At 45.3% G+C, this 72,089-nt stretch overlaps 2 protein-coding genes across 3 annotated transcripts; one reads left to right on the top strand and one right to left on the bottom strand.

Annotated features, from left to right (window-relative positions):
- Positions 1 to 54,979: 54,979 nt before the first annotated feature.
- Positions 54,980 to 59,691, bottom strand: LOC109733458 (uncharacterized). Its single transcript, XM_020292683.4, has 2 exons — positions 59,098 to 59,691; positions 54,980 to 55,464 (listed from the first exon to the last, which is right to left on the bottom strand). Exons 1-2 carry the CDS (start codon positions 59,359 to 59,361, stop codon positions 55,300 to 55,302), a joined length of 429 nt encoding a protein of 142 aa, XP_020148272.1. The 5' UTR covers positions 59,362 to 59,691; the 3' UTR covers positions 54,980 to 55,299.
- Positions 59,692 to 60,215: 524 nt separating this feature from the next.
- Positions 60,216 to 62,754, top strand: LOC109733457 (CASP-like protein 4B2). 2 transcript variants are annotated; one of them, XM_073496704.1, is made up of 3 exons: positions 60,216 to 60,709; positions 60,794 to 60,933; positions 62,371 to 62,754. In XM_073496704.1, the coding sequence occupies exons 1-3, from the start codon at positions 60,408 to 60,410 to the stop codon at positions 62,556 to 62,558; spliced, it is 630 nt and encodes a 209-aa protein (XP_073352805.1). In that variant the 5' UTR covers positions 60,216 to 60,407; the 3' UTR covers positions 62,559 to 62,754. The 2 variants fall into 2 exon arrangements, with proteins under 2 accessions (XP_073352805.1, XP_020148271.1); XM_020292682.4 differs by having other exon boundaries at positions 60,248 to 60,709; positions 60,794 to 60,929; positions 62,367 to 62,649.
- The last annotated feature ends 9,335 nt before the right edge of the window (positions 62,755 to 72,089 follow it).

Here is a 72,089-nt window from a genome sequence, read left to right as displayed (position 1 = left end):
TGAGTCCATGGATTATACGCACTCTCACCCTTCCATCATTGCTAGCCTCTTCGGTACCGTGCATTGCCCTTTCTCACCTCGAGAGTTGGTGCAAACTTCGCCGGTGCATCCAAACCCCGTGATATGATACGCTCTATCACACATAAGCCTCCTTATATCTTCCTCAAAACAGCCACCATACCTACCTATTATGACATTTCCATAGCCATTCCGAGATATATTGCCATGCAACTTACCACTATTCCGTTTATTATGACACGCTCCATCATTGTCATATTGCTTTGCATGATCATGTAGTTGACATCGTATTTGTGGCAAACCACCTTCATAATTCTGTCATACATGTCGCTCTTGATTAATTGCATATCCCGGTACACCGCCGGAGGCATTCACATAGAGTCATATTTTGTTCTAAGTATCGAGTTGTAATTCTTGAGTTGTAAATAAATAGAAGTGTGATGACTTTCATTATTAGAGCATTGTCCCATGTGAGGAAAGGATGATGGAGACTATGATTCCCCCACAAGTCGGGATGAGACTCCGGACGAAAAATAAAAAAAAATAAAAAAGAGGCCAAAGAAGCCCAAATAAAAAAGGCCAAAGAAGCCCAAACAAAAAAAAGAGAGAAAAAGAGAGAAGGGACAATGTTACTATCCTTTTCCACACTTGTGCTTCAAAATAGCACCATGATCTTCATGATAGAGAGTTTCTTATTTTGTCACTTTCATATACTAGTGGGAATTTTTCATTATAGAACTTGGCTTGTATATTCCAATGATGGGCTTCCTCAAAATGCCCTAGGTCTTCGTGAGCAAGCAAGTTGGATGCACACCCACTTAGTTTCTTTTGATGTGCTTTCATACATTTATAGCTCTAGTGCATCCGTTGCATGGCAATCCCTACTCCTCGCATTGACATCAATTGATGGGCATCTCCATAGCTCGTTGATTAGCCACGTCAATGTGAGACTTTCTCCTTTTTGTCTTCTCACATAACCCCCATCATCATATGCTATTCCACCCATAGTGCTATGTCCATGGCTTGCGCTCATATATTGCGTAAAAGTTGAAAGAGTTTGAAAAGGCTAAGTATGAAACAATTGCTTGGCTTGTCATCGGGGTTGTGCATGATGGGAGCATTTTGTGTGACGAAAATGAAGCATGGCCAAACTATATGGTTTTATAGGGATAAGCTTTCTTTGGCTATGTTATTTTGATAAGACATAATTGCTTGGTTAGCATGCTTGAAGTATTACTATTTTTATGTCAATATTAAAACTTTGTCTAGAATCTTTTGGGATCTAAACATTTATGCCACAATAAAGAGAATTACATTGAAAATTATGTTAGGTAGCATTCCACATCAAAAATTCTGTTTTATCATTTACCTACTCGAGGACGAGCAGGAATTAAGCTTGTTGGGGATGCTTGATACGTCTCCAACGTATCTATAATTTTTTATTGTTCCATGCTATTATATTATCTGTTTTGGATGTTTAATGGGCTTTAATATACCTTTTCTATTATTTTTTGGGACTAACCTATTAACCGAAGGCCTAGTGCATATTGCTGTTTTTTTTGCCTATTTCAGTGTTTCGCAGAAAAGGAATATCAAACAGAATCCAAACGGAACGAAAGCTTCGCGAGGATCTTTTTTGGAACAAACGCAATCCAGGAGACTTGGAGTGGAAGTCAAGGAAGCAACGAGGCGGCCACGAGGCAGGAGGGCGCGCCCGGGGGGTAGGCGCGCCCCCACCCTCGTGGGCCCCTCGTAGCTCCACCGACCTACTTCTTTCGCCTATATATACTCCTATACCTTGAAAACATCCAGGGGAGCCATGAAACCACTTTTCCACCGCCGCAACCTTCTGTACCCATGAGATCCCATCTTGGGGCCTTTTCCGGCGATCTACCGGAGGGGGATTCGATCACGGAGGGCTTCTACATCAACACCATAGCCACTCCGACGATGTGTGAGTAGTTTACCACAAACCTTCGGGTCCATACACTACTGGAATTTGCTTATTTGCCGTCTGCCTATTCTTTTCCATCTGCTGGCGGACGGCAAAGAAGGTCTTTTCCGTCAGCTTGCAAAAAACGGACGGCAAAGAACTGGCTGATGGCAAAGAATGTCTTTGCCATCAGCCATTTCTTTGCCGTCTGCTAGCGGACGGCAAAGAATCTTTGCCGTCAGCTGGCGGACGGCAAAGAGAGAGATGGGCCCCGCTAACGAGCTACTTAGAAAAAAACCTAACGACCCTCCTCTTTGCCGTCTGCCAGCAGACGACAAAGAGCAAAAAAGCGGACAGCAAAGGGGGGCGGACGGCAAAGAGATAACCTAACTAATGGCCGGGTCCCCACCCCGCTCCCTCCCTCTTTCTCTCTCTCTTGCTGTCCTCCTCACCCCGACGAGACCACCGCCACCCGCCACCGCCCCCGCCACCCCCCACCCGCCGCCGCCACCCGCCCACCCACCGCCTCTTGCCCCGTCGCCCCGACCACCCGCCGCCCCCTTGCCCCGTCGCCCCACCACCCGCCGCCCCCTTGCCCCGTCGCCCCGCACCCCTCCCCTGCGGCGCCCCTTCCACGCCGGCCAGCCACGCCGCGGCCGGCCAGCCGCCCCCTCCCCTTCCCTGCGTGGCCGTCCTCGCCCCGTCCCGCCGCGGCCTCCCCCTCCACTGGGCCGCCGCCGCCCCCACCCGCCGCGGCCTCCCCCTCCACCAGGCCGCCACTGCCCCCACCCGCCGCAGACTCCCCTCCACCGGGCCGCCGCCACCCCCACCCGCCGCGGCCTCCCCCTCCACCGGGCTGCCGCCTCCCCCTCCACCGGCGATCCCCTGCAGGTGAGTGATCTTCCCCCCTTTTTTTAGTTTAGTTTGTTTTAGTTTCTTTTAGTTAATTTAGTTTCTGGTTTAGTTATAGTTTTACTTTAGTTTTAGTTTTAGTTTTATTTTTAGTTTAGTTTATTTTAGATTAGTTTTAGTTTTAGTTTAGAAGAATAAGAAGAGTAGAAGGAGGAGGAGGAGGGAGGAAGAGGTGGAGAGAGAAGAAGAAAGAAAAGAAGAAGAAGAAAGAAGAAGAAGATGAAGAAGAAGAAGAAGAGGAAGAAAGAAGAGGAAGAGGAAGAGGAGGAGGGAGGAAGAGGAGGAGAAGAAGAAGAAGAAGAAGAAGAAGAAAAGAAGAAGAAGCAGAAGAGGAAAAAGGAGAAGAGGAAGAAGAAGAAGAAGAAAAGAAGAAGAAGAGAAGAAGAAGAAAAGGAAAAAACAGGAAAAAGGAAGAAGAAGAAAAAGATACCCTGACACCCCGACCCCGACACCCCGACACCCTGACACCCCGACCCCGACAGCTTGACACCACACCCCGACAGCTTGACACCACACCCCGACCCCGACCCCGACACCCTGACACCCCGACCCCGACACGCCACCCCGACACCCCGGCACGACACCCCGACCCCCGACCCCCGACACCCTGACACCACACCCCGACCCCGACCCCGACACCGACCACCCCGACACCCCGACCCCGAAACAGCACCCCGACCCCGACACGGCACCCCGACACGACACCCACGACACCAGAGGCCGACGGGGTCATATATTTGTGAATTATGAGTTAGGTCATATATTTTTCGATTTTGTTATGAAAAACATCATATATAATTGTGTTGATCGGGTAGATTTAAATGTGCAGTTGTTTCATCGCTGCAAGGTTTGGTGTTCGACAACCTCCCCGTGCGTTTGACGAGCTCTGCCCCTTCGTTCGTGGGTGAGCACAAATGACATGTCCTCCTCCACCCTTAATTATTTGCTCTGTTTCGGTGTTCGTGCCGATGAAACTTGATAGCTAGCTATATATGTGTCTTGAATCATCAGTATGCGTAACCAATATGTGTCTCCCGTTCGAAAGCGTTATAGTTATAAATATGCATGCATTTGCATATTTATAACCGTGATTCTTTCGAATTGTCCAACGCTATCCATGGACAGCCCGAGTATGTGTAGATTGGGTTCGTTTTCCCATATGCTTTGCTCCGGATCCGACGCATAAATTTTGTCAGTGCCTCCCCTGTTGTTCTCCGGGTACACATCCTCTCTGTTTATTGCAGAGACGTGTATCAAGAGAACAGCGGGGAGGTGCTGCCGAAATTTTGCCTCGGATCCGGAGCATAGCATGGGAAAATGAACCCAATCTACACACACTCGGGTGGGATTAGGACCTATCATTACCTATTAGAGTGTAGGTTGCATGGACGTAATAAAATTGACAAAGTAGATCAACTGATGAATATATACATGGTGAATTATATATATATATATATATATATATATATATATATATATATTTGTTGTGTGTCCAGTAGCTCTGAAAGTCAAGATGAGTGATCGTGCGTGGATGTACACCGGTCACACTGGTCAGAACAAATGGAGCACTGAATGGTTCACAAAAAACAATGGGTTTTTGCAAGCCGCATTTGCAAATGGCCAGAGGTTACTGCTGCGGATGACCTGTCAATGCTTGACCGATTACGTCAAGGTGGCCTTCCACATGTTGATGCCACTGAACCCTATGAGCCCGTCATTGATTATAGTGATGATGATGATTATGCATTTATTGATGATAGTGATCGAGATTATTAGTAGTGTCAGGTATTCAATTTTTTTATGTTGTACTTGATGATGATACACTTAAGTGATATACATATTATTATTCATGTCGGTATTTTTTTATGTTGTACTAATTTCGTTTACTCTTTGTCATGGCAGGTGTTGAAAGATGGTGGGCGCTGGTCGGGAGCGCTCCGAGGCCCCTTCTTCGTCGGCGCGTGGTGGGATGTCTTCCATTCCACACGCACCTCTCCGCCGAGCGTTGCTGGACAGTATGGCGACACCGCCGGGCCCTTCTTCGTCGACAGCGGTGCCCAGCAGGGGACGAGGTAAGGGAGGGAAGAAGAGAGGAGTTGGAGCACGTGGTCGCGGGAGAGGAGGTGGGGTGACTGCTAGGGCGCCTTCCTCGCCGCCACCTCCATCTGTTTCACCCGAGCACGTGACTGCTAGGGTGGACTTGTCCGAGGAGGAGGCTACACAGATTCCGGTCCACGAGCCTTCGGCCCACGAGCCTCGGGTCGACGGGCCTTCGGCCCACGAGCCTTAGGTCGACGGGCCTTTGGCCCACGAGACCCCGGAGGAGCACACGTCTGGATGGGGTACCTGGCCAGATGAGCCTGAGGGGCCGAGTGGCCATGCTGATGATGGGGGGGAGCCGACTGATATTGAGGAGGAGGGGGGCACCGTCTACCAGCGTGGTTGTACACGGCTCCCATCCGTGTCGGCCCAACTCCGTCCTTGGAGTGCTTTGCCGGCAAAACTTCCCGGGGTTTGTCACGTTGCCTGGTGAGGGTCGGCTTCCAGACCTTGGATTGAGCTGGGAGCACTACTTGGCTGCCCCGGCCCCGCCGGGTGAGATTATCGACGGTGTCTTGTGAGACACGAGGGCAGACATGGTGATCAGAAAGTTTTGGGTAATTTCTCCTTTACACATTTAAAAATCTTCAACTAGCTAGTTATTAATTGTACTAATCAATATTGTCTCATTTGATTGCAGACATTCTACAGGTGTGAGGAGGGATACGAGGAGGAGGCGGCAAATGTTATCGAGAATGTCTGCAGGCGCCTACTACAGAACTTACGGCACGAGGCTCGGGTGCAGGCTGTTCGAGACTACTACGCCTTGCGTGGTATCAAGAAGCCCAAGCCGGCGTGCTGCGATAAGTTCCTGAGTAAGGAGCAGTACATGAAGGTAATTCTTAAGGCCTTGTACTTACTTCCTTCATTTAGTAATTCATAGCCGTAGCGCTCAAGTTTCTATTTAATAACTTAGGCGCCTCCGAGATGGTGTGCGGATCGGATGGATTGTTGGGAGGTGTTGGTCAATGAGTGGTGCTCAAAAGAATGGCTAGCCATCCACAACGCGGCCAAGGACAAACGTGCCCAAATGGAAGGTGTGCCACACCATCAAGGCAGCTCCAACTTATATCAGTTCGGGCGGAACTGGGTATGTGGTTTGCTTCATGATTCATGCAATTCATTCATCATGCTAGCTTGAGCCCTTTAATTACTAATTTAATTTGTTTCTCTCTTTCAGGCACGCTAAAATAAGGCGGATAAGGTGCCAGAGGTGTACGACCTGTATGCCATGGCCCACACTGCCTCTTTCAAGAAAGTCAAGGCATTCTCTCCGTCTGACCTCGATGATGCAAACAACTTCACCAACATCTCCTCCCACGACAAGCTCGTGAAATATAGAGATGAGGGGAAGGCGAGGAAAGGGGAGGACTTTAACCCGAGCCAGGGTCCCATTGATCCAGAGCTGGTGATGATATCTGGTGGCGGGAGGTCCCATGGCTCCATAGCCATTGGAGATGGACTTATCCGTTGTCCTAGCACTCTCCCGGAGATCAAGGCGCGCCAGTCAAGCTCCTCTCCTGAGATAAAGCCTCGTGAACGGCCAGTCCAACTCGCCATCAAGGTTAGTTATACATACTCAGCTATCTTTCTCCATTACATTGTGTGTGCTTCCATCAATGATTACAAATGGTAACAAGGAGTGGTGTTGCAGGCTGCTATACAGAGTGAAAGAGATAGAACGGAGAAACTTCTGGCGGAGGCAGCGGAGAGGCAGCGGGAGTTGGAGGAGAGGACGACAAAGGTGTTGGAGGAGGAGAGGGCACGGAATGACATGCAGGCAAGGGCCATGTACGAGCTCCTTGTGGTAAGTTTCTTCTGCAGATTAGCCAAAACATTCATGTAGTGTTTGTCTCATTACTAACTAGTATGACTGAGTCGTCAAAACCAAATGTGCAGTCTGTGTGCGAGAAGACCGGTCAGATCGCTCCGCCGATGCCAGTGATTGCTCCTGGGACCACGGTGAGTTTAATTTGAATGGACATTACTTGCTAGTCTTAACATTTTTCATCATGCTAACGAGACATTGGAAATGATCTTTGGTGTAGCGTAACTCCAGACAAGCATCGCACGATCCTTCTCCAGCTACCGGCACGAGCCAGCCCGCTCCTACACCTCCATGATCATGGTAAGTTTCTCTAGTGTTTTGCTTAACAAATGCATAAAGACCTAGACTTAGCCTTATTTCCTCCAATATGCTTACCACAATGACCTAGAGTTAGCTTCTTTTCCTCCAAAATGACTTAATAAGCTTACTGACCTCCAAAACCATCCATTTTACCTAAGTTAGCTCTAAAACGATCTATACTTAGCTTTGTTTCCTCCAAAATGACCTAAGTTAGCTCTAATATGCTTAGTTAACTAGGTTTGCTCAATAATGACATGTACTTAGCTTACTTATGTTAAAAATGGCATAATTACCTTAGTTAGCTCATAAAACAATCCATTTTACCTAAGTTAGCTCTAAAATGGCCCATTTTACCTTAGTTAGCTCATAAATGATCCATTTTACCCAAGTTAGCTCTAAAATGACCCATTTTACCTAGACTAGCTCCAAAATGATCCATTTTACCTATGTTAGCTCTAAAATGACCCATTTTACCTAGGTTAGCTCCAAAATGACCCATCTTACCTAGGTTAGCTCCAAAATGATGCATTTTACCCAAGTTAGCTCTAAAATGACCCATTTTACCTAGATTAGCTCATAAACGATCCATTTCACCTAGGTTAGCTCACAAACGATCCATTTTACCTAGTTTAGCTCCAAAATGACCCATCACACCTAGGTTAGCTCTAAAATGATGCATTTTACCTAAGTTAGCTCATAAACGATCAATTTCACCTAGGTTAGCTCATAAACGATCCATTTCACCTAACTTAGCTCAAAAACGATCCATTTCACCTAGATTAGCTCCAAAATGACCCATCTTACCTAGGTTAGCTCTAAAATGATGCATTATACCTAAGTTAGCTCATAAACGATCTATTTCACCTAGGTTAGCTCATAAACGATCCATTTCAACTAAGTTAGCTCATAAATGATCCATTTCACCTAAGTTAGCTCATAAATGGCATATACTTCTTCTTCTAGTCACCTTTTTCTAACTTTCTTATTTGCCATTTTGCAGATTTCATTCACTTCACGGAAGCTAGCTTGCTATGATGGAGTGCTTGTTTTTTCTTTCATTCTCCTCTAGTATTCTTCTAGCTTGCTATGATGGAACTTGCTATCTTGATGAAACTTTGCATTGTAATATGTATGGATGGAACAATGTGTATGTGCAACTTGCTATGTATGAATGGATGGAACTATATATGTATGCACGATGAAACTTATGTGCCAGATATGTCATATGTTTGTTGTTAAATAGCCCTGTGAAATATATATATATATATATATATATATATATATATATATGTATGTATGTCATATATTTGCTGTGAAAATTGCTGGATTTAAAAAAACAGAAAAAGAGGCACCTTTGCCGTCAGCCACTGATGGCAAAGGCTCCTTTGCCGTCTGCCGCGGACGGCAAAGAAGCCACGCGGCAGCCACCTGTGCTCCATGGGAGCTGACCCATTTGGTCAGTTTGCCTACAGCGGCGGACGGCAAAGGCTTTGCCTACAGTGGTAGACGGCAAAGAATGCCCACATTTGCCTACAGCAGCAGACGGCAAAGGCTTGTCCCGCAGTGACGTCCAGCTGATGTCATTCGGCGGACGGCAAAGGCCGGATGCTCTTTGCCGTCAGCGGCGGACGGCAAAGGCTGTCATTAGCCGCCTAACGGACTAACAGCGCATTTATTGCCGTCGGCTTTCTTTGCCGTCAGCCGCTGATAGCAAAGGCCCCTTTGCCGTCCGCTTCAAAAAGCAAACGACAAAGAAGCTCTTACCGATGCCTACTTTGCCGGAGCCTTTTGCCGTCCGCGGCAGGCGGCAAAGGCCTTTGCCGTCCGCCATCCTTGCCTTTGCCGTCTGCCGTGGCACACGGCAAAGTAGCTGATTCCTGTAGTGATAGTTATTAGCTAGATGGCTTCTTCTCTCTCTTTGGATCTCAATACAAAGTTCTCCTTGATGTTCTTGGAGATCTATTCGATGTAATACTCTTTTGCGGTGTGTTTGCCGAGATCCGATGAATTGTGGGTTTATGAACTTGATTATCTATGAATATTATTTGGTTCTTCTCTGAATTCTTATATGCATGATTTGATATCTTTGCAAGTATCTTCTAATTATCGGTTTAGTTTGGCCTACTAGATTGAACTTTCTTGCAATGGGAGAAGTGCTTAGCTTTGGGTTCAATCTTGCGGTGTCCTTTCCCAGTGACAGCAGGGGCAGCAAGGCACGTATTGTATTGTTGCCATTGAGGATAAAAAGATGGGGTTTATATCATATTGCTTGAGTTTATCCCTCTACATCATGTCATCTTGCCTAATGCGTTACTCCGTTCTTATGAACTTAATACTCTAGATGCATGCTAGATAGCGGTCGATGTGTGGAGTAATAGTACTAGATGCAGAATCGTTTCGGTCTACTTGACACGGACGTGATGCCTATATTCATGATCATTGCCTTAGATATCATCATAACTGCACTATTCTATCAATTGCTCGGCAGTAATTTGTTCACCCACCGTATATATGCTATCTTGAGAGAAGCCACTAGTGAAACCTATGGCCCCCGAGTCTATTTTACATCATATTAGTTTATCATCAACTTGCCAATTTCTTTCGCCGTTTATTTTGCAATCTATACAACAAAAATACCAAAACTATTTATCTTATTATCTTTATCAGATCTCACTTTTGCAAGTGGCTGTGAAGGGATTGACAACCCCTTTATCGCGTTGGTTGCAAGGTTCTTGATTGTTTCTGCAGGTACTAGGCGATTTGCGTGTAGTCTCCTACTGGATTGATACCTTGGTTCTCAAAAACTAAGGGAAATACTTACGCTACTTTACCGCATCACCCTTTCCTCTTCAAGGGAAAACCAACGCATGCTGAAGGGGTAGCATATATCAAAGCCAATTTTAATTAACAATGATTTAGCATTTAGTAGTGAGCACAAAGCAACATATATCATGCAACAACGAAGTCTAACTCTCTTCCTATGCATCGGCATGTCATAAAAGAACAATTCATGCACACATAGTAAAGGCCAATGCAAAGTATAAACAGTTTCTTGCAATTTTATCATATTGGAAACATGGAGAGGCGGAGATGTAGTTCCTCTCTCATAATAATTGCAAGTAGGGGCAGCAAGCACATGCATATTATATCTATCAAAATCATCATGTGTAGTAGTGAAATGCAACGCATCAATATAATCCTTAATAAGGGCAAACTTCTCCGATATAGTGTAGTCGGGAGAATTCTAAAAGATAATAGGACTATCATGCGTGGGTGCAATAGCAACAATTTCATGTTTAACATAAGGAACTATAGCAAGTTCATCTCCATAAGCATAATTCATATTGGCATCTTGGCCACAAGCATAGCAAGCATCATCAAAAAGAGATATTTCAAAGGAATCAACTGGATCATAACAAGCATCATAGCATTCATCCTTCGGTAAATTCAAAGGGAAATTAAACAATGTATGGGATAAAGAGTTACTCTCATTAGATGGTGGGAACGGGTGATCAATCCGCTCTTCCTCCTTTTGTTCTTTGCTCTCCTCCTCATCCTTTTCATCCAATGAGCTCACAATGTCATTAATTTCTTCTTCCATAGACTCCTACAAAATATTATTCTCTTCTTGGACAGCGGAGGAGTCCTCAATATATGGTTTAATATAAGGATTAGAAGCATAATTATCATAGCAATATTTAAGTACGGCAAAATTTTCATATTTGTAAAGAGTAGCATCATACGTTTCAATCAAAGAAGCAATTTCATAAGCACCCTTAAAAGCAACAAATTCTTCAATTTGTTGAACATCATAGTAATTATAAACACCCTTAGCATACGAAGATACGATTCCATTATCACTAAACTCACATTGGTAGGGAAGGTGTTTCTTAGGGTTTTCAGAACAACAAGTAACATCATATATTTCACATAAATTCCAAGCATAGCATTGTAAACGATGAATTTGATCCAGTAAAAGTTTCCCTTTTCAGATGTGCGGTGCGCACATAACAAGCATGCTCATCTAAAGATTTTCCCTCAACTAAGCTAGTTGGGGTTTCAGCACGAGCACAAAGGGATCGAAGATGATCCAAGTAAAAAGCTTCAGTAGTGTGATAGATTTTGAGTGGTTCTTCAACCATTGGTTCAGTAGGTACCACTAATTTTTTTGGTATTTTGCGTTTCCTACCCATAACTAAAGATAGAAAACAAGAGCACAAAATAAAAACTACTTAGTGATAAAACAAACAAGCACACACGAGAATATTCACCCCACGCTATAACTCCCCGGCAACGGCGCCAGAAAAAGGTCTTGATAACCCACAAGTATAGGGGATCAATTGTAGCCTCTTTCGATAAGTAAGAGTGTCGAACCCAACGAGGAGCTAAAGGTAGAACAAATATTCCCTCAAGTTCTATCCACCACCGATACAACTCTAGGCACGCTTGACGTTCGCTTTACCTAAAACAAGTATGAAACTAGAAGTACTTTGTAGGTGTAACGGGATAGGTTTGCAAGAATATAAAGAGCACGTAAATAAAAACTAGGGGCTTTTTTAGGTAAAGAAGCAATAAAGTTAGTATAGCGAGTGTGGAAAAGTGGTGGTAGGAGTTGCGAAATTGTCCTAAGAAATTGACTGCTTTACTAGACCGATAGCAAGTTTTATGTGGGAGAGGCCACTGCTAGCATCTCATCCCTGACTTGGAATTCTATGCACTTATGATTGGAACTATTAGCAAGCATCCGCAACTACTAACGTTCATTAAGGTAAAACCCAACCATAGCATTAAGATATATTGGTCCCCCTTCAATCCCGTATGCATCAATTTCTATGCTAGGTTGAAGCTTCTGTCACTCTTGCCCTCCAATACATAGTCCTATCAACATACAACTAACCCTATGGTGTGATCCACACGCGTGCTCATATGATGGGAACCAAAGGACAGCAACATAACCACAAGCAAATTAAACCAATCATAGCAATTCACCAATTACCGATAGGACAACGAAAATCTACTCAGACATCATAGGATGGCAACACATCATTGGATAATAATATGAAGCATAAAGCACCATGTTCAAGTAGAGGGTACAGCGGGTTGCGGGAGAGTGGAATGCTGTAGATAGATGGGGGAAGGTGATGAAGATGTTGGTGAAGATGACGGAGGTGTTGGTGTAGATTGCGGTGACGATGATGGCCCTGGCGGTGTTCCGGCGCCACCGGAAGAGAGGGGGAGAGGCCCTCCCCTTCTTCTTCTTCTTCCTTGACCTTCCCCCTAGATGGGAGAAGGGTTTCCCCTCTGGTCCTTGGCTTCCAAGGCATGGGAGGGGCGAGAGCCCCTCCGAGATTGGATCTGTCTCTCTGTCTCTCTCTGTTTCTGCGTTCCCTGATTCTGCCCTTTCACCGTTTCTTATATTCCCGGAGATTCGTAACTCCGATTGGGCTGAAATTTGGACACGGTTTTTATCTGGATATTAGTTTTGTTGCGGTGAAAGAAGGGCACCAACCGCCTTATGGAGTGGCCACGAGGGCCCAGGGCGCGCCTGACCCCCTGGGGGGCGCCCCTCACCCTCGTGGGCCCCTCGGGCATCGTCTCGCGTTGATTCCACTTCCCAAAATTCACATCACTACAAAAAAATACACTTCCGTGATGATACGTGTTTGTCACAGTAGGTCACATTTTCTGTCATGCATGTACATCCATGACAAATTTATGACAGAATCAAGATAGTCATACCTGTGCTGTCGTAGAAGTGTTCCATGACATTACCAAAATTATCATCACGGAAGTGTCCACTTCCATGACGATAAATCGCGCGTCATAGAAGTGCTTTCGTCAACGGTGACCGACACATGGCATCCACCGTAACGGAACGCCGTTAAGCTATCGGGTCCGGTTTTGGATCCGATAACCCGTTAACAGCCCCGACCAATGGGGATTTTCCACGTGTAAAATCATCATTGGCTGGAGGAAACACGTGTGAGCTCACCATTGGGACAGACGTCATCCACTCATTGGACCCAAAGCGCCTATGATACGTCGACACGTGGCACGGCCCAACAGAGGCCCATTCCTGTGAAAAGGCCGGCCCGTTTGACTTGGTCAAAAGGTGGCGGGCCCGGCCCACGGCAAGCTTGTTCGCATATAGCCCATTTACAGCTCGCTAACCCAGGGCCCGTTTACGGCCTATCGAATTAGGCCCAGTAGCGTCATCTGGGCCGTCCAATATAATTCCAGCCCATTTTAACTTCTGGCCCATGTATGGCCCATGACGTCTTTTGGCCCATATGAGGCCCTTAGTAACCCTCGGCCCATTAACAGCCCGTGGTAAAACTGGCCCGTAATGAACAGTGTATCACTTTATACCTATTAACGGCCCATTATTCCGTTGGGCCGTTTCCAGCCCATGTTATCTTTCGGCCCTCTTAGGGCCCATTTATTCTTGGGCTCATTTCCAGCATTCGTTTACTTTTGGCCCGTTACTGTCATTTTCTACTTGTGGGCCAAATACAGCCCGTGGTTACAGTCGGCCCGTTTGTGGCCCGTTAATACGTTGGGCCGTTTTCATAGCGTCATCAAATACGGCGTATTAACGACGGCCCGTTATGGTCGGCCCATGAACGAACGATTTCAACTCTAGCCCACTTACGGCCATAATGTGGTCTGTTATTGGCCCATGTTTGGCCAACCGATCATACGGCCCGTAGAAGGCCCATTGATGATACAGCCCGTAGAAGGCCCATTGTGTCTATGCCCCGTAGAAGGCCCATTGTGTCTACGCCCCGTAGAAGGTCCATTGTTTCTACGGCCCTTAGAAGGCACATTGTTTCTACGGCCCGTAGGAGGCCCATGTTAACTACAGTAAATATGTAGCCCATTGTTAATGTGGCCTAGTTTTAAAAAATAGGTTATTCCGGCCACTAGCAAACCGCGGAAAAAGAACTGCACTGACTACAAGAAAACAAATAAACAAGACAACGGAAATAAATAAGCAAGTAACTTACGCTAGGCTATCACGGCTATTACACATATTACATCCACTAGGCATCAAAGTTCGCCACAAATGCAAATATAGGTAACAAAGCAGCATATAAACGCCGCAGCAAAACAAGTCCAGAACTGAAACCACTTCAGAAGAGCTCAAGAAACAATATCCTGGGTACCCATAATGCTAGCAAGATGCTTAGCAAGCTTATTAACTTTCTCTTGTTTGGCGCTTAAATCCCCCAGCACTTGCTGTTGCACCAGAAAGTATGCATCTGAATTCTGCAGGAACTTCCTCAGTCCTTCGTCTTCCTGTCGCATAACATCTGATCGATGTCTTTCAACTTGAAGTTGAGACTCAAGAAGCCGAACTGATTCAGGCAGCGAGTACGAAGAGCTGGTGCCAGCAGTAGTAGCCAGTAACTCGAACACTACATCAAGATAGGACTTTGCGGTTGTCTCAGTGTCTTCAATATAGTTTTTATCAGCTTTCTTGGAGAACAACAGGGATGTCTCACTATCTTGAACCTAATCTGCATTACTTCCTTTACCATTGCATAACGGGGTACTCTTCTCTGATATTTTATCCGCGTTCTAAAGGAGAAACAAACAAACACATCATAGGTTTACAATGTAGTATATGAAACTCATTTTGGTAAACCAGTTCAGTAGTAAGGTGGACAGGATAACAACATGAAACAAACATATATCTATGTAGTATGGTCACTGTATGGTCTATATCATTCTAGTTTATGTTGCCAAATCAAGATAGATACAGTTCGAATCATATCTATTTAAGACAAAGCAGCATAGACAGAATATAAGTGTGGGAAACTACACAACAATAACAACACTTGTAATGTGCATGGCATGAGAACATAACTGTTTATTCAATTGAAACTGAAATCAACATAGAGCAAGTTACAACAGCAAACATGTTAAAGAAACAGGTTTAAAACATACCTGTTGCGCCATTGGAGTTTCAATTGCGTCCTTCAAATTTGAAATTAGTTGGTATGAGTAAATACAGTGACGCAAGAGCAAAGTAGTATGAACCATAGCTACGGAACCTGACCTGAGAACAATTCTTCTGCTTTAAGCGTTGACTTGGGGTTCGGAGTGGTGGTCCTCGTGCTTTGGGCACTGCAGTTGCCTTACTAACTGCTCGTGTTTGGGTGCTCTGTGGTGGAGAAGGTGTTGTGTCAACAGGAACTGGGTTACTATCTGCTGGGGTTGGGGTTAGAAGGGGTGTAGCTGGTTCTCTGTCCAACTGGGTAGGGGTACAATCTGCGTGAGTCTGGGTTATGTGTGGTGGGGCTGGTTCTTGGGCAAGTACAACCGTGGTTCTATCTCCATCGACAGGTAGCATGATCTTTTCTGAAGACCGTGTTTTTACTCCCACGGATACTGCCATCACCCCCTCCAATTGAAATGGCTGATAAACAAGAAAAGTAATTGAATGTACAGACATTGTAAGATAGACAGGTGCAATGGATAGTAGGGAAGAAAACAGGGCATGAAATAATTCACATTTATGTTGTCTAACCAAACAGAATAGCAGGACATAATTTCAAATATATGATGGCTAATTAAACAGGATAGCATGACACAATTTCACATGTATGATGGCTAACTAAACATGATAGAATGACATACTTCAAAATATGATGACTATGTAAACATGATGACATGATATAACTATACGATGTGTCTATTAAAGTGGTTGGCATGCCATAAATCACAAACATGCCGTCGATGGAAACATGATCGCATGATATAATTCATGGATAGAATGACATAATTCAAAATATGGTGACTATGTGAACATGATGAGATGATATAACTATATTATGTCTTTAGAAAATGGGTTGGCATGCCATAATTCAGATACATGCTGTCTATGTAAACATCATGGCATGATATAATTCAAATATATGATTTATATACTAAGGAAGTGAACAGAGGGCAATCGCATATATGATGTGTCAACTAAGGAGATGGCATTCAATATCGTGTATAGGATGTAAAAACTAAGCATTGCAATACAACATATGCATGATATGAGTAATATAACCCTGCCAAGTTTGAGCATACACCTCAGGGGGATAATAGGACTGGTCATCTGCCTCTGAATCCTCCTCTGAAGAGCTACCTGTAACCAGCAACATATCTGCTTCACCAGGTAGCATTGTCTGCTCTGAAGACCTTGTTTTCACTCCAGATTTCTCCATCACCAATTCAAATGGCTGATGCACAGGAAGAGCAGTTGAATATACAAACATTGTCGACAAAAGCAATGAGAAATAAAAAAAGGACGGCATGATATAATTCACATATATGACACTTGGCTAAACAGCATGGCATTGCATAATTCACATATATAATGCCTTGCAACAAGATAGCATTGGATAATTCACATATATAATGTCTTGCAAAAAGATGGCATTGCATAATTCACATATATGGTAATTAGACACTTAACAGGTGGCATTCACACAAATCATGTCTAAACTAAGCAAATGACATAGCAATGCAAGATACCATACGCACGATATGAGCAACATAACCCTGCCAAGTTAGAGCATGCACCTCGGGGGGATAGGATTGGTCATCTGTCTCTGAATCCTCCTCCGAGGAGCTATCCGTAACCAGTGAGATATGTGCTTCGTCAGATAGCATAGTCTGCTCTGAAGACCTTGTTTTCACTCCAGAATTTTCCATCACCGTGTCGAATGGCTAATGCACACAAAGAGTAGTTGAATGTACTAACATTGTTGACAAATGTAATACGTAACGGAAAAAAAGGATGGCCTGATATAATTCACATATAAAATGACTGGCTAAGCAGGATGGCATTGCAAAATTCACATATATGATGCCTGGCTAAACAAGATGGCATTGCATAATTCACATAAACGATGAATAAACTAAACAGATGGCATTCACACAAAGCATGTCTAAACTAAGCAGTTGACATATTTGATGTATAAAGTAAGCAATGCAAGGCACCATATGCATGATATAACCAACATCAGCATGCCAAGTTAGAGCGAAGACCTCATGGGGTAAATAGGAGTGGTCTTCTGCTTCTGAATCCCCCTCAGAACATTTATCTTCCTCTTGATTAAAATCCAAAATGGGTGGAGGGGGGCTGCCTTTGCGCCCACCATGGAGCGACGTCTGCATGAAATTTTATTGCCACGCAAGGCTCGTCTCTTTTGCTCTACATGTTCAGTTCCATTGTGTACAATAACTGACATGCATAGGAATAAAACATAATGAGATTATGTAAGGAGTGCATGCACAAATCCAGAGTGATGGTAGCAAACTGTGGATAGACCCAAAACCAATGATAGCAGGCAGATAATAGCTTTAGTTAAAAAATACAGATAATGGCTCCTTTAATGTTTGTTTGCACCCAACATGAAACTCATAGTAGACATCCGAGATTAACCAGATAGTAGATAGATAGTACTGATTGCTGCCCCAATATGTACCCCACAACCATTTAAAAACTCAAGTTTCAGCATAAGTTTGGACCTGAGTCGGAGTCTAATAGATGAACACAACGATAAAGTAGCATGTCATCATATTAAGCGACGCATAACGTAAGCAGACACGAAAGAGTGCGACCTCTCTTGCGGACCCGTGTAGTCCTCAAGGTCATCTGCTCAGTTGATGATGGTAATGCAGTTGTCGTGGCTGCCGGCGGCGGGGAAGAAGTTCTGAGGCGGCGAAAGACAGTCTGGAGAGCGGATCCCTGCTGTGGTGAACCCTTCCGTCGTTGGAGCAGCTGAGATGGGGTGGAACACAGCACCGCAGGAGCAGGACAAACCACACAAGGTTTTCTTTGACACATAGCTGTAACAGAAGTAATTGTGTAAGGGCTTGTTTGAATTTGAGGATTCTAACAATGCAGGGATAGGAAATAGACAGGAATAGGATAGGAATGCACGTGCAAAACAGAGAATTAAAAAACACAGGATTTCTGCCAATCTGGGTGTTTGGTTCACAAGAATTGGAAGATCACAGGATGCAAAGAAGCATGGTGAGATTAAGTCAAACCACAAGAAGTGTACAACCTCTTTGGCGAAGCCATGTCGATCTCAGCGTGATTGGGTTGGCCGGTGAGGATGCTCCGGCTGACTTGGCTGTCGGAGGAGGGGAAGAAGATCTTAGGCGTCTGGAGATGGAGCCGAGGTACTGCTCAGCTGTGATGGAGGGTTTCGTCGTTGGAGCAGCTCTGGTGAGTTGTACGACGCCGAGGCTGAAGCAGGACAAGAGAGACAACGTTAACCTGAGTGAAATTCTAATAGCATCTCCAATAAATGACGTAAAATACATAACCACAAAGTGCTAGATGTATACATCAGCCGCTCATCTCTGAACTTAACTGTCGAAACTGAATTTAACTGTCGAAACTGAACTTAACTGTCGAAACTGAATTTTGCTGTCGAAACTGAATTTTACTGTCGAAACTGAACGCACTAGAGGTGAGGCTACACGTCAGTCGACTGACTTTTTCATCTTTGTTCAATCGATTTTGCAGCCGTTGGATACGAAATCAAGGGCTTGCAGCTCATCTTCAACCTCCACCCCCCTGAGCCGCCAGCCACCACCAGCCAAACAGCCGCCGCCGCCGCTCGCGGCCGGCGGTGCGCCACCCCGAAAACACTCCCCACCGCCGATCCGCCGCCGCCCCGGCCATCCCTCTAGGCCCCCCCCCCCCCGTGCCGAGATTTTTCTCCGGCGATCCCCACGCCACCGCCCCACCACCGCCGGCGACCACCGCCCCCACCCCAAACCCTAAGATAGATAGTGGGGTACTTCTCCGGCGAGCCTCCATCCCCGCTGCAGCTGGTTCTTCCTTAACTCCGGCGAGCCCCCCACCCCCTGAAAATCGACTGACCCAAAAGTCGATTCAGTCGACTGAAGTGTAGCTAAATCGGAGCAGCATCGCAAGCAAGAGCAAGAGCGAGAGCAGCAGCGCGAGCAAGAGCAAGAGCAGACCAGGCAGGGGACCGAGAGCAGGAGCAGAGCAGCAGCGTGAGCGAGAGCTAAAGCAGCAGTAGCTCCTACTGATGTGGACGTCGCCGCCGAGGGAGCGACGCCGTGGAGGAAGTGGCCGGCGACGCCGCGGTGGATGGAGTCGCGCCGTGTCGGCTCGGGACCGAGCGCCGGCATCACCGTGAGATCGAATCAAGAAGAAAATGCGGCGATTAGTGTACAACCTCTTTGGTGGTGCCGATTAGGCCGCAGCTTTATCCGAGGAAACTGTGATGCTGATGCTCTTCCGGTGGTGTAGGTGAAGACGGCGGTGTGGGAATGGAGGTGGCGCGAAAGACGAGGGGAACGTCGGGGCAGCTCCTTGGAGGCGGAGGACGGGGTGGCTGAACCGGCGGGATGACCAGATCGACGACGGATCCTCATCCGGTACGGTGGATGAGGGACGTCGAGGTGTTGCTATGGACGATGTCGTCGGGGAAGAGGCTCCAGCTGGGCGGCGGACGGAGGAGGGTATGGGGCTTCGTGGGTTTTCCCGGCCTCGGTGTACGAATGGGTGGGCGGATGGGATGGGAGTGGGGAACCATGGCTTAGGGACGCGCTTGTCCGAAATGTGGGGTAAGTTACGAAAGTACCCCCCACCGATTTGAGGCGGTTCTTTCGGTTCAGGGGTATCACAGGCATTTCCCGTGTCGGGATTTCATAGGAGGTGGGAGTTTTCGCGCGCGTTGTAGTTTTGGAATAGCAAGGCGCGGGTTGAGATGGAGGGAGTTGTCAGAGCACAACGAGACAAAGATATATCTTAAATATTTCGGGCTAACAAGGCGCGGGTTGAAATTTCCGGACAAGCCTAACATGTACTGTACCAAATCAATTCACACTACAAATGTCATTCAAAACTTTGAATTCATGTTATGTTCAATTAAAATATTTCGCTACGTGTATAATGCATGCAACCTAGTACTCAAATGAACGTTTTAGTGCATTCCAAACGTATATACTACCGCTTCAATATGAACTAAATTTGAATTTGTTTCTCTATTTGAATAAGATCTACAATAATGATTGTTGTGAAGTCAAAGCGTTTGAATTCGTTTCTCTGTTTTAATAAGATCTACAATCGTCATTATTGTCAAGTTAAACTATCGTTTGTGTATTATCTTCGCAGCACACCACATGATTAGTCTCGAGTTACATATGAACTATGTGTACTATATGAACTCGAACTCGATTTTTTGAATCCACTTTATGTTGATTTCAAATCATAGTACATTTCAAGCTCTAGCTAGATCTTCACAAACTAAACCATGTCTCATATGTATAATGTGTTTATCATATTATGTATGGTGCCCCGCCCCCTACGCCTACAAGTATTTAGATGTGAGTTGCAAACACCACACATTACCACAAATTCAAATAAAATGTGAGAATGTTCGATATATATAGTATTGTTTAGATTGTTCGATATTTAGTTGCAAGCTGCAACGCCACACATTATCTCAAATTCAAAAAAAAAGTGAGATTGTTCGATGTATAGTATGGTTTAGATTGTTCGACATTTAGCTGTGAGTTGCAAACGCCATGCATTATCACATTATGGTATAACATGTGCAAAACCACAACACGCGTATCACCGCTATATTCATGCATGCATATGTTTAAAACACTATGATCTCCTATTCAAATATATGAATCCACTTTCATATCAAATTATTATCTTTGTTAGTCTCTTACACCCACACAATCCTCTAACCTTTGTAGCTACCACTAACTTTCTCTCGTGCATGCACACACCCTCCTCGCCCCCTCCCTCAGCATTCTATCCATCGTGCACATTCATTTTTCTTCTTCTTTAGGTCATTCTCCCACAGTCTCCACAACTCCTTTCCGACACACACCGATCGATAAACCTCTCCAGCGATGTCTGCCTACAACATACACACGCACCTTCAATCTCCTACTTTATGTGTCCTTGCCTCGTGTCTTTCATACGATCCCACTCACGTGTAAACTCTCGCCCCTCTTTTCATGGATCTCACAACCGCACACTCCTCCCCTTATCTAGCTAGTAGCTGGGCCTCTTGCACCACCTCCTAGCTCCATTCTCTCTGTCTATCCGTCTCGCCGGGCCTTATTTGCCTCTAACAAATGGACGTACACCGACCGATCTCCCGCTATACATATAGCTAGCTAGGTCCTTATAACTCGTTTTTCCCACGTGTCGATCGATCTACCTCATTAGTTATGTCTCTCCTTCCTCCGACAAACAACAATCTATCTACCGATCTAGTTAGGTTTGCTTACCAAACACATGGTTCCCCTTCATCATCCATGGATGTGTCCCGAAAGATCTATCATGCACAGGCACACACAGAAACACATCCCCACTCTTGTTGATAATTGCAGTTCCACCCTCAGTTTGTCTAGTAGGCCTCTCCCACCATCTTCGAGAAGCAACTCCATCACCCATCCAGCACTCTACCCCTCTCCCTCCCTCTCTCTCTCTCTCTCTCTCTCTGTGTGTCCCATCATATTTCCCGTCCTTCAGTTATGTATGGATGTCGACCGATCTCCCTCAAGACATAGTTGGGTCTCTCCTTCTCAACACATATACGAGTCGTTCTACCTCTATAGTTGGGCCCCTGCCTACCCCTCTCCCACCCCCTCGCACACACGCACACACACACACCCCCGATACATCGAGCGCTCTAGTCATGTCTCCCTGCCACACACAAACTTGACATGTGCCCTCTGACGTTCCGGTAGCTAGGTCAGTCGCCCTATATCTTTGACTTGCACACACACACAATTCCGATGGCTCTCTTCATCGATCTCGCACCCACCCACTTGATCCTCTCTTCGACTCTATCAATATCTATGACCCCTCCCTCTCTTCTCGTGGATCGCCCGACCCTCTATATATGATATGGATAGGCCTCCATTTCACACACATTGCATGCAAAATTTTGTTTGAGATGTCATCGACACATATTCCCACAAATACATTCACGAAATCAACCTCCCCCCCAAACAAAAAACACTCACAAACGCACAAGACATTTGTCTAGGTTTGTATCTCTCACACACACCCACGTAGGTGGGGGACGTGCACGAAGAGAAGAGGTGCACGCACGGCGCACGTACTCCCGTCTCTTTCCCAACCACACCCGTGCGGGTACACGGTGGAGCTCATTTCTGTACGAAAAGGCAGCCCACGTGGTAACTTGACACGTGTACTGGTTGTCCACTAGATGGAGGGAGGATCGTCTACCACGGGTGAACAAACAAATTGCGACTTGACGCGTTATGTTAAAAAAGAGGCAAACCATGTGGGGCCTACCTTAGAGGCAAGGCTCTACACACCGGAGTACTTTTGATGTGTCCCGTCAACTCGTAGAACGAGGAGAAGCTTGCTTAGTACGCCGTCTCCCCCGCCCACGAGCGTGGTGGCTCGCAGGATGAGGTGAAGCTTGCTTACTACGCCTTACGCCGCTCCCTCGCCCACGCGCGCGGTGGCTCGCAGGACGAGGAGAAAATTTTACTAGTACTCCCTCCGTTTACTCCTTGTCCCTACCTTGGTTAGAGAGATTATCATATTGTTTGGAATATATGTCCTTTAGTAGATTTCAATATGAACTACTAGTACATACTCCAAACGCTGATGTATATAGACGTATTTTAGAGTGTAGATTTACTCATTTTGCTCCGTATGTAGTCCATATTGAAACGGACGTAATCGTACACACTCTCCCTCGCCCCTCGACCCTCGCCACGTGGTGGCCGTGCAGCAATTCATTCGGTCTCATATAGCCAGAACGATATATACTGCAGTACCATTATTGCTCGACTTCCCGAAGAGGCGAAGAGCCAATCACAAGGTTAATAGTTTGGAGATGCCAAGCGCAAGGTTTATAGGAGAACGAGTAGTAGGTGCCGCGTCATTTATAAATAAAGTTTTTTTTCTTCAGTGGCACGTATGCAATATAAATAGGTTCATATGGAGAGAAAAGGAAACCGCTCCACTATATACATAGGCAGGACGAGCCTACACGGTTGCTTGCTGGGGTTGCTCTCTTCAGTTTTCACACTCTCTCGCACAAAACCACTGTGGCCAAGTCTCTAACATCCCGGGGGATCACGTCCACCGGGGGAAGGGGTGGATGCTTAGTGTAGATGCGGTCGCCGTCGCCGACGGCGAAAACCCACTGTCGGCACGTCCCGATCAGGGGTCCCCGCCATTCTCTCTCACAAAGCCGGTAAGGTTGCCTTCGTCCATTGCTCACTGCCGCGACGTGGGTAGTTGCCTACTCCCGCCGCCCTCCTCTAGGTTGAGCTACGTCCCGACATCCCTCAGGTACAACTCCCTTTACAGCCGGCTTGCACCACTGCTCCAGCTGCCCACATCACTCCATGTGGATATTTATCTACTTTTTTGCCCCGCACATACCTCTACTGGCTTCTACGTACTGTATTTGTGATGAGTTTGTCTCATCAACTAGTCCCGGTAATCTTATTCTAATCACGCTTCTTCAATTTCTTTGCCACAGGGATGCTCATCTCGATTTTGGTGAAACTGCACAAAATGATCCGATGGTCGAAGGGTTTCAAACTTCATTTCTTAGGAAGCGCCGACGTTGCCAGCAAATTAAAGCCTGGTTAGGGTTTACGGTTCAAGGGCTAGGGACTGCATGGATCATTTTTTTCTTTAGTTGTCTCTATTTCAATGGCTAGGGACAGCATGAGTAGTAGTAGTACTGTACGCCTTACGCCCGCTCCCTCGCCCACGCGCGCGGTGGCTCGCATGACAAGGAGAAAATTTTACTACTCCCTCCATTTACTCCTCGTCCCTACTACCTTGGTTAGAGAGATTATCATATTGTTTGGAATATATATGTCCTTTAGTAGATTTCAATATGAACTACTAGTACATACTCCAAACACTGATGTATATAGACGTATTTTAGAGTGTAGATTCACTCATTTTGCTCTGTATGTAGCATAAAGTTGAGACACTTATTTTGGAACGGAGGGAGTACATATTTGCTATGATCTGGTAATCATTGAGATGCAATAGCATGCATGTTAGTCTCCTTTGTATTTGATGAAATGTTGCAACGGGCAACCTTGGACGCAAGATACATGTAACAGAAGCTGGAAGCTTCATAGCATTGTACTATCTCGCTGATACATTACAGTACGTACTATACAAGTACTTCCTCCGTTCCTAAATATAAGTCTTTGTAGAGATTTCACCATGAACCACATACGGATGTATATAGATGCATTTTCCGTATGTAGTCCACCTAGTGGAATCTCTACAAAGACTTATATTTAGGAACGGAGTGAGTACTATGTAAAGAGTTAGGTATCGCACGGTGTCCAGAAAATATGGTGATAGTGTGAGGTGGGCCATGTAATCACTGAGCCTGCGTGTTTTCACTGCTCTTGCACTCCTCCGCCGTAAGAATGGAGAAAATTGTAATCTAGTAGTACCTCCTTTCGCCGAAAGCGTGGGATATCCAGCAGTCCTACCACCTCAGTAATAATGACCAATGAGTCATCAAATCACATAGACCCAGCAGTAAGTTGGACGGACGAAGCAACCATCACTCTTGAATCCGCTTCTCTCTTCAACGCAGGCGCTAGTGAGAGGTCACGTCCGCTCTGCCCAGGCATGAATGCGGCACCGATTCTTTGGAGCAGCGCTGGCCGTTTCGGGCGGGAAGCGCGCGCGGGCGATGGAGGGGCTTTGGGTGGGCCAGGCTGGTCAGGAGCGGGCGTGGCAGTTGTCCGCCTGTCCCTACCGGACGCCCGGAAATGAGAGGATGCACCGACTCTCGCGGCTAAAATCATACACTACACACCATCTCTCTGTAGGAGTAGGTTGATCTGTCGCTCTCTCTAACACACACATGCTGTTAAACACACACACACACACGCACACGCACACGCACACGCACACACAGGTTCATAGAATAGGAAAATCGTGCGAGTGCGAAGCCACAGGAAGTGAGATACAAATGGAGTACGTACAAGAAGAGAAGAGGCATCTCTTAGTTGTTTGGATTAATTGTTGCGTTTAGAGACAGAAATCAGGGCTTTGATTGGAGGAATGACCGGTCAAGTTTCTCCTTCTCCTCCAATCTGCTTGCACCTTGGTCCCGCTGCACCTTCTAACGTGACTTATTACACCTAGACGGAGGGAGTCGTACGAGATACGGTGGCACACTGACTTAGGTCGAATACAAGTGCCCAAAATTGTGTGCATGTTATAATAAGGATTCACTTAAAATAGAACGTGAGCGAACAGAGGGATCAATTGGACAGTGTTCCCGAGCAGTAGCGAGATGTGTGAGGTAAGATACACCGCTGGCGCTTTTAATTTTTCTTATTAATTTGTTTGTTTCATCCTCTGACTGGTGGGACCCAACGTACTACGTGGAGAGAGGTAAGGTGACTAAGGCTGCATTATTTCTGCACCACTGTGGATAGTCTTACCACCAAAGCCAAATGACACGATTATGATTTAAATCCCAATGACTCCCACACACACAAAAAACACGGCATTCTTGTCACACGAATGCAGGAATGTATAAAAGGTTATTTTCCTCCCGTTGAACGTAACGGGAGGGTTGTGTAGCTGGTTAGCCTGTTCGCTCATGAAACTTGAGGTCTCGGGTTCGATAACTACACTTGAGCATAATTCGTGCTAGGAGGATTCTTTGACTGGTCAAAATGGATGGATACGGAGCTATACGATCTCGTAGTGACTGTATAATCACCTCATCACGTATAAGCTGCAGCCTCGGCGCTTGTTTTCTAGGGTTTGCACTCTTCACACTCTCTCCAGTATATATATACACGCTGGAGCCTCAGCGCTTGTAGTTGCTCTCTTCACACTCTCTCACCCTCTCCAGATCTAAACAAGACTTCGTTCGCCTCTCTCTCTCTCCCCTCACTGCTGGTCTGCTTGTAGTTGCTCTCTTCACACTCTCTCACCCTCTCCAGATCTAAACAAGACTTCACTGGCCTCTCTCTCTCCCCTCACTGCTGGTCAAAGAGCTGGCAGGATCCGTCCGCCGGGAAGGGAAGGAGGCTTAACGCTATCGCCGTCGGCGAGGGAGGGAATCCACTACCGGCGCAGCTGTTCACTTTCACCCAGCGGCGGCGCGGGAGGGCCTCCGACCCCTTCTTCTTCGCCGTCGTACATAGTGTGGGTCGAACGGCCTCCGGTCGCCCACCGAACCACACCCCAAGAACCTTAAGGTATAATTTACTTATTCCACATGCATTGCTCTAGCTGCATGTGGGCTTTTTCCGCTTCTGCACTCGAATCTAGGTGTTGGATCAAACATGAAAGTAGTGGGGAAAGTTGTATACCATGAATCTAGGACGTGGTTCAAAGAGGAAAGGAATGGGGGAAAGTAGTGGGAAAAGTTGTATAGCATGAATCTAGGACGTGGTTCAAAAAGGAAAGGAAGGGGCAAGTAGTGGGGAAAGTTGTATCGCATGAATCTAAGACGTGGTTCAAAGAGGACAGGAATGGGAGAAAGTAGTGGGGAAAGTTGTATAGCATAAATCTAGGACGTGGTTCACAAAGGAAAGGAAGTGGGGAAAGTACTAGTACAGACTGGCTATCCAGCACCTACGTTGGTCGAAAAGGGAAAACAATGACAAACGCAGTATGCACATCTGTAACGAACTGATCTTTTGTTTTGGGGGACAAGGCTGTAGAGTTTGAGCAGGACTAGATTTGTTGTGCTCACATAGGGAAAGGTGTCTAAAGATAACAAAACTGGGACCAACACAAATATGCTCCTTGGTTGTTTGTTCTTTGTTGCAACAGACTGTGCATCACCCCAGTACATCGGTAGATGCACATGGTGCCGGTGCGTCCACTGTCCCGTGCAACTCTTTAGCTGTTGTTAATCTAAGGCCCTGTTTGGTTAAAAACTCCCTAGTCCCTACCTGCTTGGTTCCAGGGACTAAACATGGACTAGAGGTTATTAAATGACATGCTAAAAGACCATGTTACCCCTAGTAGTGAACTAATAGAGACAAGGTGCGATGCGTGGCAGGGGCAACTGTTGGAAAAAGAACCAAAAAGACTCTTCCTCGGGGTCTTCTTTCTTTAGTCCCAAATGCCCACTTTTAGTCCCTAAAAGTCCCTCCTGTTTGGTTTAGATGGGACTGACACGGATTTTTTAGTCCCTCCACCAAAATGTCCCTGTAAACAAACACCCTCTAATAATGCCGCTGGAAAATTGATGCAATGCCACAGTTAAAAGCAAATTACATGTTTAATGAATTTTATTGTTAATATAATCTCTCTGTTAATATTAATCAATGCCACCATTTGAGAAATGCTACTGTCTTGCTTTCTTTCCCATTTAGATAAGGTATATGCTTCTTTTTGTTGGCTTCTATGTCATCCACCGTTATTGACCACTAGTTGTTTCCTTTGCACCTCTGTGTAAACAGGGTTATCTACTTCACCTCATTGCCATTGTGACCTTTTGTTGCACTGCACAAAACACTTTTGTTTTAAGAGTGTTTTGTGCAGTTCAACCAAAATGTCACACCGACAACGTTGCTTGATTGCTTGATCTTAGTGGAACTGCACAAGAGGAGATCTTACTTCATATCCGTGTTGGCAAATTTGGTTTAGATCTTCTTCTTGTGAGTTGTTTGAATTCCACGTCATGAGAGGTCAGTACTAGCCTTCTTTCACATGATTCTGCAGTGTGCTTTCATATGTTGTGCTACTTGTACGGTAATGTTGCTTGATTTTAGTGAACTGCACAAATGGAGACAAGACTTCCAATCTGTATGTGCACCGTAATATCCCATTGAGGTAAGATAAGGGTATTTCACAACTGTTGGCCTGTATTTTGCCACTTTCATCAGAAAACTAATGTCATTGTTTAGTGCTATACTTGTGCAACCTAATTGACATGCCAAATCTTGCATTGAAGGCGAAGCTTGTCTGTTATTGAACCAAGTAATGAAGGGGAACAACAAGCGGAAGAAAAACAAAAATCAACTCCTGGTGCTGTAATGAAGCACTGGAACTCTGATGACACAAGTAATGATATAGTTTTGCATCTTAATTTATTGCTATGGATGGAACAAGCAATTGTTTTGCCACTGATTTGATGTCGCTCTTAATGTAATACGTAATTATCTCTACTTGTGCAAACAGGGATCTTCTTTTAAGATACCATATATTTCAGTGGAACTGCACAAGAAGATGTTGGAAACATTAATCTAATCGAGGAGTATATAGTAAGCATGGCCACCACAGTAGATAGCAACAGATGGTTCCGGAGAAGTGCTTCATCTGTATGCTCTACACAATAAGCCTCCTGACAAAGGTTGGTACTCGCCCACTGATTTCATCCATATGATTGAGCTTTGTCATCTCTATTGGTGTTGTTCTACTGTTTAGATGCTGTCATCAAAAAGTGGTATTGTCCTTGAGAAGTGTTTCATCTGTGCTGTTTTAAATATTTCCTTTCCTTTTTTTTCGAGCAAACAAGGATGCTAGCATTTAGTTATCCTCTTGTCTTTGCACAACAGGATCATCCTCCTCTGAAGAAGAATATGGAGTACGTGAAGTGACTAGTTCCAATTATGCCAGGATGAAGAAGCCCTGTCTATCTTCTCATCACAAGGAGCAGTTGAAGGATGGTTACATTACCCCCCACAAGACCAAACTAACTTCAACTTAGAAGGATTGACAAATCTCCATTTTCTTGCTGTGATGCGCGAGTACAATGTTGTTCTGGGATTCTTTCCGGTGAGTTCAATTTTTGTAAAAGTGTGCTCTACATGGATCATGTAGTTGCCTGTTTAAACTGTCAATTCATAGTACAGTTTGCTTTATACTAATCACTTTTTTGTATTTGTGCAAACAGGGGTGCTCAGCTTGATTTCAATGGGAACTGCACAAAATGTTCATGAATACATCGAATCATTCATTTCCACCACAAGAAAGGAGGTGCCGATAAGTTCAAGGCGTTGCAGCATATAAGGGCGAAATCATACAAGCTACGCGCGAATTTGGTTGATTTTGGTGGAACTGCACAAAAAGAACAGCTGGTTTATTTAGCACGAGGTGCCATGTCAATGTCCAAACTGATGGCAAACCCTGCCCATTCCACAATCGTAGGAATTTGATATTTTGGAATGGGAAAACTTTGTCAAATTTTGCTCATTGATTTTAGCAAGAAGACATGCGTTCGATATTTTCGAATGGGACGCCCTTTGCTGTCAGCAGCGTCGATCCATTTTTTCTTTATTCTTTAGTTGTGAAGTAAATATTGGCTCTGGCATGTGAATCGCTGAGATGCATAATCATCGATTGTTTTGAATGTTCTCTATGACATGTGAATCGCTGTGATTGCAATGTACAGGAATGCTAAAAAGCTGCTCAAACTCTTTGTACTCCTTCTGTTCCTTTTTACTTTGCACATTGTCCGGTAGCATACAACTGAAGTGCTCAAGTTCTCTAGCAAATTACTATATCTCATGAGCTTGCTCAACCACGGAGCGCTCTTCAATCATCCTGTAATCATAGAATTGCTCCATGATGTACAACTCAATGCCAGCAACCGGAGGGTAGCAGCGATGGCCTTACTTGGACCCGAGCGGCGGTGACCTACTGTGTTCTACTCTTCCTCGTTTTCTGTGTGGCGCGGCCTCATTGGCAGCGGGGCGGGGCCTCAGTGGAGCCGACGATGTCCTCTGTCTCGTTGCCGGCGGGCGGCGCCTCGGCGGAGCGGGGGAAAATCCTCCCCCTCGTTGCCGGCAGGGTAGGGCCTCAGCGGAGCCGGCTGTGTCCTCTGCCTCGTTGTTGGCGCCGCGGGGCCTCGGCGGAGCAGGGCCTCGCCGACGCCAGTGGAGCGGGGACTCGTTGGAGCCGGCATTATCCTCTGCCTCGTCCTCGGTCTCGCCAAACAGCGCCTCGGCCGCTTCATCGCCCTCTTTGTAGGCTGCTGCAGCCTCCGCCACCCGCATGCGGTACCGCCAGCGCTCGAGGCGGCCCTCGCGGGGAGAGCGGTACGAGTCGAGTGGCGCCTCCTGCTCCGCCCGCTCCGCAGCGATCTGCTCCTCTGCCTGCAGGTGCTCCTGGAGGAGATGGTGGTTGTAGGCGGCGTCGGCCTGCACCTCCCGGAACTACTCCTCACGCTTCTGCCTCACCGTGTCCATATATTGGGCACGGGCCTCGCCGATGGTCAGGGTGCAATGCACCGGCGAGGATGGCGCAGAGGAAGGGGTTGGCGCCGGATCGTCAACTACCATGTTCTCCATTGGGACGTCGTTCCTCCAGCTGCCAGGCAGCCAGCCAGTTGGCATCAATGGTTGCCATCTCCTTGTGGTCTGTCGTCCGCTCGTCCCGAAGAGCGCTGGAGCGTGAGGAAGCCATGGTGGGCAGTAGTGGTGTGGACAGGAGAATAGGAACGGATGCAGATGACTGCGGCTATGGCCGGCGCAGCAGTTTATATAGCAATGGTGGGCGGCGGAGGGACGGACGTGTGGCGCCGGAGTAGCCGCCTCGGCAACCGTGTATCATTAATGTGGGCGGCAGAAGGACGAACGGACGACACTTGTGTCGTTTGAAGGCGAAGCAATCGCATGCACCGGGAAGCGGGGCGGGCGGCGCTGACCGTTTCGGGCGGAAAGCGCGCGCGGGCGAGGGAGGCGGTCTGGGTGGGCCAAGGCAGTCAGACTCGTGCTTGGCAGCGGGTCGGTCCAGCAGCCGGACATGCTGGCTCGCCAGCTACCTCGCCGAGCTGAGCGACGACAATCAGACGATGGACGTAGCTTCCGACCAGGAGCTGGCGCCACTGTCCAAGCCGGTTCATGTCGTGTTCACCATAGAGCAGGTGCGGCCACACTTCGACGCCCTAATGGCGGAAGAGCTACCAGCGCAGGAGAACCTGTGTTGCAACCTCCGTCTCCTCAACGAGCACCGGTGAACAAGTGAACGACAATGCCGTCGCGGACATGTGGCCCTATGATCCTGGCTTCCCGAATTGCAGCGGGCGCTATATCAGACCATCCGTAGGGCCCGCGAGGCCCTCTCCGTCATCCTTCGAGTTGTTGCGCTCGCCGTGGCGCCGCCGTCTCGCGTTGTCAACATGGTCAACGGACATGAGGATGAGGAGATGACTTTACTTGGAGAGGATGACAGCAAGTGCCTCCTTATTAGTATATAAAACTATAAATTTTTTTGCTTCCTCCTGGTTTCCTGACATCACGGTCCCACACCATTGTCAACCTATGTAGTAAATAAACGAGAGAATTGCACAAGAAGCGGCCGGCAGCTGGGACCAAGCAGCTCGAGCAGTATTTGTGTTTTGAGGTGTGAGCACTGCAGAGTTTTTCTTGAGCGATGTTTAGCCCAGATATTAATTTTTCTCCTCTGAACAACAACGAAAACATCGCTGCAACTATTAACTGGGCGGGCTGTGGCCCGTCTAGCCCAGGCCAGATATCCAGCCCAGATATTATTTTTTCAAGCTGAAAATGGCTAGCCCAGCTATACTTTTTTTTAGGAATACCCAGGCAAGGTCAAGTTGTTATTCTCCGCCCCGCTGGGCTGCAAATCTTTCCTAGGAGGGATGCATTAGGCTTAACAAGAAAATGGGCTTTAAGAAATAATAAATGGGATGTAATTATAAAAACTGGGCAGTAACTATAAAAATGCACCAAACACGTAATTACTTTATAAAATATTATTTTTGGATATTGAAAATTTTAATTTCATTAATTGTTGCGAGCGCAATGTTTCGTTGGATTTTTACTTAATATAAATTTATATTCAAATTGTATTTAATCTGACTAGAAATTTCGGGATAAAAATATTTCGGATCCCATCAAAATGTGGGAAATTTCATTGAATTCTGTTTTGAACGGTTGGTTGAAATGGGTTGTACTTTTAACAAACTGTAAATGGGTTGTAGTAAATTCCATTAGAATTCAAAAATTGGCTGCACATTCTTACAAATCACTAATGGGCTATAAGTTCTCTGCCACAAACTTGTGGCCTTACTAAGTTGACGCGTCCCCTCAAAAAAAAAGAGTTGACGCGTATGCAAGGCTTTGTCAACTTATAGTCAACACACGGTTCTAGCAGAAGTGGCCGTTGGATGTCCATCCAACGGATGCCGTGCTTCTTCTTCAATCTCGGATATTCTAGCTTCACCCGCCCAACAAATGATTCCTCCCCTGACATCTGGGGCGCACCATTTCGGAAGCTGACCTGTGGGCCTACTAAGTTGACGCGTACCAAGGGCTTTGTCAACTTAGTCAATATAAACGATTCTAGCTGCAGTGACCGTACGATGTCCATCCAACGGCCGTAGTGCTTCCTCAACCTCTGGTCTTCTTGCTCCAGCCGCCCAAAGTAGCGCCGGTCGTGCCGCATGCTCCTGCCTCCCGTGGCCGGCTGTGCTGCCGCAGAGGCCTCACCGCCCCCTACTATTCCCACCGCTGGCCAGGCCCTGTGACGACGGTAGCCTCACACCATAGCCGAACCAGTGAACCCTCGTACTCCTCTCCACGCGGGCTTCCACTTCCACGTCTTCCCCGGCTCTGCGTCGTCCCCTTCCTAGGCCTCGCCGTTGTCCACCGCCCTGGTGCTCTCGGCGCAGCGTGGTCAACGTGGTCAAGGAACGGCTTCCATCGGACGTGGACTGTACGTGGAGAGGCTGACAACTGGGTCCACGACGGCAGCCAGGAAGTGCCTCCTTATTACGCGGAAAATAATGATTCCTCCACCTGACAGCACGGACCCACCGGACGGGCCACCGTATTTTGCAAAAAGAAAACGTTTCCCCCCTGACTGCTGGGACCCACCGGACGGGCCACCGTATTGCGTGAAAAAAACGATCCCCCGCTGTCAGCTCGGACCCACCGGAAGTGCCTCCTTATTACACACAAAATATTGAATACTCCCCCTGCTGGTTGGGACCCACCTTGGTGGGAGGCTGACTTGTGGGCCTACAAGTTGACGGGGATGGAGTGCTTTGTCAACTTAGTCAATATGAACGATTCTAGCTCCAGTGACCGTACGATGTCCATCCAACGGCCGTAGTGCTTCTTCAACCTCTGGTCTTCTTGCTCTAGCCGCCCAAAGCAGCGCCGGTCGTGCCGCATGCTCCTGCCTCCCGTGGCCAGCTGTGCTGCCGCGGAGGCCTCACCGCCCCCTACTATTCCCACCGCTGGCCAGGCCCTGCGGCGACGGCAGCCTCACACCGCAGCCGAACCAGTGAACCCTCGTACTCCTCTCCGCGCGGGCTTCCATTGTCGTGTCTTCCCCGGCTCTGCGTCGTTCCCTTCCTAGGCCTCGCCGTCGTCCACCGCCCTGGTGCTCTCGGCGCGTCATGGTCAACATGATCAAGGAACGGCTTCCATCGGACGTGGACTGTACGTGGAGAGGCTGACAGCTGGGTCCATGGCTGCAGTAAGGAAGTGCCTCCTTATTACGCGCAAAATAATTATTCCTCCACCTGACAGCGGGGACCCACCGGACGGGCCACCGTATTTCGTGAAAAAAAACGTTTCCCCCTGACTGCTGGGACCCACCAGCTACATCTTCGCACGCAAGGAAGTGCGGCCGGGCAAAAACAAAAAAACGATTCGCCCCCTGACTGCTGGGACCCACCAGCTACATCTTCGCACGCAAGGAAGTGCCTGATAGTCGGGACCCACCTGGTCGAAGCGTATGTAGCGTTGTCATTCTAGTCGCGAACGTGTACGTACATACTGGTCGATGTAGAGGCGCGCACGTGTCGTAGTAGAGGCGCGCACGTAGCATGTACACGTACGTACAGCGGCCAGGGTGCAAGAAAGTAAATACGGCCACGTACGTACATATGGGCGGGGTCTCGAAGGCCTACTCGCACGTAAGTACGGCCAGGGCTCCTGTACATGGCTGGGTCGGAACGGAGAAACATCGTCGTTGTCGTGTTCATGGGGAGCCAACCGGCTGGGTCGGAACGAAATGCGTCGTCATGTTCATCGGGAGGGCTTGGATGGAACAACCGATGGAAACGAGGCCTGGCGTACCGCAGAACGGAGGAAACGGCCTTGTGTTCGACCGACCACGTTCGAAACGGGATCCTGTTCATCGGGAGGGGTCTGGCGTGCCGCAAAACAGAGGAAACGGACCTCCCACGGTCGAAACGGGGGTCCTGTTGATCAAGAGGGGTGTGGCGTACCGCAAAACGGAGGAAACGAACTTGTGTTGGAGCGCTACGGTCGAAACGGGGGTCCTGTTCATCAGGAGGGGTGTGGCGTACCGCAAAACGGGACTCCACGGGATACTATTCATCTCCACCGTCGACCCCCTCCAGCCTCCACGGGCTACTGTTCATCCACCGTCGACCTCCTCCAGCCTCCACCTGCGACTGTTGATCCACGGGCTCCTATTCATCCAGCCTCCACCGCGCGCCACTCCACCGGCTACTGTTCGACCAACCCTTTCCACGGGCTCCTGTTCAACCACCCTCCACGGGCTACTGTTCATCAAGCCCTCCATTGTCTACTGTTCATCCTGCCCTCCACGGGGTGGTCCTGTTCATCCTGCCCTCCACGGGGTCTTGTTCATCCAGCCCCAACCAGCTCGATCGATCAGGGTACTGTTCATCCAGAGGCAACACCACGGGGTCCTGTTCATCCACCCCCACCGGGAACTGTTCATCCAACCCCCCCCCCCCCCCCAACGCTCACTCTTCATCCAGAGGCAGCATCGATCAACTTCAGTTAGCAGCAGTAGCGAAGGAATCACTCGATCGGGTTCAGTTAACAGCCATCGATCGATCGCTCGGGTTCAGTAACGCGTAGCCTGCAGTGCAATCGCTCGGGTTCAGTTAGAGCCCAACGCCTCACTCGGGTTCAGTTAGAGCCCAACGCCTCGCACACACGCGCGTACGTACGAGAGAAACGCGCATCGCTCGGCCCCCGATGACCCACCGTAACCGGGGACTCCCCGATATTTTCTGCGCCCTCGCTTCTACCACGGTTTTTTCCATCATGGACGGCCCAAAGAATGTCATGCAGCTGCGTCTCCGGCCCGCCCAGGACGAAAAGCCCATTTTTTGTCATGATTTTTTGTCATAGAAGTAGGACCCCACCACATCTATGATGATACCGGGTTTTGTCACAATTATCGTCATAGAAGTGTCATAAGTATGACAGAATTTTTTTTCGTTCGGCCCAAAATGTCACGGATGTGTCTTTTTTTTTGTAGTGCATATATTTCAAAGAAAATCTCCGTCAATTTTTATCCCGTTTGGACTCCGTTCGATATGGATTTTCTGCTTAACAAAAAACATGCAACAAACAGGAACTGACACTGGGCACTGGATCAATATGTTAGTCCCAAAAATAGTATAAAAAGTTGCCAAAAGGATATGAAAGTTGTATAATATTGGCATGGAACAATAAAAAATTATAGATACGACGGAGACGTATCAGCCAACTAGATTGGTTTTTTTTGCAATGGGAGAATTGCTTAGCTTTGGGTTCAATCTTGCGGTGCTCGATCCTAGTGACAGAAGGGGAACCGACACGTATTGTATTGTTGCCACAGAGGATAAAAAGATGGGGTTTTCATCATATTGCTTGAGTTATTTCCTCTACATCATGTCATCTTGCTTAAGGCGTTACTCTGTTCTTATGAACTTAATACTCTAGATGCATGCTGGATAGCGGTCGATGTGTGGAGTAATAGTAGTAGATGCAGAATCGTTTCGGTCTACTTGACACAGACGTGATGCCTATGTTCATGATCATTGCCTTAGATATCGTCATAACTTTGCGCTTTTCTATCAATTGCTCGGTAGTAATTTGTTCGCCCACCGTAATAATTTCTATCTCGAGAGAAGCCTCTAGTGAAACCTATGGCCCCCGGGTCTATTTTCCATCATATAAGTTTCCGATCTACACTTTTAGTTTCCTATTTACTTTCTTTGCAAACTTTTACTTTCCGTTCCATAAACCAAAAATACCAAAAACATTGCTTTGCCGTTTATCTGTCTCTATCAGATCTCACGTTGCAAATAACCGTGAAGGGACTGACAACCTCTTTATCGCGTTGCGTGCAAGTTGGTGTTTGTTTGTGCAGGTATTCGGTGGCTTGCGCGTTGTCTCCTACTGGATTGATATCTTGGTTCTCAAAACTGAGGGAAATACTTACTCTACTTTGCTGCATCACCCTTTCCTCTTCAAGGGAAAAACCAATGCATGCTCAATAGGTAGCATGCATCCAGCTTCCGCTATTGGTTATTGACCAGAGATGTGTCTCGGTCATGTCTACATAGTTCTCGAACCCGTAGGGTCAGCACGCTTAACGTTCGGTGACGATATATATAGTATTATATGAGTTATGTGATTTGGTGACCGAATGTAGTTCGGAGTCCGGGATGAGATTACGGACATGACGAGGAGTCTCGAAATGGTCGAGAGGTAAAGATTGATATATAGGACGATGGTATTCGGACACCGGAAGTGTTTCGGGGGGTACTGGGTACTTATCGGGTCACCGGAAGGGGTTCCAGACACCCCCGGCAAAAGATATGGGCCTTATGGGCCAAGAGGGGAAACGCACCAGCCACAAGGGGCTAGTGCACCCCCCATATAGGTCAGCCTAAGGAGGAGAAGGAAAGGGGAGAAGGGAAAGGTAAGTATGGATTAGGATTCCGACTTCCTTCCCTTTCCTCCCCTCTTTCGTTCCCCCTCTGACAAACATGGCAGGGGGGCGTGGCCAAGGGCAGGAGCCCAAGTAGGATTTGGACCTACTTGGGGGCCCTTTGGCCTCTCCCCTCTCCCTCCCACCTATATATATGAGGAGGGGGCGCCTAGCACACACCAGACAATTGCCTAGCCGTGTGCGGCGCCCCCTCCACCGTTTACACCCCGGTCATATTTTCGTAGTGCTTAGGCGAAGCCCTGCGGAGATCACTTCACCATCACCGTCACCACGCCGTCATGCTGATGGAACTCATCTACTACATCGACGTCTTGCTGGATCAAGAAGGCGAGGGACGTCACCGAGCTGAACATGTGCAGAACGCGGAGGTGTCGTGCGTTCGATACTTGATCGGTTGAAGCGCGAAGAAGTTCGACTACATCAACCGCGTTGAGAAATGCTTCCGCTTATGGTCTGCGAGGGTACGTATACACACTCTCCCCTCGTTTCTATGCATCTCCATGGATAGATCATTGCGTGTGCGTAGATTTTTTTTGTTTTCCATGCAAGGATTCCCAACGGTGGCATCATGAGCGAGGTCTATGCATAGATGATATGCACGATTAGAACACAAAGAGTTGTGTGCGGTGATATTCATACTGCTTACCACCAACGCCTTATTTAGATTCGGCGGTATTGTGGGATGAAGCGGCCCGGACCAACCTTACATGTCCACGCACATGAGACCGGTTCCACCGACTGACATGCAACTAGTTTTGCATAAAGGTGGCTGGCGGGTGTCTGTTTCTCCTACTTTAGTTGAATCGAATTTGACTATGGCTGGTCCTTGAAGAAGGTTAAAACAGCAAACTTGATGAAACACCATTGTGGTTTTATGTGTAAGTAAGAACGGTTCTTGCTAGAAGCCCGTAGCAGCGACGTAAAACTTGCAACAACAAAGTAGAGGACGTCTAACTTGTTTTTGCAGGGCAGGTTGTGATGTGATATGGTCAAGATGTGATGTGATAAACATTATTGTATGAGATGATCATGTTTTGTAAAGTTATCGGCAACCGGCAGGAGCCTTATGGTTGTCTCTTTATTGTATGAAATGCAAACGCCATGTAATTGCTTTACTTTATCACTATGCGTTAGCGATAGTTGTAGAAGCAATAGTTGGCGAGATGATCACGACGCAACGATGATGATCAAGGTGTTGAGCCGGTGATGATGGAGATCATGACGTTGCTTTGGAGATGGAGATCAAAAGCACGAGATGATGATGGCCATATCATGTCACATATTTTGATTGCATGTGATGTTTATCCTTTATGCATCTTATTTTGCTTAGAACGGCGGTAGCATTATAAGATGATCCCTTCACTTGATTTTAAGATAAAAGTGTTCTCCCTGAGTATGCACCGTCGCTACAGTTCGTCGTTTCGAGACACCACATGATGATCGGGCGTGATAGACTCTACATTCACATACAACGGGTGTCAGACAGTTTTAGACACGCAGAATAATTGGGTTAAACTTGACGAGCCTAGCATGTACAGACATGGTCTCGGAACACTGGAGACTGAATGGTCGAACATGAGTCATATAGTAGATATGATCAACATAGAGATGCTCACCATTGATGACTACCCCATCTCACATGATGATCGGGCATGGGTTAGTTGATTTGGATCATGTATCACTTAAATAACTTGAGGGATGTTAATTTAAGTGGGAGTTCATTAGTAATTTGATTAATTGATCTTAAATTTATCATGAACTTAGTCTTAATAGTTTTTGCATGTCTATGTTATAGATCAATAGCTCGCACTCCCCTATTTTTGATATGTTCCTAGAGAAAAATAAGTTGAAAGATGATAGTAGCAATGATACAGATTGGGTCCATGATCTGAGGATTATCCTCATTGCTGCACAGAAGAATTATGTCCTTGATGCACCGCTAGGTGACAAACCTATTTCAGGAGCAGATGCAGACGTTATGAACGTTTTGCAAGCTCGATATGATAACTACTTGATAGTTTAGTGCGCCATGCTTTACGGCTTAGAACCAGGACTTCAAAAACGTTTTGAACACCACGGAGCATATGAGATGTTCCAAGAGCTGAAATTTGTATTTCAGACTCATGCCTGTGTCGAGAGGAATGGAACCTCTGACAAGTACTTTGCCTACAAGATGGAGGAGACTAGCTCAGCCAGTGAGCATGTGCTCAGAATGTCTGGGTACTACAATCGCTTGAATCAAGTGGGAGTTAATCTTCCAGATAAGATAGTGATTGGCAGAGTTCTCTAGTCACTATCACCAAGCTACTAGAACTTCATGATGAACTATAATATGCAAGGGATGATGAAAACAATTCCCGAGCTCTTCGTGATGCTGAAATTGGCGAAGGTAGAAATCAAGAAAGAGCATCAAGTGTTGATGGTTAATAAGACCACTAGTTTAAAAAAAGGGCAAGGGAAAGAAAGGGAACTTCAAGAAGAATGGCAAGCAAGTTGCCACTCCCATGAAGAAGCCCAAAGCTTGACCCAAGCCTGAAACTGAGTGCTTCTACTACAAAGGAAATGGTCACTAGAAGCGGAACTGCCCCAAACATTTGGCGGATAAGAAGGATGGCAAAGTGAACAAAGGTATATTTGATATACATGTTATTGATGTGTACTTTACTAGTGTTCATAGTAGCCCCTGGGTATTTGATACCGGTTCAGTTGCTAAGATTAGTAACTCGAAACAGGAGTTGCACAATGAACAGAGACTAGTTAAGAGCGAAGTGACGATGTGTGTTGGAAGTGATTCCAAGGTTGATATGATCACCATCGCACACTCCCTCTACCTTCGGGATTAGTGTTGAACCTAAAATAAATCTTATTTGGTGTTTGCGTTGAGCATGAATATGATTAGATCATGTTTATTGCAATACGGTTATTCATTTAATTCAGAGAATAATTGTTGTTCTGTTTACATGAATAAAACCTTCTATGGTCATACACCCAAGGTGAATGGTTTATTGAATCTCATTCGTAGTGATACACATATTCATAATATTGATGCCAAAATATGCAAAGTTGATATTGATAGTGCAACATATTTGTGGCACTGGCGTTTAGGTCATATTGGTGTAAAGCGCATGAAGAAACTCCATGCAGATGGGCTTTTGGAATCAACTGATTATAAATCATTTGATACTTGCGAACCATGCCTCATGGGCAAGATGACTAAAACTCCGTTCTCCGGTACAATGGAGCGAACCAATGACTTATTGGAAATAATACATACCGATGTATGCGGTGCGATGAGTGTTCAGGCACACGACGGGTATCGTTATTTTCTGAACTTCACAGATGATTTGAGTAGGTATGGGTATATCTACTTGATGATACACAAGTCTGAAATATTTGAAAAGTTCAAAGAATTTCAGAGTGAAGTAGAGAATCATCATAACAAGAAAATAAAGTTTCTATGATCTGATCGCGGAGGCGAATATTTGAGTTTAGAGTTTGGCCTTCATTTAAAACAATGTGGAATAGTTTCACAACTCACGCCACCTGAAACACTATAGCGTAATGGTGTGTCCGAACGTCGTAACCGTACTTTATTAGATATGGTGCGATCTATGATGTCTCTTACCGATTTACCACTACCGTTTTGGGGTTATGCATTAGAGACAGCTGCATTCATGTTAAATAGGGCACCGTCTAAATCCGTTGAGACGACACCATATGTGTTGTGGTTTGGCAAGAAACCTAAGCTGTCGTTTCTTAATGTTTGGTGTTGCGACACTTATGTCAAAAGGCTTCAGCTTGATAAGCTCGAACCCAAATCGGAGAAGTGGGTCTTCATAGGATACCCTAAGGAAACAATTGGGTACACCTTCTACCACATATCCGATGGCAAGATCTTTGTTGCCAAGAATGGAACATTTCTAGAGAAGGATTTTCTATCGAAAGAAGTGAGTGGGAGGAAAGTAGAAATTGATGAGGTAATTGCACCTTCTCTCGAATTGGAAAGTAGCACGTCAGAGAAATCTGTTCCCGTGATGCCTACACCAACTAGAGAGGAAGCTAATGATGGTGATCATGAAACTTCAGATCAAGTTACTACTGGATCTCGTAGGTCGAACAGAACACATTCCGCACCAGAGTGGTACGGTAATCCTGTCCTAGAAGTCATGTTACTAGACTATGGAAAGCCTACGAACTATGAAGAAGCTATGATGAGCCCAGATTCCATAAATGGCTTGAGGACATTAATCTGAGATAGGATCCATGTATGAGAACAAAGTGTGGACTTTGGTGGACTTGCCCGATGATCGGCGAGCCATAGAGAATAAATGGATCTTCAAGAAGAAGACTGACGCTAATTGTAATGTTACTATCTACAAAGCTCGACTTGTCGCGAAAGGTTTTCGACAAGTTCAAGGAGTTGACTACGATGAGACTTTCTCACCCGTAGCAATGCTTAAGCCTGTCCAAATCATGTTAGCAATTGCCGCATTTTCATGATTATGAAATTTGGCAAATGGACGTCAAAACTGCATTCCTTAATGGATTTCTTAAAGAAGAGTTGTATATGATGCAACCAGAAGGTTTTGTCGATCCTAAAGGTGCTAACAAAGTGTGCAAGCTCCAGCGATCCATCTATGGACTGGTGCAAGCGTCTCGGAGTTGGAATATACGCTTTAATGAGGTGATCAAAGCATATCATTTTATACAGAATTTCGGAGAAGCATGTATTTACAAGAAAGTGAGTGGGAGCTATGTAGCATTTCTAATATTATATGTGGATGACATATTGTTGATTGGAGATGATGTAGAATTTCTAGATAGCATAAAAGGTTGCTTGAATAAGTGTTTTTCAATGAAAGACCTTGGTGAAGTTGCTTATATATTGGGCATCAAGATCTATAGGGATAGATCAAGATGCTTAATAGGACTTTCACAAAGCACATACCTTATAAAAGTTTTGAAGAAGTTCAAAATGGATCAGTCAAAGAAAGGGTTCTTGCCTGTGTTGCAAGGTGTGAAATTGAGTCAGACTGAAAGCCGACCACTGCAGAAGATAGAGAGAGAATGAAAGTCATTCCCTACGCCTCAGCCATAGGTTCTATAAATATGTCATGCTGTGTACCAAACCTATTGTGTACCTTGCCATGAGTTTGGAAAGGGGGTACAATAGTGATCCAGGTGTAGATCACTAGAGAGCGGTCAAAATTATCCTTAGTTACCTAAGAGGACTAAGGAAATATTTCTCGGTTATGGAGGTGATAAAGATTTCATCGTAAAGAGTTACGTCGATGCAAGCTTTGACACCAATTCAGATGACTCTGTGTCTCAATCTGGATATATATTGAAAGTGGGAGCAATTAGCTAGAGTAGCTCCATGCAGAGCATTGTAGATATAGAAATTTGCAAAATACATATGGATCTGAATGTGACAGACCCATTGACTAAACTTCTCTCACAAGCAAATCATGATCATACCTTAGTACTCTTTGGTGTTAATCACATGGCGATGTGAACTAGATTATTGACTCTAGTAAACTCGTTGGGTATTGATCACATGGCGATGTGAACTAGATTATTGACTCTAGTAAACTCGTTGGGTATTGATCACATGGCGATGTAAACTATTGGTGTTGTTCACATGGCATTGTGAACTAGATTATTGACTCTAGTGCAAGTGGGAGATTGAAGGAAATATGCCCTAGCGGTAATAATAAAGTTGTTATTTTATATTTTCTTATTCATGATGAAGGTTTATTATTCACGCTAGAATTGTATTGATCGGAAACCTAAATACATGTGTGAATACATAAACAAACACCATGTCCCTAGTAAGCCTCTACTAACTAGCTCGTTGATCAAAGATGGTTAAGGTTTCCTAACCATAGACATGTGTTGTCATTTGATAATGGGATCACATCATTAGGAGAATGATGTGATGGACAAGAACCATCCGTTAGCTTAGCATAATGATCGTTCAGTTTTATTGCTATTGCTTTCTTCATGTCAAATACATATTCCTTCGACTATGAGATTATGCAACTCCCGGATACCGGAGGAATGCCTTGTGTGCTATCAAACGTCACAACGTAACTGGGTGATTATAAAGATGCTCTATAGGTATCTTCGAAGGTGTTTGTTGAGTTGGCATAGATCGATATTAGGATTTGTCACTCCGAGTATCGGAGAGGTATCTCTGGGCCCTCTCGGTAATACACATCATAAGCTTGCAAGCAAATGACTAAGGAGTTAGTCATGAGGTGATGTATTACGGAACGAGTAAAGAGACTTGCCGGTAACGAAATTGAACTAGGTATGAAGATACCGACGATCGAATCTCGGACAAGTAACATACTGATGGACAAAGGGAATTACGTATGTTGTCATAACGGTTCGATCGATAAAGATCTTCGTAGAATATGTAGGAGCCAATATGGGCATCCAGGTTCCGCTATTAGTTATTGACCGTAGAGGTGTCTCGGTCATGTCTACATAGTTCTCGAACCTGTAGGGTCCACATGCTTAACGTTCGATGATGATATAGTACTATATGAGTAATGTGATTTGGTGACCGAATGTTGTTTGGAGTCCCGGATGAGATAACGGACATGACGAGGAGTCTCAAAATGGTTGAGAGGTAAAGATTGATATATAGGACGATGGTATTCAGACACCGAAAGTGTTTCGGGGGGTACCGGGTACTTATCGGGTCACCAGAAGGGGTTCTGGACACCCCCGACAAAAGATATGGCCATATGGGCCAAGAGAAGAAACGCACCAGCCACAAGGGGCTGGTGCACCCCCCCATATGGGCCAGCCTAAGGAGGAGAAGGAAAGGGGAGAAGGGAAAGGGGAGTATGGATTAGGATTCCCACTTCCTTCCCTCTCCCCCCCTCTTTCCTTCCCCCTCCGACAAACATGGCACGGGGGGTGTGGCCAAGGGCAGGAGCCCAAATAGGATTCAGACCTACTTGGGGCGCCTCTTGGTCTCTCCCTCTCCCTCCCACCTATATATATGAGGAGGGAGGGCGCCTAGCACACACCAGACAATTGCCTAGCCGTGTGCGGCGTCCCCCCTCCTCCACCGTTTACACCCCCGGTCATATTTTCGTAGTGCTTAGGCGAAGCCCTGCGGAGATCACTTCACCATCACCGTCACCACCACGCCGTCGTGCTGACTGAACTCATCTACTACATCGACATCTTGCTAGATCTAGAAGGCGAGGGACGTCACCGAGCTGAACGTGTGCAGAACGCAGAGGTGCCGTGCGTTCGGTACTTGATCGGTTGAAGCGCGAAGAAGTTCGACTACATCAACCACGTTGAGAAACGCTTCCACTTACGGTCTGTGAAGGTACATAGACACACTCTCCCCTCGTTGCTATGCATCTCCATGGATAGATCATTGCCTGTTGATGTCTACTACACAACCTTCTTCTTGTAGACGTTGTTGGGCCTCCAAGTGCAGAGGTTTGTAGGACAGTAGCAAATTTCCCTCAAGTGGATGACCTAAGGTTTATCAATCCTTGGGAGGCGTAGGATGAAGTTGGTCTCTCTCAAACAACCCTGCAACCAAATAACAAAGAGTCTCTTGTGTCCCCAACACACCCAATACAATGCTAAATTGTATAGGTGCACTAGTTCGGTGAAGAGATGGTGATACAAGTGCAATATGGATGGTAGATATAGGTTTATATAATCTGAAATTACAAAAACAGCAATGTAACTAATGATAAAAGTGAGCGAAAATGGTATTGTAATGCGTTGAAACAAGGCCTAGGGTTCATACTTTCACTAGTGCAAGTTCTCTCAACAAGGATAACATAATTAGATCATATAACTATCCCTCAACATGCAAAAAAGAGTCACTCCAAAGTCACTAATAGCGGAGAACAAACGAAGAGATTATTGTAGGGTATGAAACCACCTCAAAGTTATTCTTTCCGATCAATCCATTGGGCTATTCCTATAAGTGTCACATACAGCCCTAGAGTTCGTAGTAACATAACACGTTAAGACACAAATCAACCAAAACCCTAATGTCACCTTGATACTCCAATGTCACCTCAAGTATCCGCGGGTATGATTATACGATATGCATCACACAATCTTAGTTTCATCTATTCAACCAACACAAAGAACTTCAAAGAGTGCCCCAAAGTTTCTACCGGAGAGTCAAGACGAAAACGTGTGCCAACCCCTATGCATAGATTCCCAAGGTCACGGAACCCGCAAGTTCATCACCAAAACATACATCAAGTGAATCAATAGAATACCCCATTGTCACCACAGGTATCCCACGCAAGACATACATCAAGTGTTCTCAAATCCTTAAAGACTCAATCCGATAAGATAACTTCAAAGGGAAAACTCAATCCATTACAAGAAGGTAGAGGGGAAGAAACATCATAAGATCCAACTATAGTAGCAAAGCTCGCGGTACATCAAGATCGTGCCAAATCAAGAACACGAGAGAGAGAGAGAGAGATCTACTGGTACATACCCTCAGCCCCGAGGGTGAACTACTCCCTCCTCGTCATGGAGAGCGTCGGGATGATGAAGATAGCCACCGGTGATGATTCCCCCCTCCCGTAGGGTGCCGGAACAGGGTCCCGATTGGTTTTTGGTGGCTGCAAAGGGTTGCGGCGGGGGAACTCCTGATCCAGGTTTCTTTTCGGGGGTTTCTGTATTTATAGGATTTTTGGCGTCGGTCTCACGTCAGGGGGGTCTCCGAGTCATCCACGAGGCAGGGGGCGCGCCCAGGGGGGTAGGGCGCGCCCTCCACCCTCGTGGAGGGCTCGGGACTCTTCTGGCCCAACTATTTTACTCCGAGGGCTTCTTTTGGTCCATAAAAAATCATCAAAAATTGGCACGTCAATTGGACTCCGTTTGGTATTCCTTTTCTGTAGAACTCATAAACAAGGAAAAAACAGAAACTGGCACTGGCACTGGGCGCACTGGGCTCTAGGTTAATAGGTTAGTCCCAAAAATCATATAAAATAGCATATAAAACATCCAAGATGGATAATATAATAGCATGGAACAATAAAAAATTATAGATACGTTGGAGACGTATCAAGCATCCCCAAGCTTAATTCCTGCTCGTCCTCGAGTAGGTAAATGATAAAAACAGAATTTTTGATGTGGAATGCTACCTAACATATTTATCAATGTAATCTGCTCTATTGTGGCAAGAATATTCAGATCCATAAGATTCAAAACAAAAGTTTAATATTGACATAAAAACAATAATACTTCAAGCACACGAACAAAGCAATCATGTCTTCTCAAAATAACATGGCCAAAGAAAGCTATCCCTACAAAATCATATAGTCTGGCTATGCTCTATCTTCATCACACAAAATATTTAAATCATGCACAACCCCGGTTTCAGCCAAGAAATTGTTTCATACTTTAGTATTCTCAAACTTTTTCAACTTTCACGCAATACATGAGCGTGAGCCATGGACATAGCACTATAGGTGGAATAGAATGGTGGTTGTGGAGAAGACAAAAGGAGAAGATAGTATCACATCAACTAGGCATATCAACGGTCTATGGAGATGCCCATCAATAGATATCAATGTGAGTGAGTAGGGATTGCCATGCACGGATGCACTAGAGCTATAAGTATATGAAAGCTCAAAAAGAAACTAAGTGGGTGTGCAACCAACTTGCTTGCTCATGAAGACCTAGGGCATTTGAGGAAGCCCATCATTGGAATATACAAGCCAAATTCTATAATGAAAATTCCCACTAGTATATGAAAGTGACAACATAGGAGACTCTCTATCATGAAGATCATGGTGCTACTTTGAAGCACAAGTGTGGTAAAAGGATAGTAGCATTGCCCCTTCTCTTTTTTTCTCTCATTTTTTTTGTTTTCTATTTTTTGGGCCCTCTCTTTTTTTGGCCTCTTTTTTTATTTTTATTTTTTATTTTTCGCCCAGAGTCTCAACCCGACTTGTGGGGGAATCATAGTCTCCATCATCATTTCCTTACTGAGACAGTGCTCTAATAATGATGATCATCACACTTTCATTTACTTACAACTCAAGAATTACAACTCAATACTTAGAACAAAATATGACTCTATATGAATGCCTCTGGCAGTGTACCGGGATGTGCAATGACTCAAAGTGACATGTATGAAAGAATTATGAAAGGTTGCTTTGCCACAAATACGATGTCAACTACATGATCACGCAAAGCAATATGACAATGATGAAGCGTGTCATAATAAATGGAACGGTGGAAAGTTGCGTGGCAATATATCTTGGAATGGCTATGGAAATGCCATAATAGGTAGGTATGGTGGCTGTCTTAAGGAAGGTATATGGTGGGTGTATGGTACCGGCGAAAGTTGCGCGGCACAAGAGAGGCTAGCAATGGTGGAAGGGTGAGAGTGCATATAATCCATGGACTCAACATTATTCATAAAGAACTCATATACTTATTGCAAAAATATATTAGTCATCAAAACAAAGTACTACGCGCATGCTCCTAGAGGAAGGGTTGGTAGGAGTTAACCATCGCGTGATCCCGACCTCCACTCATAAGGAAGACAATCAATAAATAAATCATGCTCCAACTTCATCACATAACGGTTCACCATACGTGCATGCTACGGAATCACAAACTTTAACACAAGTATCTCTCAAATTCACAATTACTCCACTAGCATGACTCTAATATCACCATCTTCATATCTCAAAACAATCATAAAGAATCAAACTTCTCATAGTATTCAATGCACTTTATAGAAAGTTTTTATTATATCCCTCTTGGATGCCTATCATATTAGGACTAAATTTATAACCAAAGCAAATTACCATGCTGTTTAAGACTATCAAAGTAATATAAGTGAAGCATGAGAATTCATTAATTTCTTCAAAATAAAACCACCGTCATGCTCTAAAAAGATATAAGTGAAGCACCAGAGCAAATGGCAAACTACTCCGAAAGATATAAGTGAAGATCAATGAGTAGTCGAATAATTATGCAACTATGTGAAGACTCTCTAAAATTTAAGAATTTCAGATCTTGGTATTTTATTCAAACAGCAAGAAAAACAAAATAAAATAAAATGACGCTCCAAGCAAAACACATATCATGTGGTGAATAAAAATATAGCTCCAAGTAAGGTTACCGATGAACGAAGACGAAAGAGGGGATGCCTTCCGGGGCATCCCCAAGCTTGGGATCTTGGTTGTCCTTGAATATTACCTTGGGGTGCCTTGGGCATCCCCAAGCTTAGGCTCTTGCCACTCCTTATTCCATAGTCCATCGAATCTTTACCCAAAACTTGAAAACTTCACAACACAAAACTCAACATAAAACTCGTAAGCTCCGTTAGTATAAGAAAATAAAATCACCACTTTTGGTACTGTTGTGAACTCATTCTTTATTTATATTGGTGTAATATGTACTGTATTCCAACTTCTCTATGGTTCATACCCTCCGATACTACTCATAGATTCATCAAAATAAGCAAACAACACATAGAAAACAGAATCTGTCAAAAACAGAACAGTCTGTAGTAATCTGTAACTCTCGAATACATCTGTAACTCCAAAAATTCTTAAATAAACTGGTGGACGTGAGGAATTTGTCTATTAATCTTCTGCAAAAAGAATCAACTTAAAAGCACTCTTCTGTAAAAAATGACAACTAATCTCGTGAGCGCAAAGTTTCTGTTTTTTACAGCAAGATCACATTAACTTTCACCCAAGTCTTCCCAAAGGTTATACTTGGCACTTTATTGAAAAAAAGCTATAAAACATGATTAATACAGTAGCTTAATCATGTGGACACACAAAAACAGTAGGGGTAAATATTGGGTTGTCTCCCAACAAGCGCTTTTCTTTAATGCCTTTTTAGCCAGGCATGACGATTTCATTGATGATCACATAAAAGATAAGAATTGAAACATAAAGAGAGCATCATGAAGAATATGACTAACACATTTAAGCCTAACCCACTTCCTATGCATAGAGATTTTTTGAGCAAACAATTTATGGGAACAAGAATCAACTAGCATAGGAAGACAAAACAAGCATACCTTCGAAACTTTTAACACATAGAGAGGAAACTTGATATTATTGCAATTCCTACAAGCATATATTCCTCCCTCATAATAATTTTCAGTAGCATCATGAATAAATTCAACAATATAACCATCACATAAAGCATTCTTTTCATGATCTACAAGCATAAAAAATTTACTACTCTCCACATAAGCAAAATTCTTCTCATTTGGAATAGTGGGAGTATCATAAGAAACTCGAATTCTATAAATTGTTTCCACATTAAAAGAGTAATGTTCAGAAAAAGGGTAATCATAATCATGACAAGTTTTGTAAATATAATCATCACTACTTTTTATAACATAAGTATCATCACAATAATCATCATAAGTAGCAACTTTGTTCTCATCATAATCAATTGAAACCTCTTCCAAGATAGTGGAATCATTGCTAAATGAAGTCATGACCTCTCCAAATCCACTTTTATAATTATCACAATAAGATTCAACATCCTCCAAAATAGTGGGTCCATTACTTCCTAAAGTTGACACTCTTCCAAACCCACTTTCATCAATATAATCATCATAAATAGGAGGCATGCTATCATCATAATAAATTTGCTCATCAAAACTTGGGAGACTAAAAATATCATCTTCATTAAACATAGCATCCTCAAGCTTGGGCCTTTTCATATCATAAGCATAATCACTCTCATCATTAATAGTATGGATAGCACCAATAGTATAGGAATTATCATCATCACAATGAGTAATAGGAGCAACATCATTTGGGAGGGATACCTTTTTACCTTTGCTTCTCCGTCTTTTCTTTTTCTTCTTCGCATCATGTGTGGGTTTAATCCTCTTTTTGGAGCTCCTTATTAATGAGATTGGTTGAATAGAAAGCTCCTCCTCATTACCTGATTCATCATAAGAAAGAATAGGAGGATATTGGGAAATCTCTTCCCTTTCATTAGTATTCTCTTCATCTTCTATTTGTTTTCTTGTCTTTATGTAATTGGCAATATAAGGATTTTCAATGCAATTCACTTCACAATACATATAAATTTCCTCTAGATCAAAATCAAGAACTTTATGTAGAACAAATTCGGGAAGATCATTAGTTAGACGTTTCATTTGTTCATTACGATGCGCAAGGGAAATCAAGTCATCACAATTTTTGGACACGATTCGATCATGAAACAATTTGCATTGGAGATTTAAATGATCACGTTCATTGCAAAGTTCACAAGGATGGCAAAGAAATTTTAAATTTTCAGCACAAGCATCTAGCCTCTCTTGCAACCATTTAGTTTCTAAATACTTATGCCTCTTGCAAAATCTATCTTCCCTATTTGGTGTGTGCTTGCAAGCTCTATGCACTCCACAAAAATTGACACGTATAAGAGATATTTTTATCATGACTAGTGCAATCATCATTAGTACTCTGGATATTCAAAGAGTTCATACTAACAACATTGCAACCATGCTCATCATTCAAAGATTTTATGCCAAACATTTTATTGAATTCTTCTTCTAACACTTTGGCACAATTATCGGAATCCTTATTTTCACGAAAGACATTAAAAAGATGCAGCATATGAGGCACCCTCAATTCCATTTTCTTTTTGTAGTTTTCTTTTATAAACTAACTAGTGATAAAACAAGAAACTAAAAGATTCGATTGCAAGATCTAAAGATATACCTTCAAGCACTAACCTCCCCGGCAAGGGCGCCAGAAAAGAGCTTGATGTCTACTACACAACCTTCTTCTTGTAGACGTTGTTGGGCCTCCAAGTGCAGAGGTTTGTAGGACAGTAGCAAATTTCCCTCAAGTGGATGACCTAAGGTTTATCAATCCGTGGGAGGCGTAGGATGAAGATGGTCTCTCTCAAACAACCCTGCAACCAAATAACAAAGAGTCTCCTGTGTCCCCAACACACCCAATGCAATGGTAAATTGTATAGGTGCACTAGTTCGGCAAAGAGATGGTGATACAATTGCAATATGGATGGTAGATATAGGTTTTTATAATCTGAAATTATAAAAACAGCAAGGTAACTAATGATAAAAGTGAGCGAAAACGGTATTGTAATGCGTTGAAACAAGGCCTAGGGTTCATACTTTCACTAGTGCAAGTTCTCTCAACAAGGATAACATAATTAGATCATATAACTATCCCTCAACATGCAACAAAGAGTCACTTCAAAGTCACTAATAGCGGAGAACAAACGAAGAGATTATTGTAGGGTACGAAACCACCTCAAAGTTATTCTTTCTGATCAATCCATTGGGCTATTCCTATAAGTGCCACAAACAACCCTAGAGTTCGTAGTAAAATAACACGTTAAGACACAAATCAACCAAAACCCTAATGTCACCTAGATACTCCAATGTCACCTCAAGTATCCGCGGGTATGATTATACGATATGCATCACACAATCTCAGATTCATCTATTCAACCAACACAAAGAACTTCAAAGAGTGCCCCAAAGTTTCTACCGGAGAGTCAAGACGAAAACGTGTGCCAACCCCTTATGCATAGATTCCCAAGGTCACGGAACCCGCAAGTTGATCACCAAAACATACATCAAGTGAATCAATAGAATACCCCATTTTCACCACAGGTATCCCATGCTAGACATACATCAAGTGTTCTCAAATCCTTAAAGACTCAATCCGATAAGATAACTTCAAAGGGAAAACTCAATCCATTACAAGAAGGTAGAAGGGGAGAAACATCATAAGATCCAACTATAGCAGCAAAGCTCGCGGTACATCAAGATCATGCCAAATCAAGAACACGAGAGAGAGAGATCTACTGGTACATACCCTCAGCCCCGAGGGTGAACTACTCCCTCCTCGTCATGGAGAGCGTCGGGATGATGAAGATAGCCACCGGTGATGATTCCCCCCTCCGGCAGGGTGCCGGAACAGGGTCCCGATTGGTTTTTGGTGGCTACAGAGGCTTGCGGCGGCGGAACTCCCGATCCAGGTTTCTTTTCGGGGGTTTCTGTATTTATAGGAATTTTTGGCGTCGATCTCATGTCAGGGGGGTCTCTGAGTCATCCATGAGGCAGGGGGCGCGCCCAGGGGGGTAGGGCGTGCCCTCCACCCTCGTGGATGCCTCGGGACTCTTCTGGCCCAACTATTTTACTCCGGGGGCTTCTTTTGGTCCATAAAAAATCATCAAAAATTGGCACATCAATTGGACTCCGTTTGGTATTCCTTTTCTATAAAACTCAAAAACAAGGAAAAAACAGAAACTAGCATTGGGCTCTAGGTTAATAGGTTAGTCCCAAAAATCATATAAAATAGCATATAAATGCATATAAAACATCCAAAATGTATAATATAATAGCATGGAACAATCAAAAATTATAGAGACGTTGGAGACGTATCACTTGTGCGTAGATTTTTTTTTGTTTTCCATGCAACGATTCCCAACAACAACATGTAATCAACACTACTAGCAACCCATAGGTACCAATCTGAGGTTTGAGACAAAGATTTATACAAGAGATGAAATAGGGTTTGGAGATGAGATGGTGCTAGTGAAGATGTCGATGGAGATGAGTCCTCCCATTATGAGAGGAGCGTTGGTGATGATGATGGCTTCGATTTCCCCCTCCCGGAGGGAAGTACCCCTGGTGGAATCGCTCCGTCGGAAAGCAAAAGATATATGTGAAGTGCAAAGAGTATTCTATAAATCAACCAAGGACTATCTCATACCAGCATGGAGAAAGGAAAAAACAAACACAAAATACACTCCAAGAATTTTCGCATATCATGTGAACAAATAAAAAACGAGACATACCGATAATTGTTGAGGAAGAAAGATGGGATGCCTCCTGAGGCATCCCCAAGCTTAGACGCTCGAGTCTCCTTGAATATTTACTTAGGGCCTTGGTCATCCCCAAGCTTGAACTCTTGCCTCTCCTTATTCTCGTCATATCGATGCCTCCTCGGTGTTCCAATACTTCATGCACACAAAACTTAACCAAACTTTTAAGAGGGGTGAGTACATATAACATCAAATCCCATCATGTCTTGCTGTAAAAATATTGTATAATTATAATACATACATTACCTATTGTATGCTAACACAATTCTAATGCTCCCACATCAATGAGGCTTGGCAAAGTTCTAAACACAAGCAGATAAAGAAACTATAACAGCAATCTGTGAAAATAAGATAGTTTGTAAAGATGCAGATGGTAAATATACTTATTAACTCCAAAAATTCTGAACAATTAGGACATAGTAAACAATTTGTATAGAAGTAATGTGTAAAAATTGCATGATTTTTCCACTTTCCAGTAAAATATGAAAATTTAAAAACTACAGGAAAAGTTTTTTTATTTTTGCATTGCACATACCAAACAAGCAATTTAAACACCCTAAAGGTAAATCTTGGTGCATTATTTTTATAATATAATGAATTTGTACAAGGTGCTGATTATTTTTGATGAAAAGTTTCTGTAATCAAGGTTCACAAAGTTTCCATGGGCATGAACAAAGTTCAAGGCTAGCCCCCACTTCCACATTGCTCATTCGTCTCACTTTCACTTTTCTTTATGAAATAGTTTTAGGTTCCCCTCTATATATTTTTTGTTTTAAAACTTTTGAAAAGCATACAAAAAAATAAAATGACTCTCTAAAACTTTCACGTTGTCTTCTAGGTAGCGATTTATTTAAAGTTGTTAAGCTAGGCATAAAGTGCTCAAGTAATCAATCCAACCGAATCCCAAGGTATATGAAACAATGATTTATAATTTAGTAGTGAGCACAAAGCAACATATATCATAGAACAACGGAGTCTAACTCTCTTCCTATGCATCGGCATGTCATAAAAGAACTACTCATGGTCACCAAGTAAATGCCAATGCATAGTATAAACAGTTTCTCGCAATTTTATCATACTAGAAACATAGAGAGGTGGGGATGTAGTTCCTCTCTAATACTAATTGCAAGTAGGATCAGCAAGCACATGCACATTATATCCATCAAAATCATCGTGTGTAACGATAAGACGCAACCCATCAATATAATCCTTAATAAGTGCAAACTTCTCCGATATAGTGTAGTTGGAAGAATTAAAAAAGATAACAGGACTATCATGTGTGGGTGCAACAGTAACGATTTCATGTTTAACATAAGAAACTATAGAAAAATTACCTCCATAAGCATCATTCATATTGGCATCATGGCCACAAGCATAGTAAGCATCAAGTTCATTAAAAAGGGATGTTTCAAACGAATCTAAGGGACCATAGCATTTATCCTTCGGTCAGCACGAAGAGAAATTAAACAATGTATGGTTTGAAGAGTTACTCTCATTAGAAGGTGGGCACGGGTAGCTAATCCGCTCTTTCTCCTTTTGTCCTTCGCTCTGCTCCTCATCTTTTTATCTAATAAGCTCAGAGTTATCACAATTTCTTCTTCCATAGATTCCTACAAAACATTAGTCACTTCTTGAACAGCAGAGACCTTCTCAATAAATTCAATAATATCGGCATCGTATTTATACTTTTTACAGCAATATTTAAGTATAACATAATTTTCAGATTTATAAAGAGCATCATCATAATCTTCATACTTTTCAAACAAAGATTCAATTTCATAAGCACATTTAAAAGCAACAAATTCTTCTATTTGTTTCACATTATAGTAATCATATACACCATTAGCATAAGAAGCCAATATTTCATTATCATTAAATTCACATTGAAAGGAAAGGTGTGGAGCCTCCATGTTAGAGTAACAAGTATAATCATACATAGAGCACATATTCCAAGCATACCAACGCAATATTTTAATTTGATCCCATAAATGTTTTCCTTTTTGAGACAAACAATAATCTCTAAAGTATTCCTGGTGATCCAAAGTATCTTCCATTATCAAGTTGAATGGGGATTTATCAGGATTATTAAAGTATTATTTTAGGAGGTTCCCCGTCTCCGTGAGTAGCAAGTACAACTAATTTTTGTTGGTATTTCGTGTTTCATATTCATGATAAAGATATAAAACAACATAGAACAGAAAACAAAATATATTTAGAGATAAAGCCAACAAGCGCACACGAGAATATTCATCCCACGCTATTGTTCCCCAGCAACGGCGCCAGAAAAAAGGTCATGATATCCCACAAGTATAGAGGATCATTTGTAGTCTTTTTCGATAAATAAGAGTTTCGAACCCAATGAGGAGCTAAAGGTAAGATTTATATTCTCTTACAACTCTACGCACACCAACTCTTGCTCTACCTAGAAACAAGTAATAAAACTGCTTTGTAGGAATAAAATTAGAAGTACTCCCTCCATCCCGAATTATAAGAGCGTTTTCCAGAATTCCGACAGCATCGATATGTGACAAAAAGTCATTTCTACCCCTGCTATCGTCGTCCCTGTGATCACCTTCCCTGCGATCCCACTAAGCTGCGGAGGATTTCAAATTCAAAATCCTCCTACTCCTAGGCGAGGAAAAGCTCCAGCGCCTGGGCACCTCCCGCTCCAGCCCCGGGCATCTCGCCGCTCCCGCCCCTGGGCACCTCGCCGCTCCCGCCCCTGGGCACCTCCTCGCCCAGGCCCCCAGCTCCTCCACACCTAGCGCATCTTGTTGCTCGCTGCGTTCCGGGCTGCAGCAAATTCAAGAGAAATCAGTAGAGAAGATTACAGGGAAGGTCACCAGAAGATTACAGTGAAGCAGAGAAGATTAAATTGACAGCAAGAAGCTTACATGGAAGGAGAGTAGATTAAATTGACAACAAGAAGATTACAGGGAAGGAGAGTAGCTCCGGCTCCAGTAGCAACATCAACAGAGAAGAGAGAAAATTGACAGCAAGAAGATTACAAAGACAGAGAGAATTGACAGCAAGAATAATTGACAGTAGAGAAATCAGCAGGTTCCTGTTCCTATGAGAGAGGCTTGGTTCATGTTGCTGTAGGAAGATTACAAAGACAAGGTGTACTCCAGGAAATTTAATTGACAGCAATTATCACCAATATTACAATTTACTCCATGAGTAGCTACATTGACAGGAATACTGCTTGAATTGTTTGCACGAATTTGACATCAACAAAACTGCTCCAAGAGTAATGAAGTGCTCATGATCTACTGTGAATATTTAAATTTATGCTAACAAAGCTCATGATCTGGAGTACTCCATTATGCACAGTAGGATCAGTTTATGTCAAAACAATGTTTGATAATCTAGTACTCTTGCATATTCATTTCATGACACAATGATTGGAAATTTTGCATATTCATTTCATGAACAAAGGATATACTATGCTTTTGCATATTAACAATAACAACTACTCCACCTGTTCATGTTGTACTAGGAGTAAAGATTACAGCACATCTCCGAAGATGGTTCTCCCAGATCTAAACTGCACTCCACCCGGACAAGAAGAAGAAGATGCTAATATGCAAGATGAAAATGTGAATATGCAAGATGAAGAACTAGCACAAGTAGAAGCAGGAGGTATACTTCATGTTAACTGAATTTGAATTCAGCTAACATAAAAATTCAGTTAAATGCTTTTGCAAGCACTTTGCTTAGTTTTTGTGCACCTAGGTGCATTTAAATTCAGCCAAATGCTTGTAAAAGCATTTTGCTGAATTTAAATGCACCTAGGTGCATAAAAACTCAGCAAAATGCTTACAAGCATTTTGCTGAGTTTTTATGCACCTAGGTACTTTTATAAGCAGTTACGTGCATTTTTGCTGAATTTATATTCACATAGGTGCATTTTCTTGTTGCATTGATACAGTAGGTGTTGAGCAAATAAAGAGGCAAAGAAAATCACTAACAGATGAGAAGAGATATGCTACTTACATGGCTATGCAAGCCCTAAGTATGAAAAGGGGTGGGGACTTGAAAGGGAAGGATAAGAAGGATGTGGCTGCATTGTTTGATGTACACATCCAACTTATTCGGAAAATTTGGAGGACAACAAAGAAATAGATTGCTCTTGGTCAGGAGGTGAAGGTGTCAAGCCAGAAAAAAGGAAAAGTTGGCAGAAAAGCGGCTGATGGCTTTCTATCACAAATCCCCACAGTTCCACTAAACAGAAGGTCAAGCATAAGATCACTTGCTGTTGCACTGGGTGTCAGTCGGACCACGCTACACAGGACGTTCCAGCTTAAAAAGATAAGGAGGCACTCCAACAGGGTGAAGCCCCCTTCGAAAGAGAAGAATAAGGGAGAAAGGGTTCAATTCTGCATGTCTATGCTTGACCAAAGAACCCTAGGGAATGAAAGAATTAGCTTCAATAGTATGCACAATATTGTGCATATTGATGAAAAGTGGTTCCTTATGACTAAAAGGGATAGAAACTACTACCTATTGCCGGATGAAGAAGACCCGGTAAGACCAGTTCCAAACAAGATCGGAAAAGTGATGTTTCTCACAGTAGTTGCCAGGCCCAGATACGACGCTGACGGGAATGTCACTTTCTCAGGAAAGATTGGGGTTTGGCCTTTCGTCATGGAAGTTGCAGCTCAAAGAAGGAGTGGAAATAGAGAACGAGGAGTCCTAGAGATCAAGTCGCTCATAGTCAACAGAGTAGTCATGAGACAATACATGATTGAGAAAGTTGTTCTGGCGATAAAAAATGTGTGGCCTGTAGAAGATGTTGGACAAACAGTCTTCATCCAACAGGACAACGCAAGGACACACATTCTGCCTAATGATGCTGAGTTCGCACAGGCAGTGGTTGAGACCGGTATGGACATCAAACTGATGCAACAGCCCCCAAATTCTCCCGACTTGAACGCTCTTGACCTTGGTTACTTCAGATCCCTCGAGTCTCTAACGGACTGCAGAGCCCCTACCACCATTCCGGAGCTAATTCAAGGGGTCCAGGAAGAATTTGATGACTATGAAGTTGGAAAGCTCAATAGAATCTTCCTCACACTTCAAACATGTATGGTGCAAATAATGAATCATGCATGAGGAAATGCTTACAAAATTCCGCATGCGAACAAAGCAAGATTTGAAAGGCAAGGAACTCTACCTCTTAGCATCCATTTCCCTCGTGAAGTGTATTACAATGCCTTAGAGAATCTGGAACAAGATGAACACTGAAGAGAGGCTAGTTGCCTGTGATCAGAGGCTTTGTGTGGAGAGGCTGGTTGCTTGTGATCAGAGGCTTTGTGTGGAGAGGCTAGTTGGTTGTGATCAGAGGCTTTGTGTGGAGAGGCTAGTTGCTTGTGATCAGAGGCTTTGTGTGGAGAGACTAGTTGCTTATGATCAAAGGCTTTGTGTGGAGAGGCTAGTTGCTTGTGTGGAGAGGATTGTGATCCATATGTTTGTAGTCCTTGTGAAGTGTAATCCATACTCCATATATTGTTACTCCATATATTTGTTGATGATGTGGATACTCCATTGTGGATTTCTCAAAAGTTGTTTGTGAACTTTTTTATTTCTTAAAGTTTTTTCTAAATTTTTTGATTTCTCAGAGTTGTTTGTGAATTTTGTTTCCGAATTCAAAGAGAGGAGAGGAGAGCTCTCGCACTACATCATCTACTCTAAATTTTCAGAGTACTACCACCAGAAGTACTCTGCATTTCTGCATCATCTTCCAAGTACTCCTCTAAGTGCTTGGGAAATTTTTCCACAAGCTTATCTAAAGGAGTAGATGAAGTACAATAAACAGGAGTACACCTACAATAAACAGGAGTACATCCATTACATCAGATATGTACTGGCATCATGACCAGCTAGCTCCCGGACACTACTCATGAGTCAACTTTGAAAGATACAGATAAACCTACTGTAAAATTCAGTAAACAACACATAGTCACTGAACTTACTGTAAGAAATTACTCCATGAACTAAACTGAATTAAACAGGAGTAAAACCTAAAATTTTGCTGAACTAAACTGAATTTATACTTATAAATTTAGTTAAGTTTACACTTAACTTAACTGAATTTATACTTACAAATTCAGTTAACTTTAGTGAAGTTTAACTGAATCCTACTCAGTGAGTACTTAATGTTTTCTTCTTGGTCAGCTTTGCAGAAAATAAATTAACCGGTGAAGCAAGCGGCGCTTTGGGAAGTTGCTGTAACAGCAATGTTAAACAAGCAAGAACGGGGAGGGGGCATTTCTGTAAGCTTTGTTGTCTGTTAGTACTATTGCTTTGTTCAGCAATGGAGTAAGCCTAATGTAAAATTTAGTACCAACAATGGAGTAAGCCTACTGTAAAATGGAAGTAAGCCTACCAACAATGGAGTAAATACCAGCTATGGAGTAAGCCTACCAGCAATGGAGTACTCTGTTCGGTGCTACTGTTGGCCATGTAGAGGGGCGGGAGGTCGTGGATCCAGTCGTCCTTGGCGTTGTCGTCTGCCCTGAGCGAATCCAGCCGGATCCAATCGTCCTTGCAGGTGGTGAATCCAGCCGGAGTCACAGAGGCCCCTTCCGCCGCCGCAGGCGAGCTTCTGGTCCCGCAGCGCCGCGCCGGTCGCTGTGCAGGTGGGCGGATGGGAGCAGAGCCGCGGCGCCACAGCTGCTGTGTGGGCATCGACCCCCTCCCCCACAAGCTCGCTCACCTCATCGCCGCGCCGCCGCAGCAGTCGCCGATGCAGATCCACCTGAGTAAAAAGGTGATCTTTGACACGGCGACACCATCTTTGGAGGGGAGTGGGTGAGCGAGGGGAATGGGATAGGAGACGCTGACGAGAGGGAGGCGGGGACGACGCCGACGAGAGGGGGGCGCAAACGACGCCGGCGAGAGGAATGGGTGAGCTGTAGAGAGGCTGGCGAGGGAAAAGTGAGCTTACAGAGGAGCGGGCGAGGGGAATGGGAGCTGTCGGGGTGAGGGTAAAATCGAAAAGCGAGAAAGTTTCCTTACGCTCGCGATTTTGTACATGGAGAGCAAAACGCTCTTATAATTCGGGACGGAGGGAGTATTTTGCAAAAATAATAAAAGTTTGTTTGTTTAGTAAAGAACTTTTGTAGAACAGTGAGAAAGATTGTCCCTAAGTAATTAAATATAACACGACAGATACTTATCATATACAATGAGGAAGAGACATCACTAACATACTTTCCGTACTTGAATCACATGTTCTTATGATTGAAACTCTAACAAGTATCCACAACTATTAAAAATCATTAAGGTAAAACCCAATCATAGATTTAACAAGATCCCTTTACTTCCATACACAACGGCCCCTTTACTCGTGTTTAAGCTTCTAACTTTCGCAAGCCAATATAAACAAATCATAAACGTATTTAATAGTTTCCACACATGCGGGTGGCACAACTCATATCAATCACACCATACCATAATTAACCAGTAAGATAAAAGGAATCACTCAAACTACACTCCACCTGACACGTGAGGAAAGCACCGAAACCTCACTGACTGAAGGGCCCGAGCACAACAAAGCAGCGGCGGTTTAGTCATTGACAAGAGTCAAGAGGTGAAGAGGTTCGCCGGCTAATCCCGGTCTTGCTCTCGCCTCAAGTGCTTTTCCGCCTTCACACACAAAGCAAACACCTCAGTTCAGCTCTCCCCGTTCACCACCCAGGGCCAGGGGTCAGGCACTGTTCCACTGGTGAGCGATGGCGATGGTCACGGCTGACGCCTCCGCCGCCGCCGACGCCGCCACGAAGCAGCCAGAAGCCGACAAGGATTACAGCTCCTACAACGGCGCCTCCACCGCGGGTGTGGGCGGAGGGGCCCGCCGCGGCGGCGGCGGCGTTGTGGAATCTGTGGTGGCGCGGTGGAAGCGGGAGGACATGCTCGACAAGTGCCCCCTCGCGCTGCACGCCGCCGCCGCCGCCTTCGCCTTCGTCGCGCTCGTGCTCGTCGCCTCCAACCAGCACGGCGACTGGATGCAGTTCGACCGCTACCAGGAGTACATGTGCGCCGATTTGAGCTTGGCCGCCTAGGGCTGGTCTTCGATCCGTGCTTCTTAAGCGTCTTACATCTGCTGTGTTGTTGCTAGATACCTGCTGGCGATCGCGGCGCTGGCCTTCGCCTACTCGCTGGCGCAGGCGCTGCGGCACGCGCACCGGATGCGCAGCGGCGCCGACCTCATCTCCGCGCCGTCCGCGAGGCTTTTCGATTTCATTGCTGACCAGGCGAGTTCTTTCGACCTGCTAGTTTGCAGCTGTTATCATCATTTCTCCTTGTTATCTGATAAGAGTTCATGTGGTTTGAATCTCTCAATTGGACCAATGTTTGCTGCTCAGGGAAGGGAAAGTAGGGGACCGTATAATATTAAGAGATAAGAGAACTCAGCAGATAAAGTGTGGCCGAAATTTACCATGTTAAAGTAAGAATAGCGACAGGGGAGTAGAGATTCCAAATCCATTTGTAAAGGAGACATCAATCCACTAGACTAGGTTTTTTTTCTATGTGTGTGGAATCCAAATGAGCTGAGCGCTCAATACACTGATACCCTGATAGGTACTGTATTGTTCTTCGATTGGCTTTGGAATGGGGGCGTCTTTATTCTTTAACTGTCAGAGTAAGATTGGTCTATGGAATGTAGAACACTGCAGTATTCTGGTTCAAGACATAGCTACAATTTCACAAATTACAACCCATACCGCCTCTTGTTTCTTTGTGGAAACAACTAAAATATGGTACATGTAGCTCTCGATAATGGTCCAATAATTCAATCTGTATGGCAACCCAACAACAACCATCTCTGATAATGTTGTGGCGTTGGAATGGGGAGATTAGAGTGGTTGGGGAGTGGTTAGGGCCAGCCATGAGCTATTAGAAGTTGCTCCGTGTTTGATGTATGTTCTCAATCATTGGTTTGCTTCGAGCTTTGGAATAGTACAATACTAGATGGCAAAAAATAGTTCATGTTGTCCAGTGCATGTTGCGTAAATACAGATAAATGGATGTAATCGTCAACTTTCAAATGTTTTGGGACCACATTTACTTAGGATGCCCTGGAGGGTATGAATGTTTTAAACCCGTGTTGTTGCTACTTAATTAAGGTTCTTTTATGAGCTTCTGCCTTCTGCAAATAATATGATTGTTTAGCAGCTTACTTTCATGGCTTTGAATCCCATGTGAAGAAACAATGGAATTTGTATTAGTGGACCCCAATATGCTACTGATACTTGAAGTAGTTTTGCTGGAACTTGGCCCTTGCTAAATTTACTTTACCGGTGCAAATAGCTAGGTTTTGTTAATTAATGAAAGTATGACTAATAATGTGGCTAGTCAGAATGTTGCAGTCCATGAAATTCTTACACATGCATGCTTAAGGAAATCAGTTTTTGGACCAAACATGTTTTCCATGTTAACCCTTGGGTTTTTCGGATAATGGCTAAACTACTATTGTGGTTATATTTTATCTCAGGCTTTTGTTTCGTGCCATGGTACCATGTTGAATGCAAGATTACAAAATAGTAGGATATTCTGGATTGAGCTAGCTTCCAAAACCTGCATTGGACTTGCCTGTCAATTGTTGTGTTTCTTGAAAACATGTCAGTCAAAATTTCATAATGATGAAATTTGTTGCCCCTGCTAATAGAAACTGGTGAACATATTCGCAGGTAGTCGCATACTTGTTGATGTCTGCTCTATCAGCGGCTATTCCTATCACGAACCGCATGAGAACAGCTGTGATCAACAACTTCACTGACGCGACCGCTGCTGCGATCAGCATGGCCTTCCTTGCATTTGTTGCCCTCGCCTTGTCAGCCACGGTTTCGGGCTACAAGCTCTCCAGACAAATGTACATGTGATGATGTGAATCTTCACTGTAAAAGAGTTAACTGTGACACGAATCATTCATTTCAGAGAAGCAAAATGTGTGGTGTCCCTCTTCCGCATGAATGTGTTGTGCCTTACGGTGATTGGTGTTCATTTTTGGTAGCCACCACATTTGTACATAGGTTTACATGCAGCATTCCTTAATAGTACAATGCTATTTTCAAGTTCTGTTCTTCCATTGTGACTCCGACAACATATTGCTGCTGTGGTGAGATAGGCTGGAGCTATGCTGCGGAGGAGCCTCTCCCTGAGGATCAAACTTTAACTCTGAACATACCATATTTGGCGTACGCTACATGGCACACTCCCGGGTACGAAGCATCTGTGAAGTAGATCTAGCTGGTGAGGCGGTGCTGCGGTATTTACTTCTTCTGCCAGAGCGGGATTTGTGTCTCATGGGTAATCAGAATGTGCGTGAAAAATGATTGCCATCTCAGCCTAGTACTTGTTGTGGGAAAGAGCGGGATTTGTCTCATGGGTAATCAGAATGTGCGTGAAAAATGATTGCCATCTCAGCCTAGTACTTGTTGTGGGAAAGACGTAAATTGGTGCACTGTCATCTCAGCCTAGTACTTTGTTGTGGGAAAGGCATAAATTGCTGCACAAGGAGACAACTCAGAATACAGACTAGATATTTATGAGGATATGTGCTCTTATGGCCAGTTTTGTTATTGCTTCATCTCCAAAGATCTCCATGAAAAGAGGGGGTTGGTCATGCCCTCCCGGGGGTTTTGTTAAACTTAATGTTGATGCTTTTCTTACCATGATTTGCGTAGGGGTACGATTGAGGCGGTACTAAGAGATGACAAAGGCAGATTCATCGTTGGGAGGAATTGAAAGATAAACTGGTGCGCGGATGTCCTGTTGGCTGAAGCTTTGGCTCTCAAACTCGATATATCGCTTGCGCAAAGGACGGTATGCAATCGTATTATTATTAACTCGGTCAACCTGAAGGAGATTGATACCATGGAGGATGGAGAACGGTCGGAACAGCTGGCAGCGGCAGCCTTTGATGATTGTTTTCATTTTGCTTGAGATTTCCCTATTTCTAGGTTCGAGCATTGTGATATAAAAACAAATAAAGTTCCTCACGAGCTTGCTAGATTAGCTCAATTTTCTTTGGCTTCTGATTGGTTTGAGGAGCCATGAAATGAAGTTGTACACGTCCTCACAATTTTTTAAGAAGGAGGATATACCCTCGGCCTCTGCATCGGGGTGATGCATGCAGCCATTTTATTATTTATTCACAAAGACCATACAAAGTAATACATCGGTAAGCCTGAAGCCACCATCTAGGCAACACTTGTTGCTACTCTTATCCCCTTGATGAAGGTGTGCCGAATGTCCGAGCCGAATACCAAACAGACATCGCACCAAAACCTAACATCTGAAGCCGGATGCCCTAGCCCAGCCACACACCTGGACTGGGTCGCACACCGGTCCGGCACACTCTCAGAGGCTGCCGCTGCCATCTTCCACTAGTCCATCTCCAGAGCAGGAACTGACGCGTCGACCTTGCCTGGCCTGCCGTCGACGCCACCACGGCGCCAGACAACGCCACTATCCTACACGTATCCGTCCACACACGTCCGTCGCCGAACCTCCACAACGCCATGCCGCCGGGATCCTTCATCAGCCTTGCGGTAGGTGTAACACCACTCCTCCTCTTGTCCCCTCTAGCCAGCTGTTGCCCCAAAACGATGCCCCAAGAAGGGACACCGGCATCGAAGGTGCCATCATCGTCGGATCCGGTAGACCCAGATCTAGAGTTTCCCCCGGAGCATCACGAGTGGGGTGCCACGACCTGCAACAACGATGCCTCGAGAAGGGAACGACGTCACAGACGCCGCCATCGTTCGCCATGACCGTAGTCGACTCAATTTTCACCGGAAGTCGCGTCCCCCGGATCTCACTGCTAGGTGGAGGCGAAAGGAGCCTCGCCGTGGAGACGAGGGACGCCGTCGGCATGCCGGCAGGGAGCCTCCAGCAGGCCGTCACCAGTCCTCCTCGTGCCACCGGCCTGCCAAGACCAAACCGTGATGGATCTGGACAGGACGCCAGATCCACAACCATCGATGCCATCCATCTACACGCAGCCGCCACCCTCGCTGAGTGGAGCGCTGCTGCCGCCACCACCACCACCCAACCTCAGGTCACCGCCGGCCATGGAGGCATCGATCGCCGCCATGCAGCAGGGGCGCCGCCCTGACTACCGCCTGGGCCTCCCTGCATGAAACTCCTCCTCACAGGGATACCGCGGCGACCACCCGCCCTGGATCTGGCGTCGGTTGAGGGCGCCGCAGCCCTGCTGAAGTCGACACGCTGATCCGCTCGAGGCCTTCAGCGAGCCGCCACTGACGGGATCCAAGCAGGAAGAGAGAGAACGCCCCACCGCCGCCGTCCTCGAACCCGCACAGTCTTTACCGACAAGGTCTCAGGCGGTGGCGAGACAAGGAGGAGACTGGTGGATTGCCTCGGCGGGGAGATAGATCGCCCCCGCGGTCACCCGAGCCCACGTCCTCACAAATGATGTAATGGTTATTACAAAGGAATAAAGTTTGTGATTTTCTTCAAAAATAAACTCTAGGGTTGTGAACTGGGCCTATTGTTTTGAAGCCCTCCTCACGGCTAACTTTTACGTTTTTTCTGGATTAAAATTACCATGCATTAACATGTGAGTTGCTGAACAAATCAGAGCTAGTCACTGACATTAAGAAGTTACTCCCTCTATTCCAAAATAATTGAAGTTCAAGAATTATCATAAGCAAAAAAATTAAATGTAAGTAACACGTTATTAAGTTTTATCATGTCTATACAAAATCTGCTAAGATCTATAATATCAAATACCTATATAAAATATGCTAAGATCTACAACATCAAACACATACAAAATCTGCTAAGATCTACGACATTAAATACATATAGTACGGAAATATAGTTTATAACGAGCCTACTAAAACTAATTTGGTATTGTAGATGTTGAAATATTTTTCTATAAACTTGGTCAAACCTAAATAGGTTAGACTTAGGAAAAACCTAGAACTTCAATTAATTTGGAACATACGAAGTATCTAGTCGGTAATATGTGAGTTCCTGCCTATCCATAAGTAGTTATTAGTTTCACATTATACCTTGTGCGTGTTAATAGCCACTAATATGCAAGTTATTGTGATATTCCCAGATAGTCAACGACTTCAAAACTAGACTTTACTTGAGTCATGGGGTAAGGGTGCCATAGTGATAAGTGTGACAGGGGCAACTAGGTAACTACATCAAGACCATGTTGGTATGGTACCTTTCCATGAACAATTAAGTGTGCACATGCAACACACGTATCTTCAAGGGGTCATGATTCACTCTCTCCTAACGTATACCGCTAAGAGGATACGGGTGGCGACAGTTTGCCCCTCCCCTTTGTCATCGAGTTAGTGGGTCTCCGGCTCCTTAGTCCTGCTCCCACTCGCTTTGTTGTCGAGATAGTGGATCACCACCTCCTTAGTCCGTCGCTCCAATGACGAGAGGTCTTAAGGGCACCATGGCGCTTCCACGACAGCGTGTACATAGGTTTCACATTGCCGTTTGTAGGGGCATCACATCACTAGCAAGGAAATCGTTGCACTTTACCCTGCTCGCCTCCACATGGGTCGTGTTGTAGTGAACCAAAAAATGATCGGAAACGTAATATTCGTGCAATATTTTTATTCTTCCAGGGGAAACAACAATATGTTAATCATCATGAAAAGAGTTACAATGTCACTTACGACCAGCGGGCTAATATCATCAGGGTATTCATCTAACCAAGCTATGAGCACATCAATTTCTTGACAACGCCACTAGTTCATTTGCTACTTTAATGCTCACTCTCTCCCCAACGTCCTTTGAAACAAACTTAAATTAGTCTTCAAATGGTTAATGTCTTTGTAGATGTTCGAAATGAGGCACCAAAATCTTTGTTGCTTTTGAAGACATTGACAACATAAGCATTATCCTATTTCAAAACAATGCGAGAAACAAGGAGGTCTTCACGAGGAGGAGGCCGATTTAGCATGCTCAGGCTTCGACTTCCACCATGTCCCCAATGCAGGTTTGGTCATTATTTTGACGAAAAGAAGCATCGATGTTTACCTTTTCACAATGTTTCTCCAGTCTTGACCGCCTATTTAGCTACCTGACCACTTGTATAGTGAAAATCCGCATCATGTGTACCTGCAAAATAGAATTTTTACAATTGTCAGGGGGTTGAGTTTTTGCATCATTTCCCCATGTCATATTGATGGTGCTTCAAAAAACATAAAAAATAATTGATTCCACTCCATCAGAAAATAAACACTAGTGGGTCTCAATATGTTCGACCAATTGCCTTGGAGCTTATCTTGTATGGACAGCCAAAGTATTGGTCTTGAGGGCATGTTGATTACATCTTGGCCTACCACTCCTATAAAGGATGTTGTAGTACCTGCCTCCAAGGGGCATCCGTGCTTGCGTGTGCGCCTCGCACCGATGCCTGCCTATCACCCTCCCCGTCGTCTGATCGTGCCCCAGTGTTCCTCATCGATTCGGCGTCCTTGGGGGCTGATACGTCTCCAACGTATCTATAAATTTTGATTGTTCCATGATGTTATATTATCAAACTTGGATGTTTTATATACATTTACTAGTAAATTTATATCATTTTTTGGGACTAACCTATTGACATAGTGCCCAGTGCTAGTTGCAGTTTTTTGCTTGTTTTTTACTTCGCAGAATATCAATACCAAACGAAGTCCAAATTCCACGAAACTTTTTGGAGATTTTTTTTATGGTGATAAAGGTGTTGGGGAACGCAGTATTTCAAAAAATTTCCTATGACCACGCAAGATCTATCTAGGAGATGCATAGCAACGAGACGGGAGGGTGTGTCCACGTATCCTCGTAGACCGAAAGCGGAAGCGTTTAGTAACTGATGTAGTCGAACGTCTTCACGATCCAACCGATCCAAGTACCGAATGTACGGCACCTCCATGTTCAGCACACGTTCAGCACGATGACGTCCCTCGAGCTCTTGATCCAATAGAGGGTCAAGGGAGAATTCCGTCAGCACGACAGCGTGGCGACGGTGATGATGAAGTTACCGGCGCAGGGCTTCGCCTAAGCACTACGACGATATGACCGAGGTGTTAAACTCTGGAGGGGGGCACCGCACACGGCTAAGAGATTGTATGTTGTACTTTGGGGTGCCCCCACCCCCGTATATAAAGGAGGAGGGGAGGAGGCGGCCGGCCTAGGGGGCGCGCCAAAGGGGCGAGTTCAACTAGGACTCCCAATGCTAGTTGGACTCCCTTTCCTTTTTCCGGAAGGGGGAAAGAGGGAAGGGAGAGGAAGAGGAGAAGGAAAGGGGGCGTGACGATGACGTGTACCTAGGGTAGGGTAATAGGCCTGACCTAGGCACCCTTCCCAAGGACACTGCCCTGCAGTCAAAGACATTCAAATGACAACAACATCTACCGACTGAAATCACCACAGAGTGCAACCCACTCGACCAACAGTTCCACTCGGATAACCCAATTCCATTCGACCAGGATAAAACCATTCGACCATATCAGAAACCACTCGGAGTACAGAAGATCTAAAGTCACTCAAGATGGCAACGGTCAGGCGTTCACTCCGTAGTCTTAATGATCATTTATATGACTTTATTGCTGGCGTTACCAGTAACATCCTACCTTTATGTACATTGAACCCCTTGTAACGTGGGTTGGCTGGGGTCCTGACGCACTCTATATAAGCCACCCCCTCCACTGGCACAAGGGTTCGCACCCCTTGTAACTTCACGCATAATCCAGTCGACCGCCTCCGGGCACCGAGACGTAGGGTTGTTACTTCCTTCGAGAAAGGCCTGAACTCGTAAATCTTGCGTGCACAACCTCATCGTAGCTAGGATCTTGCCTCCTCCTACGTACCCCTATTCTACTGTCAGACTTAGAACCACGACAGTTGGCGCCCACAGTGGGGCAGGTGTCTTAGCGACTTTCCGGTGAGGTTGCGATTTTTTCCAATTCCCATCATCATGGTTTCCGGGGGAGGATTGGCTGAGGGCCGCGAGATCCGTCTCGGCGCGCTCGTTTTCGTCACCGACGACTCGGCCTGGCTCCAGGAGGCCCCCCCTCGATGTCGAGGCACTCCCCGTCCGCGGGGCGACGCACTTTCGCGCGTGCGTCCGCGGCATTCTTCTGCGGCAGCCGTCGACTCATTATCGGCCGGCTCCCGCAATGTCTTCACTTCCTGCTGCTCGTCGCCGCAAGCGATCTGGTCGAGCGCGACTTCAACGGTGGGTGAAGCATGCGGTGGCCCGTCAGTCGGCCACCCCTCAAGTCGCGGCAATCGAGCCCGACGAATCTCTCTACGGGCTATTCGACCTGTCGACTGGCTCCGTCGAGACCCTGTTTGAGTGCGACAGCAGCGACCCCGTGGCAGAAGTCCTGATGGTCGACACGCCATGCAGCCCGCCTGGTTTCTGTCGTGGCGACGGCGGCGGCGATCCATCGCGTGTTCATGAGGAATATCATCCCGAAGCCCTCACTTCGCGGCAGAGGGAGGAGCTGCACCGCCGCAATGTGGAGGCCCTCCACATTCCCATCATCGGGGAGACCGCCGAGGCCCGGGCCTTGGAGGCTGCGCACCTGGCCACTTTGGCTGAGCGCGCACGGCTGGAGAACCTTCAACATTCACTCGACGAGCGCGCTCGGCAGCAGATTCCTGAATCCAGGCGACAGTTGTTCCCACGTGGACCTCAGGTATACCGCACTCCGATTCAGAATCTTACAGCTGCAACCCGTATAGCAGAGTCAATCCAGCCGTCCCAGTCAGAGGCTGGAAGAGGTTTGATGCAGATCAGGGCGCTGCTCCGGGCAGCAGGAGAACAAAACACAGTTGTTTCTCAGTCTCGCAACAGGATCCACAGCAGATCTGTGGTGGCTGACACAGTACAGTCGGCTCACAGCCCAAGATCGCCCCTGTGGCGTGAGGGACGTGGGCATCGCCAAGAGCAGTATTTGGGTCGGAATCATGAGCAGTATGATCATCGACTCGGCCGTGATGACCGCCGTCGAGTGCCTATGCCCCCTCCGAGGAGCGGATCATATGTGCCCCGGCAATATGGTGACAGGCGCCCGTACAGCAATGAGCGGAGGGTCCCAGTCGTCCCAAGGGAGCCAGGGTTTGATGCGAGGTCGATCCTCGTTCAAGGCATGGTCGACAGGAACAGAGCACACAGAGAAGGACTCGACAGAGACCGCCCGGCTGGCAGCAGAGTTCATGTCTCCGGACCTGAGTGTTTCAGTAGAGCTATCAGAGCCGTTGAGATTCCTCCCAACTTTAGGTTGGCAACGGGAGTGAGCAAGTTCACCGGTGAGTCGAAGCCTGACACTTGGCTGGAGGATTACCGAGTGGCTGTACAGATCGGTGGTGGTAATGATGAGGTAGCCATGAAGCATCTTCCCCTGATGTTAGAGGGTTCGGCCAGAGCATGGCTGAATCAGTTGGCTCCAGGCAGTATATTCAGTTGGGAAGAGTTGGCCCGAGTGTTTGTCAGGACATTTGAGGGCACATGCAAATGACCTGCAGGGTTGGCAGAACTACAACATTGCGTACAAAAACCGAATGAAACTTTGAGGGATTACATCCAGAGGTGGACCACTTTGCATCACACAGTGGAGAATGTGTCTCAGCACCAAGCAGTTTGCGCCTTCAAGGAGGGCGTTCAGTATAGAGAGCTTAACCTGAAATTCGGTCGGATAGGAGACATGACCCTGACCCGAATGATGGAAATAGCCACTCGGTACGCTAACGGCGAAGAAGAAGACCGACTCCGCAGTGGAAAGAGCAAACCAGTCGGCCAGGACACCGGAGGAGGTAATTCCAATCGGAAGCAGAAACGCAAAGCCGAGCCCGCGGGTCCTGGAGAGGCTGCAGTTGTGACCCAAGGAAAGTTCAAGGGAAAGCCTAAGGGGCCCTGGATCCCCAAGAAGGTAAAAGATGAAGCAGGAAATGATGTGTTGGATTCGCCATGTCATATACACACCAAGAAGGATGAAGAGGGGAACCTGATTTATCCCAAGCATAACACTCGACAGTGTCGACTCCTTATCCAGCAGTTCCGAGAGAACCAACCCAGTGAGAAAGAAAAAGAATCTGATAAGGATGAAAACAAAGAGGAGGATGATGGTTTCCCCAATGTCAATTCACCTTAGTGATTTTTGCTGACGTCGAGAACAAAAGTCGACTGAAAGTCATAAATAGAGAGGTGAACATGGTTGCCCCGGTAACAACGACATATTTCAAGTGGTCAAAGACTCCTATCACATTGGACCAGTCCGATCACCCAGCACACGTAGCCACCCCCGGGAGGCAAGCGTTGGTGGTCGACCCGGTCGTTGGGGGCACCCGTCTGACCAAAGTACTGATGGATGGTGGCAGTGGCTTGAATATTTTGTATGCTGAGACCCTTAGGGGGATGGGCATTCCGATGTCCAAACTTAGTGAAAGCAACATGCGGTTCCACGGCGTCATCCCTGGGAAGAAAGCCGATTCACTCGGCCAGATCACTCTTGACGTGGTTTTCAGTGATTCGAGGAATTACTGCAAAGAAAAGTTGACATTTGAAGTTGTGGATTTTCACAGTGCCTATCATGCTATTATGGGCAGACCTGCATATGCCCGTTTCATGGCTCGACCATGTTACGTATACCTCAAGCTGAAGATGCCTGGTCCCAGGGGCGTGATCACAGTCACTGGTAATCGGCAGAGAGCGGAGAGTGCCTCCAAAGGGGCTCAAAGATCGCTGATGAACAGATGGCAGAAGTGGAAATGCAAGAATATCAAAAGAACGCAGATCCGAGTGATTTGTTACGTTCCAAGAAGCCTGCTTCAGAATCTGCATTTCAGTCGTCTGGTGAAACGAAGCCAGTTCACATTCACCCGACCGGTCCCAATGCTGCTCCGACTCATATTTCAACAACACTCGACAGAAAATAGGAAGAAGCGCTCATCTAGTTCCTTCGTGATAACTGGGACATCTTTCCATGGAAGCCTTCTGACATGCCAGGTGTACCCAGGGGACTAGCTGAGCACCGTTTGCGGGTCGACCCGAAAGCAAAACCTGTCAAAGAGCATCTCCGTCGGTCCGCCGTGGAGAAGAGGAAGGCCATTGGCGAGGAGGTGGCTCGGCTTCTGGTAGCTGAGTTCATCTGAGAGATATACCACTCCGAGTGGCTCGCCAATGTCGTCATGGTTCCCAAGAATGACGATTCACTTCGCATGTACATCGACTTCAAGCATATCAATCGGGCCTGCCCGAAAGATCACTTCCCTCTTCCCCGCATCGATCAGATTGTTGACTCGAGTGCGGGATGTGAGCGATTGTCCTTTTTGGACGCTTATTCCGGGTACCATCAAATCCGACTGTATGGACCCCACGAGATAAAAACAGCTTTTATCACCCCATTCGGGTGCTTTTGCTATGTTAC

This window comes from Aegilops tauschii, chromosome 4 (assembly GCF_002575655.3).
Source record: "Aegilops tauschii subsp. strangulata cultivar AL8/78 chromosome 4, Aet v6.0, whole genome shotgun sequence".
Taxonomy (NCBI): Eukaryota; Viridiplantae; Streptophyta; class Magnoliopsida; order Poales; family Poaceae; genus Aegilops; species Aegilops tauschii.
Note: the sequence above shows the minus strand (reverse complement) of the source record. Positions and strands in the feature narration are given on the sequence as shown.

Excerpts from the sequence above, each read along its gene's own strand:
- LOC109733458 (XM_020292683.4), bottom strand. The coding sequence starts at position 59,361 with ATGCCCACACAGCAGCTGTGGCGCCGCGGCTCTGCTCCCATCCGCCCA. Across the intron at positions 55,465-59,097 it reads AACAGAGTACTCCATTGCTG|CCCGGAACGCAGCGAGCAAC; the intron begins GTAGGCTTACTC and ends AATTTGCTGCAG.
- LOC109733457 (XM_073496704.1), top strand. The coding sequence starts at position 60,408 with ATGGCGATGGTCACGGCTGACGCCTCCGCCGCCGCCGACGCCGCCACG. Across the intron at positions 60,710-60,793 it reads GACCGCTACCAGGAGTACAT|ATACCTGCTGGCGATCGCGG; the intron begins GTGCGCCGATTT and ends TGTTGTTGCTAG. Across the intron at positions 60,934-62,370 it reads TTTCATTGCTGACCAGGCGA|TCGCATACTTGTTGATGTCT; the intron begins GTTCTTTCGACC and ends ATTCGCAGGTAG.